General features: G+C 39.5%; 2 non-coding genes across 2 annotated transcripts; both read left to right on the top strand.

Moving 5' to 3' along the window:
• The first annotated feature begins 29,414 nt into the window (after positions 1-29,414).
• LOC148551098 (small nucleolar RNA R71) lies at positions 29,415-29,522 on the top strand. Its single transcript, XR_015893472.1, has one exon. It is a non-coding gene; the product is annotated as a small nucleolar RNA R71 (small nucleolar RNA).
• A 5,614-nt stretch (positions 29,523-35,136) lies between these two features.
• On the top strand, positions 35,137-35,244 carry LOC148551097 (small nucleolar RNA R71). Its single transcript, XR_015893709.1, has one exon. It is a non-coding gene; the product is annotated as a small nucleolar RNA R71 (small nucleolar RNA).
• Positions 35,245-72,089: the final 36,845 nt, after the last annotated feature.

Genomic DNA, 72,089 nt, shown 5'->3' with positions numbered 1-72,089 from the left:
GGAAGAGGAAGCACTTATTCAAGTGCTAAGGACACACAAGACAGCTCTTGGGTGGTCCATAGGTGACCTTAAGGGCATAAGCCCAGCTAGATGCATGCACAAAATCCTATTGGAGGATAATGCCAAACCAGTGGTTCAACCACAGAGGCGGCTAAATCCAGCCATGAAGGAAGTGGTGCAGAAAGAGGTCACCAAATTACTAGAGGCTGGGATTATTTATCCTATTTCTGATAGCCCCTGGGTGAGCCCTGTCCAAGTCGTCCCAAAAAAGGGAGGCATGACAGTGATTCATAATGAAAAGAATGAACTGGTTCCTACGAGAACAGTTACAGGGTGGCGCATGTGTATTGACTACAGAAGGCTCAATACAACCACCAGAAAGGATCATTTTCCTTTACCATTCAGAGACCAGATGCTAGAAAGACTGGCAGGTCATGATTATTACTATTTTTTTGGATGGCTACTCAGGCTATAACCAGATTGTAGTAGATCCCCAGGATCAAGAGAAAACAGCATTCACATGTCCATCTGGAGTGTTTGCTTATAGAAGGATGCCATTTAGGTTGTGTAATGCACCTGCAACCTTCCAGAGATACATGCTCTCGATTTTCTCTGATATGGTGGAAAAATTTCTGGAAGTCTTCATGGATGACTTCTCAGTATATGGAGACTCATTTAGCTCCTGTCTGGATCACCTGAAACTTGTTCTGAAAAGATGCCAAGAGACCAACCTAGTTTTAAACTGGGAAAAATGTCACTTCATGGTGACTGAGGGGATTGTCCTTGGGCATAAAATCTCAAAGAAGGGAATAGAGGTGGATCAAGCAAAAATAGAGGTAATTGAAAAATTACCACCACCTGCCAATGTTAAGGCGATCAGAAGCTTTCTGGGGCATGCAGAATTCTATAGGAGGTTTATAAAGGATTTTTCAAAAATCGCAAAACCTCTAAGCAATCTGCTAGCTGATGACACGCCATTTGTGTTTGACACAGGGTGTCTACAGGCGTTTGAAACGCTGAAAGCTAAGCTGGTCACAGCACCAGTCATTTCTGCACCAGACTGGACATTACCATTTGAGCTAATGTGTGATTCCAGTGATCACGCCATTGGTGCAGTACTGGGACATAGGCATGAAAAGCTTCTGCACGTCATTTATTATGCTAGTCGCGTTTTAAATGATGCTCAGAAAAATTACACAACCACAGAAAAGGAATTACTTGCAGTGGTTTATGCCATTGACAAGTTCAGATCATACCTAGTAGGATCAAAAGTGATTGTGTATACTGACCATGCTGCTCTTAAATATCTACTCACAAAGCAGGATTCAAAACCCAGGCTTATCAGATGGGTGTTGCTTCTGCAAGAGTTTGATATAGAAATAAGAGACAGAAAAGGGACAGAAAACCAAGTGGTTGATCATCTGTCCCGGATAGAGCCAGTAGAAGGGACGCCCCTCCCCTCTCTTGAGATCTCTGAAACTTTTCCGGATGAGCATTTATTCGCCATTCAGGAAACCCCATAGTTTACCGATATTGCAAACTATAAAGCTGCAAGGTTCATACCCAAGGATTACAACAGTATAAAAAAGAAGAAATTAATCACTGATGCAAAGTACTACTTGTGGGATGAACCTTATCTCTTTAAGAGAGGTGCAGACAGAATAATCCGTAGGTGTGTGCCTAAAGAAGAAGCACATAGGATCCTATGGCACTGCCATGGATCTCAATATGGAGGCCATTTCGGAGGTGAGCGAACAGCCACCAAGGTCCTCCAATGTGGCTTCTATTGGCCCACACTCTATAGAGACTCCCGAGAGTTCGTACGTAACTGTGACAGTTGCCAAAGAGCTGGTAATCTGCCTCATGGTTACGCCATGCCTCAACAAGGAATCTTGGAGATTGAGTTGTTTGACGTATGGGGAATTGACTTCATGGGACCTTTCCCACCATCATACTCAAACACTTATATTCTGGTGGCAGTTGATTATGTATCAAAATGGGTTGAGGCCATTGCCACACCCACCAATGATACTAAGACAGTGCTGAAGTTCCTCCAGAAACATATCTTTAGCAGATTTGGTGTCCCTAGAGTACTAATCAGTGATGGGGGCACTCACATCTGCAATAAACAGCTTTACTCTGCCATGGTTCGGTATGGAATTCGCCACAAGGTGGCTACTCCATATCATCCACAAACTAATGGGCAAGCTGAAGTCTCTAACAGAGAATTAAAGAGAATCCTGGAACGGACAGTAAATACCCGTAGAAAGGATTGGGCACGGAGCTTGGATGATGCTCTGTGGGCTTACAGAACAGCATTCAAGACCCCTATAGGGACCTCTCCATACCAACTCGTGTATGGTAAGGCATGTCACCTGCCCGTGGAACTGGAACATAAGGCTTACTGGGCAACCAGATCCCTAAACTTTGATGCCAAATTAGCAGGAGAAAAAAAATTGCTCCAGCTAAATGAGCTAGAGGAGTTCAGATTCACAGCTTTCGAAAATGCCAAGCTTTATAAAGAGAAATAAAAAAAATGGCATGACAGAAAGCTGTCATCTAGAATCTTTGAACCAGGACAGAAGGTTCTGCTGTTCAACTCTAGACTCAGGCTATTCCCCGGGAAATTGAAATCCCGGTGGAGGGGACCATACGTGATTACAAGGGTATCACCATATGGTTATGTAGAGCTTCAAGATATTGACTCTGACAAGAAGTTCATTGTTAATGGACAGAGAATCAAGCACTATCTTGAAGGCAATGTTGAGCAAGAGTGCTCAAGGTTGAAGCTAGATTAAAAGCTCAGCAAGGTCCAGCTAAGGACATTAAAGAAGCGCTTGTTGGGAGGCAACCCAATTTTTATTTATTTTCATGGTTTTTCATGTTTTATTAGGTTCATGATCATGTGGAGTCACAAAATAAATATTAAAAATTGAAAATGGAATCAAAAACAGCAGAAGAAAAATTACACCATGGAGGAAGCACCTGTCTGGCGTTCAACGCCAGAACAGAGCATGGTTCTGGCGCTGAACGCCCAAAATGGGCAACATCCTGGCGCTGAACGCCCAGAGCAAGCATGGTTCTGGTGTTCAACGCCAGAAATGGCTAGTAAATGGGCGTTGAACGCCCAAAATGGGCACCAACCTGGCGCTGAACGCCCAGAGTTGTGTGCAAGGGCATTTTGCATGCCTAAATTGGTGCAGGGATGTAAATGCCTTGACACCTCAAGATCTGTGGACCTCACAGGATCATTTCAAGATCTGTGGACCCCACAGGATCCCCACCTTCCCTCCTCATAATCCTAGTTTTTTTTCCACATCTTCTTCTTCATCTATTCCTTCTTCTTTTGCTCGAGGGCGAGCAACATTCTAAGTTTGGTGTGGTAAAACAATTATGTGAAGGATCTATAGCTCAGTGGTAGAACATGTGGCTGCAAATCAAGAGATCCCTGAGATACCTCAGGGGATGCACTTCCCTCCACATAATTATTGGAAGCAATTGAGGATAGAAATACCAAAAATCACTAGGAATCAAGCCACAAAGGCAAGGAAGAGACATAAAAGAGCTCAAGAACATCATTGGTTCCTCAAGAAGGAAATGCCATCATCACTAAGGTGGACTCATTCCTTGTTCTTACTTGCTCTGTTTTTTGTTTTCTCTATGTTAAGTGCTTATCTATGTTTGTGTCTTCATTACATGATCATTAGTAGTAATTAGTGTCTATTTTGATTTTATCCCCAATTAAGTTATAGTCTATTTTTCTCATCATCAGCAAACATGAATAAAATAGTAGATCTTTTGAATAAGAGACAATAAAATTTCGAGTTTTTAATAAGAAAAATTCTAATTAGTAACATGTGGTGGCAATGCTTTCTGTCTTCTGAATGAATGCTTGAACAGTGCATATGTCTTTTGAATTTGTTGTTTAAGACTGTTAAATATGTTGGCTCTTGAAAGAATGATGAACATGAGACCTGTTATTGACAATCTGAAAAATAAAAAAAATGACTCTTGAAGCAAGAAAAAGCAGCAAAGAACAAGGCTTGCAGAAAAAATTAATATATATATATATATATATATATATATATAATAAAATAGGCGAAAAAAATAGAAAGAAAAAGAAAAAGCAAGCAGAAAAAGCCAAAAGCTCTTAAAACCAAGAGGCAAGAGCAAAAAGCCAATAACCCTTAAAACCAAAAAGCAAGGGCAAATAAAAAGGATCCCAAGGCTTTGAGCATCAGTAGATAGGAGGGCCTAAAGGAATAAAATCCTGGTCTAAGCGGCTAAACCAAGCTGTCCCTAACCATGTGCTTGTGGCGTGAAGGTGTCAAGTGAAAACTTGAGACTGAGCGGTTAAAGTCAAGGTCCAAAGCAAAAAGAAGAGTGTGCTTAAGAACTCTGGACACCTCTAATTGGGGACTTTAGCAAAGCTGAGTCACAATCTAAAAGGTTCACCCAATTATGTGTCTGTGGCATTTATGTATCCGGTGGTAATACTGGAAAACAAAGTGCTTAGGGCCACGGCCAAGACTCACAAAATAGCTGTGTTCAAGAATCATCACACTGAAATAGGAGAATCAATAACACTATCTGAATTCTAAGTTCCTATAGATGCCAATCACTCTGAGCTTCAATGGATAAAGTGAGATGCCAAAACTGTTCAGAAGCAAAAAGCTACTAGTCCCGCTCATCTAATTAGAATCTGAGCTTCACTCAAAAACTCTGAAATATTATTCCTTCTCAACCTATTAGTCTTCTATTTTATTCGTCTAGTTGCTTGAGGACAAGCAACAGTTTAAGTTTGGTGTTGTGATGAGCGGATATTTTATACGCTTTTTGGGGTTAATTTCATATAGTTTTGAGTATGTTCTAGTTAGTTTTTAGTCTATTTTCATTAGTTTTTAGGAAAAATTCATATTTCTAGACTTTACTATGAGTTGTGTGTTTTTCTGTAATTTCAGGTATTTTTCTGGCTGAAATTGAAGGAGCTGAGCAAAAATCTAATTCAGGCTGAAAAAGGACTGCTGATGTTATTGGATTCTGACCTCCCTGCACTCAAAGTGGATTTTCTGAAGCTACAGAACTCGAAATGGCATGCTTCCAATTGCGTTGGAAAGTAGACATCCAGGGCTTTCCAGCAATATATAATAGTTCATACTTTGCACAAGGATAGACGACGTAAACTGGCGTTCAACGCCAGTTCTTTGCCCAATTCTGGCGTCCAGCGCCAGAAAAGGATCAAAAGCTGGAGTTGAACGCCCAAACTGGCACAAAAACTGGCGTTCAACTCCACAAATGGCCTCTGCACGTGAATTGCTTAAATCTTAGCCCCAGCACACACCAAGTGGGCCCCAGAAGTGGATCTCTGCATCATCCATCATAGTTTACTCATTTTTTGTAAACCTAGGCTACTAGTTTAGTATTTAAACAACTTTTAGAGACTTATTTTGCATCTCATGACATTTTAGATCTGAACTTTGTACTCTTTGATGGCATGAGTCTCTAAACTCCATTGTTGGGGGTGAGGAGCTCTGCTGTGTCTCGATGAATTAATGCAAGTATTTCTGTTTTCTATTCAAACACGCTTGTTTCTATCTAAGATGTTCATTCGCGCTTAACTGTGATGAAGGTGATGATCCGTGACACTCATCACCATTCTCAACCAATGAACGTGTGCCTAACAACCACCTCCGTTCTATATCAGATTGAATGAGTATCTCTTAGATCTCTTAATCAGAATCTTCGTGGTATAAGCTAGAATTGATGGCGGCATTCATGAGAATCCGGAAAGTCTAAACCTTGTCTATGGTATTTCGAGTAGGATTCAAGGATTGAATGACTGTGACGAGTTTCAAACTCCTGAAGGCTGGGCGTTAGTGACAAACGCAAAGGAATCAAGGGATTCTATTCCAACCGGATCGAGAACCAACCGGTGATTAGCCGTGCTGTGACAGAGCGCGTGAGCATAGTTTTCACTGGAAGGATGGAAGGTAGCCATTGACAATGGTGATCCATGAACACACAGCTTGCCATAGGAGGACGTGCGTGCGTGAACAAGAAGACAGAGGAAAGCAGAAATTCAGAAGACAAAGCATCTCCAAAACTCCAACATATTCTCCATTACTGCATAACAAGTAATCTTTAATCCATGCTCTCTTGTTTATTTGCAATTCAACTGATAAACATAATTGACTTCCTGACTAAGATTTACAAGATAACCATAGATTGCTTCAAACCAACAATCTCTGTGGGATTCGACCCTTACTCACGTGAGGTATTACTCGGACGACCCAGTGCACTTGCTGGTCAGTGGTACGAGTTGTGAAAAGTGTGATTCACAATTTGTGCACCAAGGATCAAATTAATTAGTCCACTTGACTTTCCTTTATTTAGTAAGGGTTAACTAAGTGGGAGCAATAACAATTCTCATCACACCTGATAAGGATAACTAGGATAGAATTTCCAGTTCTCATAACTTGCCAAGAGATTCTATAATTATTAATTTATTTTTTTTGTCATTTAAATTACTTGTTCTCTATTTTAAAAAACCCAAAAATATACCTTTTTCCATAGCCAATAATAAATCATACTTCCCTGCAATTCCTTGAGAGACGACCCGAGGTTTAAATACTTCGGTTATTATTTTTATTGGGTTTGTTACTTGTGACAACCAAACTTTTGTACGAAAGGATTCCTTGCTGGTTTAGAAACTATACTTACAACGTGAATATTTTTACAAAATTCTTTACCGGCAAGAATTCGATCGTCATTATTCTACGCTTAGAATAATGGAGGTGAACTTTGGAAGCGAGAATGATCCTTTGTTTCAAGAAAAAAGGGATCAAAACAGCGTAAACAAACCTTCGGATAGCATGTAATTTATGTTTCTAATACCAGTTGCTTAATTCTTTTGTTACCATCTCCTTCTAATTATGTGTATATTTCTTTTAGAAAAAAAAGTCCTTTAATGATTTATTCAAGAAAAAAAAGTAGGAAAAAAAAAGAAAAATCTGCAACTACGTAAGTTCTCAAAAAAATAGATCCTGTGTTTATTTTCATTGCTTTAGGTGTATTTTAACATTATTTGGGTGGATTTCAGGTTGGGTCTCGAAGAAGAATTAGTCATTGACCTTGCTCAACAGAAGATTATCGTTGTTCGGATGGAGACACATTCACAATCTGACCCGCTTGATATCTGAGTTTTACAAATAAATTTCAACCTTCTAATCATCTATTTTAAGGGATTTTCTTAACTTTTTATTTTTGTCTTGTTTAGAGTTCTGATTCAAGTATGCATGCCTCTGTCCCAGACAGCAGCAGCAAGCCTTGTGCCACCAATAGAACCATCCCCCTAAAAGTCCCTGAGCGAAAAAATTAGTGAAGAAACAACTCAGTGGTGAGTAATAGTATTTGGTTATTATTTGGGTGTATTGTTTTCTTATTTGGGTGTATTTATTCAGAATTGAGCTATAATTGATTTTATTATAATTTGAATCTTTTTCTCTAACCCTACAACACTCTACAACCCCAGAGACCTGCTCAAAGCACACCCACAGTGCCACCAGCTCCATCTAAAATGTAAATTCTACACAATATAACTCTCTTTCGATAACATTTTTCTATTCTTGTTTTTATAATATCATATATGTCAACACGAAGCAAACCACCCCCTGAAGCCACTACTGCATTAATGATGATCGCCAACATAGCATCCTATGTACTAAAACAATTTCCAGTGCCATCATTCAGCCTCGGCTTCACTGATTCAAGTCAAGAAAAAACGCTGACTCAAGAGGGGCAACCAAGATTTCAGAAGGGAAAAAAGTCCTAAGACACCTATACTAATTGAAGAATTAGAGGAGCTAGTGCAGAAAATTGCAAACGCTGGGGTTAAGGCAGCAATGGACTTTGCAGAGGGTAAAAGTCCCCTGCTCGAAAAGCAGCCGGCCGAGATGAAAGACAAGTTTAAAAAGTTTGAAACTCCTGTAAAGAGGAAAGAATTGTCGGCTGAGATGAAAGAGAAGTGCTACCTTTGGGCCACATGTATAAAGACATACGGGGATGGAAGTACTAATGAGTATGACCCAGTGTGCACCATCGATGCCCAACGACCATTGCCACTGTCAAAAATCCATTTGCGTCTCTAAAACCTAGTACCTATATCGAATCTGAGGTGATATTAGAATAAGATTAATTATTTTATTATGACATATGACAGCAATGTTGATTGATGTAATAGATTTGGGTTTTTTGTTTTTCTAGATCGTCAATGCTATTTGTCTGATTCTGAACCAACAAAATATTAGAAGATTCGAAGAAGAAATTTACTGTCTCCCCCCTAATATTGTAGTAAGGTGTACTAAACTAAAATTTGGGTGTATTTGATTCATGTTTTGGGTGTATCAAATATTTCTTTCAGTGTTTCACAAATGCTGCAGAACATGGCTATTGAGAATCACGAGGGCGGCGAGTTCTTACAACCAAAAACAAAAAAGCCATTTAATATTGAGGACTACAAAATGTTCATACCTTATCTGGACTTGAAAAAATTGGCATCCCATCCATATGTAAGTTTTTGTTCTAAAACTTCTTATCACAATTCTTTGGTTATGTGCCAATTAAGCTAAAACACTGTTCAATGTGACCATACTTTAGATATTTGCACATGTTTACTACGCGGAATATTGGTGGATACGGGTGGCTGATATTAGAAGGAAAAAATTTTGTATCCTTGACCCGTTTCACAAAAAGTGTCCCTCCAAAACCAGAATGAAGCTTAATAAATTTGTTGTAAGTTATTTTTGTTGGTTGCATTTTAATATTTGGGTGTAGTTCTGTTCAATATAAGGTGTACTATGGGGTCCATTGGGTGTGTAATCTGGTATTAATTTTAGTCTTTCTTATATTTTGCTTTGTTTCCATTTTTAGGGGTATGTGATATCCAGAATGAGGGTATATGCTAACGGAGCACCTCTCAAGAAAGATGATCGTGAAATTGAACCGCCATACATCAACATTTCAGGAAAAAGACAGAGTATAAAATCTTTCTCTCTGAAAATTGTCTTTTCTCTTACTGTCCCCTTTTTATTTGCTAATTTATTTTTGGTTTTCAGCTATGATTATGCTATTTATGTAATAAAATGGCTTGAAATAATCGAGTCTCAAAACATTAAAAAGAGAAAATATAACTGGGACAATTGAACACAGATAATTGTGTTTAAAGCTCCATAACTCTCTATTACTTTACTAAATTAACATAGTTCATTAAACGAATATTCTTTTAAACTGTAGGCAGAGGTGGACCACTTTCGAGTTGAATATGCTTCACATATTCTGTTTTATAAGATGAATCAAGACAGAGATATAGGAATTAGAGAAAGTGAAGCAATAAGATTGTCCAAGCCATCTACAGTGTTATTGAGTCCATAATCAAATAGAATCAAATGATATTGAAAGTGATTAGTTTGAGTGGTGTTTAGTCTTGGAATATTTTAAACATTTTTTTGTAAATTTTGTGGATATTTAATCCAGTCTTATTAAAAATTGCTTTTGCATAAATAAACTGTCTGTACTATATTCAAAAGCTGTCAATTACAGGTTCAAAAAAATGAGGCAAAACAACAACAAACATGCTAATACTCCAATTACTTTAATAATACACCCAAATATAACCGGTATATTGAGTCCTCAAATTTCCATGGAAAAACCAACCAGGATGTATGGGAATTCAGATATTGGAATTGTTAACCTCTTTAAGATTTGATTGTATATGTATTGTAAATTTAAAACAAACAAATATAAACAAGATACTAATTACCAACACAAACAGTAACATCTCAAAAAATATATATATAAAAAAAGAAAATATCAAAAACAAGAGAATGAATAGATACACCCAAAAAATTAATCCTTAAACCCAAATAATGTCACTCTACACCCAAACCCTATACACTGCTGCTGGATCTCTGAACTGATAATTCATAACATGTCCATGATATTGGCTGGAATTCAGTTGCATCACTGATGCGCCATCAAAAAGGTTCAACTGGAGAAAATAAACTCACATATTATCAAAACTATTAACAAAAAAAAAACTCAATTACCCCCTGTGTAAAGAACATCACTTTTACCTAACTTAGAGCTTTCGTTTTCTTTTTCTCTTAAGCATTTGTAATCTGTTTGTTCAATTTTAAACTAGTCTATTTTTGGGATGTCCTCTTGTTCTCACCCTTGGAGGGCTTTGAAGCTCATTAACGGATTCCAAGTTAGCATCTTCATGAGATAACGACCATGTCCCCTTCCTTTTGGCTTTCAGTTCTTCCATCTCAACCACGACGTTATTGTAGGTGCAGTGCAGAATGGCAGTGAGCTTCTCGGATTCTGATGCAAATTCGCATATATTGTGTGAACGAAACACTAATTTGTCAAACCTCTTGCTTCTTGGCGCCAACAGTGGCTCGTCGTGGCTGCTCTTGATGTGTGTGTGTCTCCTATTTATGTTCTTGCTCCATTGTTCCAATATGTATCTCGGTGACATGTTGGTTACTCGTTCAAAGCTTAACACGCTTAGGGTGTGACGGTACAATATCCCTCTTGACTCGAATAATAAGCACTGGCATTTCACTTAGGCTGCTACCGAGTCATACGTAATTGCAAACTTGTTGAATGTTGAGCTGGAAACTTGTTCTCCAACTTCGTATATCGAATAGTCTAAGGTAGAGTTCGTTAATCTTGTGATGCAATTCACCTTCCTTCTGAATTGTGGTTTGGTGCACAAAACTGACTCCACACATTTCGCACAGATAGACCGACAAGTATACCGGGTCGTCCAAGTAATACCTCAGGTGAGTGAAGGTCGATCCCACGGAGATTGTTGGTTTAAGCAAGCAATGGTTACCTTGTAGATCTTAGTTAGGCAGATAGAAATTATAGTTTGTCACGAAAAATGCATAAAACTGAATAAATAAATAAAAAAGTTACAAGATAGATGAGAAATTAATGGTATGAGAACGGTTGAGGCTTCAGAGATGCTTTGTCTTTCTGTATTAACTTTTCTTGCTATCTACTTCAATAACTTTCTGATTCCTTCAATGGCAGCCGTAAGTGATTCACTCATGTCCTCTCATCAAGTTAACCTCCTCCACTGCAGCAATCCACCACGTTGAGATGACTCATGTCCTCTCATTAAGCCACCTCTAGGTTTCTCACTGTAGCAGAAGATGAAGCTCTAAGCAATCCACTCCCCTTCACGATCCTACTCAAGGTGCCACAGACAAGGCAGATCTTTCAGATCAGAAAGTGCTGCTTCTTTGACTCTAGCCTTAATGCCACAGAGGCCTCACTTACCCATGGTCAACGGGATTTTATGTCACGTATCCAAAGTTGTCCAGTTACTCTATTGGAAACCGTAATACAATCTCTAGCTTTGGTTCAATGCTATCCGGGTCAAGACTCGCACGGAACCCATGTAGAACAAGGGTGATTGTCACGGGTCACCCTCAATTCATGAGATGAAGAACGAGGATGCATAAGAGAATAGAATCAGACATATTGAACTAGAAAAGTAATATTATTAATTCGTGAAACTCAGCAGAGCTCCTAACCTTAACCTTAGGAGGTTAATGACTCATAATATTCGAAAATACAAAATGGGGGAGGAAGAAGATTGGTGGAACCCCTAAACAAGGGTGATCTTCTCCTATATATACTAATCTGCTAACTAAGAATTACAGAATTAAGATAAACTAGTCTTGTAGTACGAAATCCACTTCTGGGGCCCACTTGGTGAGTGTTTGGGCTGAGCTTTGAGTGTCTCCATGAGCTAGTACCCCTTAGGGGTGTTGAACGTTGGATAGGGATTCCCTTTTGGGCATTGGATGCCAGCTGCTCCCCTGTGGGCGCTGGACGCCAGGAATGGGGCTGGTGGCTGGGGTTGAACGCCAGTTTTGGGCCTTCATTTACAAAGTAAAGTATAGACTATTATATATTTCTAGAAAGCTCTGAATGTTAGCATTTGATAGCCATTGAGAACACAGTATTTGGACTACTACATCTCTAGAAAAACTCTTTCGAGTGTACGGAGGTCAGATCTTGACAGCATATACAGTCCTTTCTCTGTCTTTGAATCAGACTTTTGCTCAAACTTCTCAATTTTTGCCAGAAAATACCTGAAATCACCATAAAACACACAAACTCAAATTAGAATCCAAAAATGTGATTTTTTCACTAAAACCTATGAAAAAATAATAAAACTTAAACAAAACATAAAGAAAACTATATGAAAATGATGCCAAAAAGCGTATAAAATATCTGCTCATCAAAAATACCAAACTTAAACTATTGCTTGTCCCCAAGAAACCAAAAACAAAGTAGGATAAAAAGAAGAGGAGGATACAATAAATCTCAAAGTTCTCAATGAAGCCCGGTTTCAATTAGATGAGCGGAACTAATAGCTTTTTGCTTCTAAATAGTTTTGGCATCTCACTTTCCATTGAAGTTCAGAATTATTGGCATCCTTAGGAACTTAGATTCTAGATGATACTATTGATTCTCCTAGTTTAGTTCTTTTTTATTCTTGAACACAGCTTCTTTAGAGTCTTGACCGTGACGCTAAGCACTTTGTTTTCCAATATTACCACCGGATACATAAATGCCACAGACACTTAACTGGGTGAACCCTTTCGGATTATGATTCAGCTTTGCTAGAAACCCCAGCCAGTGGTGTCCAGAGCTCTTCAGCACACTCTTTGCTTTGGATCACAACTTTAACTGCTCAGTCTCAGGTTTTTCACTTGACACCTGATATGTGAGTATCTTTCTTGTCTTTTCCTAGTGAATTTACATTTGAATTAATAAGTTTAATCAAGATTTAATATGTTTTAGCCAATATGAATGCTACTTTGAGTTGTGTACAATTCTATTAATTTTATGTAGCATTTTGGACGAATTTGACAGAGTTGGAGACAAAGAGGAAGAGGGGAGAAACTATTTGCTCGTTACTTGAAGCCAAACTTGAGAATACTCAAGTTTGGTGCCAACCAAGAAAGAATGAAGAATGCAAGGCTGCTCACCCCATGCCAAACTTGAGAAAGCTCAAGTTTGGCGCCACCAAGGTTTCTCCAAGGAAGGCAATTCGGACAACTCCACACCAAACTTGAAGAAGTTCAAGTTTGGTGTCACAACAAGAAGCTCCAAGGAACACACGCTGCCATCTCCACGCCAAACTTGAGATTACTCAAGTTTGGCGCCAACTCAAAGATCCCAAGGAAAGCTTGCGTGCAACCTGACACCAAACTTGAGTTCACTCAAGTTTGGTGCCACAAGCGAAGAAGCAAGGGGAACTCTCTGCCCACTCCACGCCAACCTTGGATTCTTCCAAGTTTGGCGCCAACCCTTAGTGCAATAGTGGTCCTCATTCGTCCAAAGGGCTTTTGCGAATCAATTAGAAATTTTGATTTAAACTTTTATTTTATTTATAATTAGAAAAAGATATTATTTAGTTTTAGGAAATTTATTTTACCTTAATTAGGATTTGATACAAAAGGGAAAAGAATCAGCCCTTCGGGCTCTTCTCTTCTCTTCTTCCTCATTCCGCAATTTACAGATTTTCAGAATCCTAGTTTTTGTCTCTGAATCATGAGCAACTAAACCTCCACTGTTAAGGTTAGGAGCTCTATCTATTGTATGGATTGATACTATTATTTTTCTATTTTAATTCATGTACTGATTTCTATTTCAAGAATTATTTTTGTTCTTTATCTAATGAATTTGGGTGGAATGGAAGTATGACCCTTGTTCTAATTGAGTTCTTGTATAACTTGGAAAAGCTCTTTTCTTGAGAAACAGCTTGAAAATAATTTCTCCTAAATTTTTAATTATGTGGACTTAACAGGATACCTGACATATAATCCTCTTATATTTGGGTAATTAGGGTTTTTGTGGCGTATAAACTAGAATTGAACTTCACCCTCTAATTGGAATTAAGTGACCAAGGAATTGGCGGTTGATGAAGGTTAGAGGAGACTAAAAAGGTCTAAGGAATTAGGGTTTAGTCACATATAATTTGCCATGAATAGAATCTTGCATGATTAAAGTAGTTAATAAGAAAAGTCAATCCAGAAGATAGATATCTCTGAAGCCTTAACTGTTTTCTCCATATTATTCACACCAATTTACTGCTTGCTTTCTGATATTCTGAATTTACTGTTAATGCTTTTGAACTCTCAAAACACCATTTTATTTTTATCTGACTAAGCCAATCACTCAATCATTGTTACTTGATCCATCAATCCTCGCGTGGGATCAACCCTCACTCACCTGAGGTATTACTTGATACGACCCGGTGCACTTGCCGGTTAGTTTGTGGATTGTAAATTCCGCACCAAGTTTTTGGCACCGTTGCCGGGGATTGACTGTGATTGACAACCATTAGTTGTTTGATTACTTAGATTAGGAATTTTAGCTTTAAATTTATTTAATTTTTGCACCTTATTTTCGAATTTTTCTAGCTTTATTTTTCCTTAATTTCTGAAATTAAGTTTGGTGTTACCTAATTAATTTTATTTTAATTTTTTGTTTAATTTTCCTTAAAAATTTTGAAATTTTTAGCTTGCTTTCTGATCATTATTTTCAAAAATTTTAGCACTAAATAGTAAGTATTTTTAATTTATTATTTTATACAGGTTACCTCACTGGAAATTCTCTACACTCTGACGTAGAGAGTCCCATCTTTTCTTGTCTGCTATCTGTTTATGAACAGGAACAGGGATAAGGAACCTCTTATAGACTTTGATCCTGAACCTGAAAGGACTTTGAGGTGGCGTTTGTAACAAGCTAGACTATACAAAGCTAGTGATGCTCTTGAAAGGGAAGCTACAAAGTCCACTATGGATCACAATCGTGATGTGAATGCCAATATGGCAAATCTGAATGAGAATGAGCAGCCTAGAAGAGTGTTTGGCTCTTACACTGCTCCCAATGCAGATCTTTATGGAAAAAGTATTGTGGTGCCTCCTATAGCTGCAAACAATTTTGAATTGAAGCCTCAACTTGTCACTCTTGTGCAACAAAATTGTCAGTACCATGGACTTCCTCATGAAGACCCAAATCAATTTATCTCTCTGATTTCCTGCAGATTTGTGATACTATGAAGACCAATAGAATGAATCCTGAGGTGTACAAACTCATGCTCTTCCCATTTGCTGTGAGAGATAGAGCAAAGCTGTGGTTAGACTCTCAACCCAAGGAGAGTTTGGATACTTGGGACAAGGTGGTCATTTCTGACTAGATTTTCCCACCACAAAAGCTGACTAAGCTAAGGGTGGAGGTTCAGACTTTCAGAGAAAAAGATGGTGAGACCCTTTATGAAGTTTGGGAGAGATTCAAGCTACTGACTAGGAAAAGCCCTCCGGATATGTTCTCTAAGTGGACTCAGCTAGATATCTTTTATGAGGGCTTAGGTAAAATGTCCAAGATGTGTTTAGATAATTCTGCAGGTGGTTTATTGCACATGAAGAAGACACCAGAGGAGACTGCTGAGCTTATTGAGTTGGTTGCTAACAACCAATATTTATACACATCTAACAGGAATCTTGTGAACTCTGGAACTCCTTAGAAGAAAAGTGTTATGAAGGTGGAAGCTTTTGATACTCATCTTGCTCAGAACAAAATTTTGTCTCAGCAAATGAATTTAATTACTCAACAATTGAGTGGGATGCAGGTTTCAGCTGTCAACACTCAGAATGCACCTCAAGAGGTCCCTTATGACATGACAGGTAACTCTATCCAAAATGAGAATCATGATTATGCTCAATCTTCTTCTGAACAGGTCAATCACATGAGGAGTGCTCCTAGAAACCCCAATAATAATTCATACTCTGAGACCTATAATCATGGGTGGAAAAATTACCCAAATTTTGGGTGGAGAGATCAACCTCAGAGACCACAGAATTTTCACAACAATTCTCAAGGCGGTTTCCAACAGAATAAGCATAATAACTGCCAATTTCAATCTTATCAACAACAACCATCTCAGCAGGCAACTTCTCAGCCCCAAACGAACACTAACTGGGAGACAGTGATGAATAATTTTATGCAGGAAACTAGAGCTTCCATTAGAAACTTAGAGGTACAAATGGGCCAATTAAGCAAGAAAATACCTGAGAGGTCTCCAAGTACATTTCCTGGTGATACAGTGGTGAACCCAAGAGAAGATTGCAAGGCTATTCAATTGAGAAGTGGTAAAGTAGCTGGTTCTGAGATCAAGGTCAATGAGGAGCTAGTTGAAAAAGAAGCTCCAGAGGAGAAGAAGGAAGAAGTGGAGCACGCCCCTCCAAAACGTGCAGACAACCTATTCCCAGACTCTCTTGACACTCATGCTACATTGCCAAAGGCTCCTGAATACAAGCCTAAAATGCCATACCACCAAAGGCTTCAGAAGGCTTCCAAGGACAAGCAATTTTCTAGATATTTAGAAGTCTTCAAGAAGCTACAGATCAACATTCTTTTTGCAGAGGCTCTTGAGCAAATGCCTCTCTATGCTAAATTCATGAAAGAATTGTTGACTAACAAGAGGAATTGGAAGGAACAAGAGACAGTGGTGCTTACTAAGGAATGTAGTGCTATTATTCAACATAACCTTTCTGAGAAGATGTAGGATCCAGGGAGCTTTGTAATTCTTTGCACCATTGGAGATGTCACCATTCAGAGAGCTTTATGTGATCTTGGAGCTAGCATCAATTTCATGCCACTTTCAGTCATGAAAAAGCTCCAAATTGAGGAGGTAAAACCCACTTGTATTTCTCTTCAAATTGCTGATCTTTCAATTAAATTTCCTATGGGTGTTGTTGAATATCTACTTGTGAAAGTAGGACCATTTATTTTTCCTGCTGATTTTGTTATATTGGATATGGAAGAGGATAGAAAGTCCTCTATTATTCTTGGTAGACCCTTTTTAGCTACAGGTAGAGCTTTGATTGATGTGCAAAAGGGCGAATTAACCCCTGAGGGTCAATGAAGAACAAGTGGTCCTAAATGTATTTGAAGCCCTCAAACACCCTAATGATTCTGAAGGGTGCATGAGAGTTGATGTTGTTGAACCACTTGTTCAAGAGGTACTGGAAGCCGAGGTACTTGATGATATTCTGGACCCTCTTTCTGAATATGAATTAGTTTAAATTGATGATTCACCACCCCAGAAAGAGTTGGTGAACACACCTAAAGCAGAGAAGGAGGTTCCTATGCTTGAGCTAAAACCTTTGCCTCCTTCCCTGAAATATATGTTCTTGGGTAAAAATGATTCATATCCAATTATTATCAGTTCCTCCTTGAATCCTGGAGAGGAAGAGGCGCTTATTACAGTGCTCAGGAGCCACAAAATAGCTCTTGGGTGGACCATTGGTGATTTAAAGGGGATTGGTCCCACCAAGTGTATGCACAAGATCCTTCTTGAAGAAGATGTTAAACCGGTTGTGCAACTACAAAGGAGACTCAATCCAACCATGAAAGAGGTGGTCCAAAAAGAGGTAATGAAACTATGGGAAGCCGGCATTATATACCCTATTTCTGACAGCCCTTGGGTAAGTCCTGTACAGGTAGTTTCCAAGAAATGAGGGATGACAGTGATCAATAATAAAAAGAATGAGCTCATTCCTATGAGGACAGTCACAGGATGGAGAATGTGCATAGACTACAGGAGGCTCAACACTGCTACAAGGAAGGATCACTTCCACTTGCCTTTCATTGATTAGATGCTTGAGAGGTTAGCTGGTCATGCTTTTTATTATTTTCTAGATGGATATTCTGGATATAATCAAATTACAGTAGACCCTCAAGATCAAGAGAAGACATCATTCACATGCCCTTTTGAAGTTTTTTCTTATAGGAGAATGCCATTTGGACTTTGTAATGCTTCAGCAACTTTTCAGAGGTGTATGCTTTCAATTTTTTCTGATATGGTTAAAAAGTTCATTGAGGTATTCATGGATGATTTTTCTATCTTTGATAATACTTTTGAATCCTGCCTTAAGCATTTATCTCTGGTCTTGAAATGGTGTCAAGAATCAAACCTTGTTTTAAATTGGAAAAAATGTCATTTTATGGTTACAGAAGGTATTGTTCTTGGACAGCGGATTTCAAGCAAGGGAGTTGAGGTTGATAGAGCCAAGGTGGAGGTAATTGAAAAATTACTACCACCATCTAATGTTAAGGCAGTCAGGAGTTTCTTGGGTCATGCAGGATTTTATAGAATATTTATAAAGGATTTTTTAAAAATTGCTAAACCATTGAGCAACCTCTTAGTTGCTGATGTTCCTTTTGTATTTGATGCTGAATGTCTGCATGTTTTTGAAACTCTGAAAGCAAACCTTTCCTCTGCTCCCATTATAGCTCCCTGTTCATACCCTGGGTCGAGCTGTCCGACCTGGGATGTTTAGTGGTGCACGAAATTGTGATCTCAACGGCGCCAACAACTTGGTACGCACGATTGTAATCTCAATTCTTTTTCACAACTCCGCACAACTAACCAGCAAGTGCACTGGGTCATCCAAGTAATAAACCTTACGTAAGTAAGGGTCGATCCCACGGAGATTGTCGGCTTCAAGCAAGCTATGGTCATCTTGTAAATCTCAGTCAGACAGATTCAAATGGTTATGAGGTTTTGGTAATTAAAAGATAAATAGAATATAAAATAAGATAGAGATACTTATGTAGTTCATTCGTGAGAATTTCAGATAAGCATATGGAGATGCTTTGTTCCTTCTGAATCTCTGTTTTCCTATTGCCTTCATTCAATCATTCATACTCCTTTCCATGGCAAGCTATATGTTGGGGGATCACCATTGTCAATGGCTACTGTCCGTCCTCTCAGTGAAAATGGTCCATCTACGCTGTCACTGCAGGGCTAATCAGCTGTTGGTTCTCGATCATGTTGGAATAGGATCCATTGATCCTTTTGTGTCTGTCACTACGCCCAACACTCGCGAGTTTGAAGCTCGTCACAGTCACCCCATCCCAGATCCTACTCGGAATACCACAGACAAGGTTTAGACTTTTCGGATCTCAAGAATGCTACCAATTGATTCTAGCTTATACCACGAAGACTCCGATCTTTCAGAATGGAGGCTAAGAGATACACACTCAAGCTATTGCAGATAGAACGGAAGTGGTTGTCAGGCACACATTCATAGGTGAGAATGATGATGAGTGTCACGGATCATCACATTCATCAGGTTGAAGTACGAGTGAATATCTTGGAACAAGAATAAGCTTGAATTGAATAGAAAAATAATAGTAATTTGCATTAATTCATGAAGAACAGCAGAGCTCCACACCTTTATCTATGGGGTGTAGAAACTCCACCGTTGAAAATACATAAGTGATAATGGTCCAGGCATGGCCGAATGGCCAGCCCCCTAAACGTGATCAAGAGATCAAAAGTGATACAAAGATAGTCTCAAAAATGATCTAAAGATGTAAATACAATAGTAAAAAGTCCTATTTATACTAAACTAGTTACTAGGGTTTACAGAGATAAGTAAATGATGCAGAAATCTACTTCCGGGCCCACTTAGTGTGTGCTTGGGCTGAGCATTGAGCTTTACACGTGTAGAGACTTCTCTTGGAGTTAAACGCCAGGTTGCAGCCTGTTTGTGGCGTTTAACTCTGGTTTGTAACCTGTTTTTGGCGTTTAACTTCAGAATAGGACAGGAAGTTGGCGTTTGAACGCCAGTTTGCGTCATTAAAACGCGGGTAAAGTATGGACTATTATATATTGCTGGAAAGCCCTGGATGTCTAATTTCCAACGCAATTGAGAGTGACCCAATTGGGTTTTCATAGCTCCAGAAAATCCACTTCGAGTGCAGGGAGGTCAGAATCCAACAGCATCTGCAGTCCTTTTTCAGCCTCTGAATCAGATTTTTGCTCAGGTCCCTTAATTTCAGCCAGAAAATTCCTGAAATCCCAGAAAAATACACAAACTCATAGTAAAGTCTAGAAATGTGAATTTTGAATAAAAACTAATAAAAATATAGTAAAAGCTAACTAAATTATACTAAAAACTACCTAAAAATAATGCCAAAAAGCGTATATATTATCCGCTCATCACAACACAAAACTTAAATTGTTGCTTGTCCCCAAGAAACTGAAAATCAAATAGGATAAAAAGAAGAGAATATACTATAAATTCCAAAATATCAGTAAAACTTAGCTCTAATTAGATGAGTGGGACTAGTAGCTTTTTGCCTCTGAACAATTTTGGCATCTCACTTTATCCTTTGAAGTTCAGAATGATTGGTGACACAAAAATTATTGTCGGTAAGGAATTTCACAAAATATTTACGTTGCAAGTATAGCCCCAAACCAACAAACAATTCTCACATCAAACTAAATTTTTTGTTTTGTCACATGTAACAAACCCCAATAAAAATTAACCGAAGTATTTAGACTCCGGGTCGTCTCCCTAGGAAACAATGTAATGCTTAATTATTGGCTATAAAGGGGTAAGGGGGTTTTGGTTCATGAGATGGCAAGAAAGTAAATTAAACAAGTAAGTAAAGAAAGCAAGATAAACAACTCTTGGCTAAGACTTAGGTAATTGAGATCCCCATCCTTGTCAACAAACCGAATATTGATAATTATGAGAGGCCAACCCATTAATTCTACTTCCCAAAAGCTTTAAGTACGTAACATTTACTCCTAAGCTTGAAGTATGTCAAATAGGCTTGATCATATCCACCCTTAAGTCCTAACCTACCTACTAATTAACTTAGTAGTGGGTTAGCGTCAATGGGCGTCAAATTGATCACCATGGGTTCTCAAATCACCAAATCCATTATACCCAATGACTCTAGTTTGTCCAATTCCCTTGGCTTAGGCCAAGAGTTGACAAAACTACTCAAAAACTAAGGAGAACATTTCATCAAACACATAGAGTGCAATAAAAATAAACATCATAAATTGCAAGAATAATAAAATCTACCACTACTAATTGCAAGAAAAGTGAGATCACAACTCAATTCATGAATTAAAGAAACATCAACATCAAATTGCATTAAATGTAAACCAAATCTAACATGAGTTCATCATCACAAAAGAGAGCAAAATGAGAAATTACCATCACAAACAAGAGGATCAAGATGTCGAAATGAGAAATTATAAAAGAAACAAGATGAGATCAAGTAATTAAACATGAATCTAAGATAATATAACCTAATCCTAACCTAATTCTAGAGAGAAGAGGGAGCTTCTCTCTCTAGAAAACTAACTAAAGGCTCATGTTGGCTAAACTAATTGCTCCCCGTTGCTTGGACTTCAATTCTGCATGAAATACACTCAGAAACAAGTTGGATTTGAGCCTGGGCAGCTCAGAAATTGCCCCCAGCATTTTGCCTTTAAGTGGGTCGTGTGCGCGTGCGCGTCGATTAGCAAATTCTCCATCCGCACGGACGCGGCATGTACGCGTCGGCGTCTATAGGCGAGACCACTTTTGCACGTGCGCGCCTTGTGCGCGTGCGCGTCCTTTGAGGCATTCCCAATCTTTGTTTCTTCATGCATTCTCCCCTTTGCATGCTTTTCTACTCATTTCTTCCATCCAATACTTGCCTTATAAACCTGAAATCACTCCACACACATATCAAGGCATCGAATGGAATTAAAGCGGATTAAAATTTACCAATTTAAGGCCTAAAAAGCATATTTTTACACTTAAGCAAAATTCAAGAGAGAATTACAAAACCATGCTATTTCACTGAGTAAATGTGGAAAAAGGTGGTAAAATCCCCCAAAATAAGCACAAGATAAATCACGAAATTGGGGTTTATCAATTGGCATCTATAGGAACTCAGAATTCAGATAGTGTTATTCATTCTCCTAGTTCAGTATGTTGATTCTTGAACACAGCTACTTTATAAGTCTTGGCCGTGGCCCTAAGCACTTTATTTTCCAGTATTACCACTGGATACATAAATGCCACAGACACATAACTGGGTGAACCTTTTCAGATTGTGACTCAGCTTTGCTAGAGTCCCCAATTAGAGGTGTCCAGGGTTCTTAAGCACACTCTTTTTGCTTTGGATCACGACTTTAACCGCTCAGTCTCAAGCTTTTCACTTGACACCTTTACGCCACAAGCATATGGTTAGGGACAGCTTGGTTTAGCCGTTTAGGCCAGGATTTTATTCCTTTGGGCCCTCCTATCCACTGATGCTCAAAGCCTTGGATCCTTTTTACCCTTGCCTTTTGGTTTAAAGGGTTACTGGCTTTTTGCTCTTGCCTTTTGGTTTAAAGAGCTTTTGGCTTTTTCTGCTTGCTTTTTCTTTTTCTTTCTTTTTTTTTTCTTTTTTTTTTCGCAAGCCTTGTTCTTCACTACTTTTTCTTGCTTCAAGAATCAATTTTATGATTTTTCAGATTATCAATAATATTTCTCCTTTTTCATTATTCTTTCAAGAGCCAACAAATTTAACATTCATAAACATCAATATCAAAAATATGCATTGTTCAATCATTCATTCAGAAAATAAAAAGTATTGCCACCACATCAAAATAATTAAACTAATCTCAAGGATGAATTTGAAATTCATGTACTTCTTGTTGTTTTGCTTTTAGAACATTTTTCATTTAAGAAAGGTGATGGATTCATAGGACATTCATAGCTTTAAGGCATAGACACTAGACACTAATGATCATGTAATGAAGACACAAACATAAACAAACATAAAGCATAGAAAACAAAAACAGAAAAAAATAAATAGACAAGGAGATTAAGGAACGGGTCCACCTTAGTGAGGGTGGCGTCTTCTTCCTCTTGAAGAACCAATGGTGCTCTTGAGCTCCTTTATGTCTCTTCCTTGCCTTCGTTGCTCCTCTCTCATGGCCCATTGGTCTTTTCTAATTTCATGGAGGAGGATAGAATGCTCTTGGTGCTCCACCCTTAGTTGTCCCATGTTGGAACTTAATCCTCCTAGGGAGGTGTTGATTTGCTCCCAATAGTTTTGTGGAGGAAAGTGCATCCCTTGAGGCATCTCAGGGATTTCATGATGAGGAACTTCCTCATGCTCTTGTTGAGGTCCATGAGTGGGCTCTCTTGTTTGCTCTATCCTTTTCTTAGTGATGGGCTTTTGAGATGAATCTTTCCATCTTCCATGACTCGGAGGTGGAAGCAATTGTCTTCCTTTTCCTCTTTCTAGAGGTTTCTCCGGCCTTTGGTGCCATTAGTGGTTATGGAAAAACAAAAAAGCAATGCTTTTTCCACACCAAACTTAAAATGTTTGCTCGTCCTCGAGCAAAAGAAGGAAGAAAGGAGGAGAAGAAGAAGAAATGGAGGAGATGGAGGTGTGTGGTGGGTTCGGCCAAGGGTGGGGGAAGTGTGTATGAAAAGGTGTGAAGAGGAGAGAAGAAGAAGTGAAGTAGGTGGGGATCCTGTGGGGTTCACAGATCCTGAGGGGTCAAGGACTTATCATCCCTGCTCCATTTAGGTGTGTAAACACCCTTAGAGTGCAATCCTGGCGTTTAACGCCAGACTGCTGCTTGTTTCTGGCGTTAAACGCCAGCTTTTCTCCCTTTCTTGGCGTTAAACGCCAACTTGATGCTCTGTTCTGGCATTAAACACCAGTCTGGTGCCTGTTTCTAGCGTTTAACGCCAGCTTGATACTTCTTTCTGGCGTTAAACGCCAGTCTGATGCTTCTTACTGGTGTTTAAACGTTAGTAAGCTTATCCTCCAGGGTGTGCTATTTTTAATGCTGTTTTTCATTCTGTTTTTTATTTTTTAGTTGTTTTTGTGACTTCACATGATCATCAACCTAAAGAAAACATAAGATAACAATGGAAAATAATTAGATATAATTAAATAACATTGGGTTGCCTCCCAATAAGCGCTTCTTTAATGTCAATAGCTTGACAGTAAGCTCTCATGGAGCCTCACATATAATCAGGGCAGGGTTGAGGCCTCTGGTATGCAAAATTGTTACTCAGGTTGTGAATTATTGTTCGAAATTGATTCCCTGGCGATGGCACCAAAAACGGATGCACAGAACCATGGTCTAAACATATCTTCACAACTTCGCATAACTAACCAGCAAGTGCACTGGGTCGTCCAAGTAATACCTTACGTGAGTAAGGGTCAAATCCCACGGAGATTGTTGGTATGAAGCAAGCTATGGTCACCTTGTAAATCTCAGTCAGGCGGATATAAAATGGTTATGGAGTTTTCGAAATTAATAATAAAATAAGGATAGAAGTACTTATGTAGATCATTGGTGAGAATTTCAGATAAGCGCATAGAGATGCTTTCGTTCCTCTGAACCTCTGCTTTCCTGCTGTCTTCATCCAATCAGTCTTACTCCTTTCCATGGCTGGCTTTATGCAAGGGCATCACCATTGTCAGTGGCTACATCCCCTCCTCTTGTGAAAATGGTCCAAGATGCCCTGTCACGGCACGGCTAATCATCTGAGGTTCCCGATCATGATGGAATAGGATTCACCCTCCTTTTGCGTCTGTCACTACGCCCAACACTCGCGAGTTTGAAGCTCGTCACAGTCATTCAATCATTGAATCCTACTCGGAATACCACAGACAAGGTTTAGACTTTCCGGATTCTCTTGAATGCCGCCATCATTCTAGCTTACACCACGAAGATTCTGATTAAGATATCTAAGAGATACTCATTCAATCTAATGTAGAACGGAAGTGGTTGTCAGGCACGCGTTCATAGGGAATGATGATGATTGTCACATTCATCACATTCAGGTTGAAGTGCGAATGAATATCTTAGAAGCGGAATAAGTTGAATTGAATAGAAAACAGTAGTACATTGCATTAATCTTTGAGGAACAGCAGAGCTCCACACCTTAATCTATGGAGTGCAGAAACTCTACCGTTGAAGATACATAAGTGAAAGGTCCAGGCATGGCCGAGAGACCAGCCCCCAAAACGTGATCACAGGATCAGAATACAATCCAGGATGTCTAATACAATAGTAAAAAGTCCTATTTATAATAAACTAGCTACTAGGGTTTACAGAAGTAAGTAATTGATGCATAAATCCACTTCCGGGGCCCACTTGGTGTGTGCTTGGGCTGAGCTTGAGTGTTACACGTCTAGAGGTCATTCCTGGAGTTGAACGCCAGTTTTGGTGCCAGTTTGGGCGTTGAACTCCACTTTGCAACTTGTTTCTGGCGCTGGACGCCAAAATTGGGCAGAGAGCTGGCATTGAACGCCGGTTTGTGTCATCTAAACTTGGGCAAAGTATGGACTATTATATATTTCTGGAAAGCCCTGGATGTCTACTTTCCAACGCAATTAAAAGCGCGCCATTTTGAGTTCTGTAGCTCTAGAAAATCCATTTTGAGTGCAGGGAGGTCAGAATCCAACAGCATCAGCAGTCCTTCTTCAACCTCTGAATCTGATTTTTGCTCAAGTCCCTAAATTTTAGCCAGAAAATACTTGAAATCATAGAAAAACACACAAACTCATAGTAAAGTCTAGAAATGTGAATTTTAACATAAAAACTAATGAAAACATCCCTAAAAGTAACTAGATTCTACTAAAAACATACTAAAAACAATGCCAAAAAGCGTATAAATTATCTGCTCATCACAACACCAAACTTAAATTGTTGCTTGTCCCCAAGCAACTGAAAATCAAATAGGATAAAAAGAAGAGAATATACTATAAATTCCAAACTATCAATGAAGCATGGCTTCAATCATATGAGTGGGACTTGTAGCTTTTTGCCTCTTGAATAGTTTTGGCATCTCACTTTATCCATTGAGGTTCAGAACCACAGGATACATAAATGCCACAGACACATAATTGGGTGAACCTTTTCAGATTGTGACTCAGCTTTGCTAAAGTCCCCAATTAGAGGTGTCCAGGGTTCTTAAGCACACTCTTTTTTTTTTTGGACCTTGACTTTAACCGCTCAGTCTCAAGTTTTCACTTGACACCTACACGCCACAAGCACATGGTTAGGGACAGCTTGGTTTAGCCGCTTAGACCAGGATTTTATTCCTTTAGGCCCTCCTATCCACTGATGCTCAAAGCCTTGGGATCATTTTTATTTGCCCTTGCCTTTTGGTTTTAAGGGTTATTGGCTTTTTCTGCTTGCTTTTTCTTTCTATTTTTTTTTTCGCCTATTTTTTTTCTGCAAGCTTTGTTCTTTGCTGCTTTTTCTTGCTTCAAGAATCATTTTTATGATTTTTCAGATTATCAAATAACATGTCTCCTAGTCATCATTCTTTCAAGAGCCAACATATTTAACATTCATGAACAACAACTTCAAAAGACATATGCACTGTTCAAGCATTCATTTAGAAAACAAGAAGCATTGTCACCACATCAATATAATTAAACTAAGTTCAAGGATAAATTCGAAACTCATGTACTTCTTGTTCTTTTGAATTAAAACATTTTTCATTTAAGAGAGGTGATGGATTCATAGGACATTCATAACTTTAAGACATAGTTACTAACTACTAATGATCATGTAATGAAGACACAAACATAGATAAGCACTTAACATAGAGAAAACGAAAAACAGAAGAAATAAGAACAAGGAATGAATCCACCTTAGTGATGGTGGCATTTCCTTCTTTGAGAACCAATGATGTCCTTGAGCTCTTCTATGTCTCTTCCTTGTCTTTGTTGCTCCTCCCTCATTGCTTTTTGATCTTCTCTTATTTCATGAAGGATGATGGAGTGCTCTTGATGTTCCACCCTTAATTGTCCCATGTTGGAACTTAATTCTCCTAGGGAGGTATTGATTTGCTCCCAATAGTTTTGTGGAGGAAAATGCATCCCCTGAGGTATCTCAGGGATCTCTTGATTTGCAGCCACATGTTCTACCACTGAGCTATAGACCTTTGAGATGAATCTTTCCATCTCCCATGACTCGTAGGTGGAAGCCTTTGTCTTTCCTTCCCTTTTTCTAGAGGTTTCTCCGGTCTTAGGTGCCATCAATGGTAATGGAAAAACAAAATGCTTATGCTTTTACCACACCAAACTTAGAATGTTGCTCAACCTCGAGCAAAAGAAGAGAGAATAGAAGAAGAAGAAGATATAGAGGAGATGGAGGGATGTGTGTATGGATGTGAGTGGTGAATGGAAAGCAGAAGGGATGATCATGAATGGAGAGAGAGAGAGAGGGTGAGGTGGGTGGGGATCCTGTGGGATCTACAGATCCTGAGATGATCCTGTGGGGTCCACAGATCCTGAGATGATCATGTGGGGTCCACAGATCCTAAGGTGTTCAAGGATTTACAATCTTGCACCAAATTAGGCATGTAAAATGCCCTTGCACACAACTCTGGGCGTTCAGCGCTAGGTTGGTGCCCATTTTGGGCGTTCAACGCCCATTTGTTGCCCATTTCTGACGTTGAACGCCAAAACCATGCTTGTTCTGGGCGTTCAGCGCCAGCTCTTCTCCAGGGTGCAATTCTGGCGTTCAACGCCCAGATGCTACCCATTTTGGGTGTTCAGCGCCCAGATACTGCCCATTTTGGGCGTTCAGCGCCAGAACCATGCTCTGTTCTGGCGTTGAACGCCAGACAGGTGCTTCCTCCAAGGTGTGATTTTTCTTCTGCTGTTTTTGATTCCATTTCTAAATTTTTTGTTTATTTTGTGACTCCACATGATCATGAACCTAAGAAAACATGAAAAACAAAAATAAAATTAGATAAATAAACATTGGGTTGCCTCCCAACAAGCGCTTCTTTAATGTCAATAGCTTGACAGTGGGCTCTCATGGAGCCTCACAAATGTGCAGAGCTTTGTTGAGACCTCCCAACACCAAACTTAGAGTTTGGATATGGGGGTTTGACACCAAACTTAGAGTATGGTTGTGGCCTCCCAACACCAAACTTAAAGTTTGACTGTGGGGGCTTTAGTTGACTCTGCTTTGAGAGAAGCTTTTTCTGCTTCCTCTCCATGGATGCAGAGAGAGATCCTTGAGTTGTAAACTCAAGGTTGTCCTTATTTAATTGAAGGATCAATTCTCCTCTGTCCACATCAATCACAGCTCTTGCTGTGGCTAGGAAAGGCCTTCCTAGGATGATGGATTCATCCTCTTCCTTTCCAGTATCTAGGACTATGAAATCAGTAGGGATGTAAAGGCCTTCAACCTTTACTAACACGTCCTCTACTTGTCCATAAGCCTGTTTTCTTGAATTATCTGCCATCTCTAATGAGATTTTAGCAGCTTGCACCCCATAGATTCCCAGTTTCTCTATTACAGAGAGGGGCATGAGGTTTATCCCTGAACCAAGCTCACACAGAGCCTTAAAGATCATGGTGCCTATGGTACAAGGTATTATGAACTTTCCAAGATCCTGTTTCTTCTGAGGTAATGTCAGTTGATCCAGATCACTTAGTTCATTGGTGAACAAGGGAGGTTCATCTTCCCAAGTCTCAATACCAAATAATTTGGCATTCAGCTTCATGATTGCACCAAGAAACTTGGCAGTTTGCTCTTCAGTAACATCCTCATTCTCCTCAGAAGAGGAATACTCATCAGAGCTCATGAATGGCATAAGGAGGTTCAATGGAATCTCTATGGTCTCTAGATGAGTCTCAGATTCCTTTGGTTCCTCAGAGGGAAACTCCTTATTGATCACTGGACGTCCCAGGAGGTCTTCCCCCTTGGGATTCACGTCCTCTCCTTCCCTTACAGGTTCGGCCGTGGTGATCAATTCAATGGCCTTGCACTCTCCTTTTGGATTTTCTTCTGTATTGCTTGGGAGAGTACTAGGAGGGATTTCAGTGATCCTTTTACTCAGCTGGCCCACTTGTGCTTCCAAATTTCTAATGGAAGACCTTGTTTCATTCATGAAACTTACAGTGGCCTTAGATAGATCAGAGACTAAATTTGCTAAGCTAGATGGATTCTGCTCAGAATTCTCTATCTGTTGCGGAGTGGATGGTGGAAAAGGCTTGCTATTGCTAAACCTGTTAAAGCCTTGTTGAGGCTTTTGATCCTTCCATGAGAAATTTGGATGATTTCTCTATGATGGATTATAGGTGTTTCCATAAGGTTCACCCATGTAATTTACCTCTACTATTGCAGGGTTCTCAGGATCATAAGCTTCTTCTTCAGAAGATGCCTCTTGAGTACTGTTGGATGCAGCTTGCATTCCATTCAGACTCTGAGAAATCATATTGACTTGCTGAGTCAATATTTTATTTTGAGTCAATATGGCATTCAGAGTATCAATTTCAAGAACTCCCTTCTTCATAGGCGTCTCAGTACTCACAGGGTTCCTCTCAGAAGTGTACATGAACTGGTTATTAGCAACCATGTCAATGAGTTCTTGAGCTTCTGCAGGCGTTTTCTTTAGGTGAATGGATCCACCTGCAGAAGTATCCAATGACATCTTTGATAGCTCAGATAAACCGTCATAGAATATATCCAGGATGGTCCATTCTGAAAGCATGTCAGAAGGACACTTTTTGGTCAGCTGCTTGTATCTTTCCCAAGCTTCATAGAGGGATTCACCTTCTTTCTGTCTGAAGGTTTGAACATCCGTTCTAAGCTTGCTCAGCTTTTGAGGAGGAAAGTACTTGGCTAAGAAAGTCGTGACTAGCTTATCCCAAGAGTTCAGGCTGTCTTTGGGTTGAGAGTCCAACCATATTCTAGCTCTGTCTCTTACAGCAAAAGGGAAAAGTATGAGCTTGTAGACTTCAGGATCTACTCCATTAGTCTTAACAGTATCATAGATCTGCAAGAATTCAGTTAGGAACTGAAAAGGATCTTCAGATGGAAGTCCATGAAACTTGCAGTTCTGCTGCATCAGAGAAACTAGCTGAGGTTTCAGCTCAAAATTGTTTGCTCCAATAGCAGGAATGGAGATGCTTCTTCCATGTAAATTGGAATTTGGTGCAGTAAAGTCACCAAGCATTCTCCTTGCATTATTGTTGTTGGGTTCGGCTGCCATCTCTTTTACTTGTTCGAAATTTTCAATAAGGTTGTCTCTGGATTGTTGTAATTTAACTTCTCTTAGTTTCCTCTTCAAAGTCCTTTCAGGTTCTGGATCAGCTTCAACAAGAATGCCTTTTTCTTTGTCCCTGCTCATAAGAAAGAGAAGAGAAAAAGAAAAGAAGAGGAATCCTCTATGTCACAGTAAAGAGGTTCCTTATTGTTAGTAGAAGAAGAGAAGAAGAAAAAATTCGAACACAGATAGAGGAGGGGGTTCGAATTTGGTGAGTGATGTGAGGAAGAGATTTTAGTAGATGAATAAATAAATAGAATAAGATGAGAGAGGGAGAGGATTTTCGAAAATAATTTTTGAAAAAGAGTTAGTGATTTTCAAAAATAGTTTTTGAAAAAGGTTAGTAATTTTTCGAAAAATTAGAAATCAAGAATTAAAATAATTAGTTAATTAAAAAGAAATTTTGAAAAAGAGGGAAGATATTTTCGAAAATTAGAGAGAGAGAGAGTTAGTTAGGTAGTTTTGAAAAAGGTAAGAAACAAACAAAAAGTTAGTCAGTTAGTTGAAACAAATTTTGAAAATCAATTTTGAAAAGATAAGAAGATAAGAAGTTAGAAAAGATATTTTGAAATCAAATTTTTGAAAAAGATAAGATAAGAAGATATTTTTGAAAAGATATGATTGAAATTAGTTTTTGAAAAAGATTTGATTTTTTAAAATCTCAATTAATGACTTGATTCACAAGAAATCACAAGATATGATTCTAGAACTTAAAGTTTGAATCTTTCTTAACAAGTAAGTAACAAACTTGAAATTTTTGAATCAAAACATTAATTGATGATGTTATTTTCGAAAATATGATGTAAAATTAAGAAAAAGATTTTTGAAAAATATTTTTGAAATTTTCGAAAATAACTAAAAAAAATTGAAAAAAGATTTGATTTTTGAAAAAGATTTTGAAAAAGATAAGATTTTTTTAAATTGAAAATTCGATTTGACTCATAAAAACAACTAGATTTTAAAATTTTTTGAAAAAGTCAAATCTAATTTTCGAAATTTTAAGAGAGAAAAAAGGGAAAGATATTTTTTTGATTTTTGAATTTTTATGTTGAGAGAGAAAAACAAGAAAAATGATGCAATGCATGAAAGTTATGGATCAAAACAATGAATGCATGCAAGAATGCTATGAATGTCAAGATGAACACCAAGAACACTATGAAGATCATGATGAACATCAAGAACATATTTTTGAAAAAAAAAAATTTTTTATGCAAGAAAAACATGCAAGACACCAAACTTAGAAATCTTTGATGCTTAGACTCTATGGATGCAAGAATGCATATGAAAAACACCATACAACACAAAACAAGAAAACATCAAGATCAAACAAGAAGACTTACCAAGAACAACTTGAAGATCATGAAGAACACTATGAATGCATGAATTTTCAAAAAATGCAAGATGCACATGCAATTGACACCAAACTTATAACATGACTCAAGACTCAAACATGAACACAAAAAAAATTTTTTTTTGTATTTTCTTATAAATTTTTTTTTGAAAATCATTTTGAAAAAGAAAAATAAGGATTCCAAAATTTTTAATATGAATTCTAGGAATCTTATGCTCTTTAGCCTAAAGCTCCAATCAAAGGGTCAGGCATGGCTTAATAGCCAGCCAAGCTTTAGTATGTAACTCAGACATGACACGCCTGACATGCCCTACACAGGAATTAGACATGGCTTTACAGCCAGCCATGCTTCAACATGCTTCATGAAACACTAGAATTCATTCTTAAAAATTCTGAAGAAAAATATATTTTTTTTTCTTTTTGAAAACATTTTTATTTATTTTTTTTTTCGAAAACAAAGGAGAAATTTTTGAAAGAATTTTTTTTTTTGAAAAATTTTTTGAAAACTTTTTGAAAAGAAAATGAAAAGAAAATTACCTAATATGAGCAACAGGATGAACTGTCAGTTGTCCAAACTCAAACAATCCCCGGTAACGGCGCCAAAAACTTGGTATGCGAAATTGTTACTCAGGTTGTGAATTATTGTTCGAAATTGATTCCCTGGCGATGGCACCAAAAACGGATGCATAGAACCATGGTCTAAACATATCTTCACAACTTCGCATAACTAACGAGCAAGTGCACTGGGTCGTCCAAGTAATACCTTACGTGAGTAAGGGTCGAATCCCACGGAGATTGTTGGTATGAAGCAAGCTATGATCACCTTGTAAATCTCAGTCAGGCGGATATAAAATGGTTATGGAGTTTTCGAAATTAATAATAAAATAAGGATAGAAGTACTTATGTAGATCATTGGTGAGAATTTCAGATAAGCGCATAGAGATGCTTTCGTTCCTCTGAACCTCTACTTTCCTGCTGTCTTCATCCAATCAGTCTTACTCCTTTCCATGGCTGGCTTTATGTAAGGGCATCACCGTTGTCAGTGGCTACATCCCCTCCTCTTGTGAAAATGGTCCAAGATGCCCTGTCACAGCACGGCTAATCATCTGAGGTTCCCGATCATGCTGGAATAGGATTCACCCTCCTTTTGCGTCTGTCACTACGCCCAGCACTCGCGAGTTTGAAGCTCGTCACAGTCATTCAATCATTGAATCCTACTCGGAATACCACAGACAAGGTTTAGACTTTCCGGATTCTCTTGAATGCCGCTATCATTCTAGCTTACACCTCGAAGATTCTGATTAAGAGATCTAAGAGATACTCATTCAATCTAATGTAGAACGGAAGTGGTTGTCAGGCACGCGTTCATAGGGGATGATGATGATTGTCACATTCATCACATTCAGGTTGAAGTGTGAATGAATATCTTAGAAGCGGAATAAGTTGAATTGAATAGAAAATAGTAGTACTTTGCATTAATCTTTGAGGAACAGCAGAGCTCCACACCTTAATCTATGGAATGCAGAAACTCTACCGTTGAAAATATATAAGTGAAAGGTCCAGGCATGGCCGAGAGGCCAGCCCCCAAAACGTGATCAAAGGATCAGAATACAATCCAGGATGTCTAATACAATTGTAAAAAGTCTTATTTATAATAAACTAGCTACTAAGGTTTACAGAAGTAAGTAATTGATGCATAAATCCACTTCCGGGGCCCACTTGGTGTGTGCTTGGGCTGAGCTTGAGTGTTACACGTGTAGAGGTCATTCCTGGAGTTGAACGTCAGTTTTGGTGCCAGTTTGGGCGTTAAACTCCACTTTGCAACTTGTTTCTGGCGCTGGACGCCAGAATTGGGCAAAGAGCTGGCGTTGAACGCCAGTTTTAGTCATCTAAACTTGGGCAAAGTATGGACTATTATATATTGCTGGAAAGCTCTGGATGTCTACTTTCCAACGCAATTAGAAGCACGCCACTTTGAGTTTTGTAGCTCCAGAAAATCCATTTTGAGTGCAGGGAGGTCAGAATCCAACAGCATCAGCAGTCCTTCTTCAACCTCTGAATCTGATTTTACTAAAAAGCGTATAAATTATCCGCTAGATTCTACTAAAAACATACTATAAACAATGCCAAAAAGCGTATAAATTATCCGCTCATCAGCCTCTCAACACCAAACTTAGAGTTTGGTTGTGGCCTCCCAACACCAAACTTAGAGTTTGAATGTGGGGGTTTTGTTTGACTCTGTATTGAGAGAAACTTTTCATGCTTCCTCTCCATGGTTACAGAGGGAGAACCTTGAGTCTTGAATACAAGGTAGTCCTCATTCAACTGAAGGACCAACTCTCCTCTGTTAACATCAATCATAGTTTTTGCTTGGCTAGGAAGGGTCTGCCAAGGATGATGGATTCATCCTCATCCTTCCCAGTGTCTAGGATTATGAAATCAGCAGGGATGTAAAGGCCTTCAACCTTCACTAGCACGTCCTCTACTAGTCCATAAGCCTGTTTCATTGATTTGTCTGCCATCTCTAGTGAGATTCTTACAGCTTGTACCTCAAAGGTTCCTAGTTTCTTTATTACAGAGAGTGGCATGAGGTTTATCCCTGACCCCAGGTCAAACAGAGCCTTCTCAAAGATCATGGTTCCTATGGTACAAGGTATAAAGAATTTTTTGGGAGCCGGTTTCTTCTGAGGTAATGTCTGCCTCATTAATGCATTCAGTTTATTGGTGAGCAAGGGGATTCATCCTCCCAAGTCTCATTACCAAATAACTTGGCATTCGGCTTCATGATTGCTCCTAGATACTTAGCAACTTGCTCTTCAGTGATGTCTTCATCCTCTTTAGTGATGTCTTCATCCTCTTCAGAGGAAGAATATTCATTAGAGCTCATGAATGGCAGAAAGAAGTTCAATGGAATCTCTATGGTCTCTGTATGAGCCTTAGATTCCTTTGGTTCCTCAAAGAGAAACTCCTTTCTGTCCAGAGGACGTCCTATGAGGCTTTTCACACTAGGACTCACGTCCTCCTCACTCTCTCCAGGTTCGGCCATGTTGGTCATGGTTATGGCCTTGCACTCTCTCTTGGGATTTTCTTCTGTATTGCTTGGGAGAGTATTGGGAGGAGTTTCAGTAATCTTCTTACTCAGCTGACCCACCTGTGCCTCCAAATTTCTAATGGAGGACCTTGTTTCATTCATGAAACTTAGTGTGGTCTTGGATAAATCAGAGACTATGGCTGCCAGGCCAGAATGGCTCTGTTCAGAATTCTCTGTCTGTTGCTGAGAAGATGATGAAAAAGGCTTGCTATTGCTAAACCTATTTCTTCCACCATTATTGTTGAAGCCTTGTTGAGGCTTCTATTGGTCCTTCCATGAGAAATTTGAATGATTTCTCCATGAAGGATTATAGATGTTTCCATAGGGTTCTCCTATGTAATTCACCTCTACCATTGCAGGGTTCTCAGGATCATAAGCTTCTTCTTCAGAAGATGCTTCTTTAGTACCGTTGGATGCAGCTTGCAATCCCTTCAGACTTTGAGAAATCATATTGACTTGCTGAGTCAATATTTTGTTCTGAGCCAATATGGCATTCAGAGTATCAATTTCAAGAACTCCCTTCTTCTGAGGCGTCCCATTGTTTACAGGATTCCTCTCAGAGGTGTACATGAACTGGTTATTTGCAACCATTTCAATGAGTTCTTGAGCTTCTGCAGGGGTTTTTAGATGAAGAGATCTTCCTGCAGAATGGTCCAATGACATTTTTTTGACAACTCAGACAGACCATCATAGAATATACATATGATGCTCCATTCTGAAAGCATGTCAGAAGGACACCTTTTGATCAATTGCTTATATCTTTCCCAAGCTTCATAGAGGGACTCACCTTCCTTCTATCTGAAGGTTTGGATTTCCACTCTAAGCTTGCTCATCTTTTGAGGTGGAAAGAATTTGGCCAGGAAAGCACTGACTAGCTTTTCCCAAGAGTTCAGGCTTTCCTTAGGTTGTGAATGCAACCATGTTCTAGCTCTGTCTCTTACAGCAAAAGGGAAAAGCATAAGCCTGTAGACCTCGGGATCAACTCCATTGGTCTTGACAGTGTCACAAATTTGCAAGAATTCAGCTAAGAACTGATGGGGATCTTCCAATGGAAGTCCATGAAACTTGCAATTCTGTTGCATTAGAGAAACTAATTGAGGCTAAAGCTCAAAGTTGTTTGCTCCAATGGCAGGAATTGAGATGCTTCTTCCATAGAAGTTAGAAGAGGATGCAATAAAGTCACCAAGCATCTTCCTTGCATCTCCACCATTGTTATTGGGTTTGGCCATGTCTCCTTCTTTTTCGAAAATTTCTGTCAGGTCCTCTCCAGAGGGTTGTGCCTTAGCTTTCCTTAGCTTCCTCTTCAGAGTCCTTTCAGGTTGAGGATCAGCTTCAAAAAGAATGTTCTTATCCTTGTTCCTGCTCATATGAAAAAGAAGAGAATAGCAAAGAAAAGGAATCCTCTATGTCACTGTATAGAGATTCCTTTATGTGAGTAGACGAATAGAAGAGTAGAATGAAGAAAAGAGAAGATAAAGAATTCGAACACAGAGAGGGAGAGAGGGTTCGAAAATAATTAAAAAAAAAGGAAAAATATTTTTGTTTTTATTTTAATTATTAGTTAAAATTCAAAAATTAAAAAGAGAAATAAAATTAAAATTAATAATTGAAATAATTAGTTAATTAAAAAGGAATTTTAAAAAAAGAAGTTAATAATTTTCAAAAATTAGAGAGAGAAAAGTAGTTAGATGGTTTTGAAAAAAAGATAAGAATTTTAAAAATCAAACAAAAAGTTAAGTAGTTAATTGAAAAATATTTGAAAATCAATTTTGAAAAGATAAGAAGTTAGAAAAGATTTCGAAATTAAGTTTTGAAAAAGATATAATTGAAAAATATTTTGAAAAAGATTTGAAAAAGAAATTTAAAAAGATTTGATTTTGAAATTAAAGTTGATTACTTGACTAACAAGAAACTAAAAGATATGATTCTAAAATTTAAAGATTGAACCTTTCTTAATAGGCAAGTAACAAACTTTAAAATTTTTGAATAAATCACATTAATTGTTAGTAAAGATTTTGAAATTATGAAATGAAATTAAGAAAAAGATTTTGAAAATCATTTTAAAAATTTTCGAAAATCATAAAAGAAAAATGAAAAAGATTTGATTTTTGAAAAGTTTTGAAAAGATTCGATTTTTAAATTGAAAATTTGACTTGACTCATAAGAAACAACTAAATTTTAAAAATTTTTGAATAAGTCAACTCAAATATTCGAAATTTATGAGAAGAATAAGGGAAAGATATTTTTTTGATTTTTGAATTTTTAATGAAGAAAGAGAAAAACAATAAAAAGACTTAAAACATTAGAATTTTAAGATCAAAATAAGAAATGCATGCAAAAACACTTTGAATGTCAAGATGAACACCAAGAACTTATTTTTGAAAATTTTTAAGAAAAGACACACATGCAAGACACCAAACTTAGAAATATTCAATGTTTCGACACTAACAAATTGAAATTGAATATGAAAAACAAGAAAAGACACAAAACATGAAAATGCAAAGATCAAATAAAGAAAATCATCAAGAACAACTTGAAGATTATGAAGGACACATGCATGAATTTTCGAAAATTTTTAGGAAACTAAAAAGATGCAATTGACACCAAACTTAAAAATTGACACTAGACTCAAACAAGAAACACAAAATTTTTGGTTTTTATGATTTTACTAAAATTTTTTGTATTTTTTTCGAAAATTAATTTGGAAAAGAAAAATAAAGAAATTCAAAATTTTTAATAAGAATTCCAGGAATCATGCAATGTTAGTCTAAAACTCCGGTCCAGGAATTAGACATGGCTTACTAGCCAGCCAAGCTTTCAGTGTAAGCTTCGGTCCAAAACACTAGACATGGCCAATGGCCAGCCAAGCTTTAGCAGATCATTACATAGAACAGCTAAATTGATGAGAAAGACAAAGAAGCTCTTCTAAGGATAAGTGAAACCTCGATCCAAAAGATTAGACATGGCTTAACAGCCAGCCAGGATTCAACATATCTCATGAAACTCTAGAATTCATTCTTAAAAATTTTGATGAATAAAATAGAAAAATTTTTTTGAAATTTTTTTTCGAAAATAAAAAGAATAAGAAGTTTAAAAGTAAAATAAAATTACCTAATCTGAGCAACAAGATGAACCGTCAGTTGTCCATACTCGAACAATTCCCGGCAACAGCGCCAAAAACTTGGTGCACAAAATTGTGATATCAACAGCGCCAACAACTTGGTACGCACGATTGTAATCTCAATTCTTTTTCACAACTCCGCACAACTAACCAGCAAGTGCACTGGGTCGTCCAAGTAATAAACCTTACGTGAGTAAGGGTCGATCCCACGGAGATTGTTGGCTTGAAGCAAGCTATGGTTATCTTGTAAATCTCAGTCAGGCAGATTCAAATGGTTATGAGGTTTTGGTAATTAAAAGATAAATAGAATATAAAATAAGATAGAGATACTTATGTAGTTCATTGGTGAGAATTTCAGATAAGCGTATTGAGATGCTTTGTTCCTTCTGAATCTCTGCTTTCCTACTGCCTTCATTCAATCATTCATACTCCTTTCCATGGCAAGCTATATGTTGGGGGATCACCGTTGTCAATGGCTACCGTTCGTCCTCTCAGTGAAAATGGTCCATCTGCACTGTCATCGCATGGCTAATCAGCTGTTGGTTCTCGATCATGTTGGAATAGGATCCATTGATCCTTTTGCGTCTGTCACTATGCCCAACACTCGTGAGTTTGAAGCTCGTCACAGTCACCCCTTCCCAGATCCTACTCGGAATACCACAGACAAGGTTTAGGCTTTCCGGATCTCAAGAATGCTGCCAAATGATTCTAGCTTATACCACGAAGACTCCGATCTTTCAGAATGGAGGCTAAGAGATACACACTCAAGCTATTGCAGATAGAACGGAAGTGGTTGTCAAGCACGCGTTCATAGGTGAGAATGATGATGAGTGTCACGGATCATCACATTCATCAGGTTGAAGTGCGAGTGAATATCTTGGAATAAGAATAAGCTTAAATTGAATAGAAAAACAATAGTACTTTGCATTAATTCATGAAGAACAGCAGAGCTCCACACCTTTATCTATGGGGTGTAGAAACTCCACCGTTGAAAATACATAAGTGATAATGGTCCAAGCATGGCCGAATGGCCAGCCCCCTAAACGTGATCAACATATCAAAAGTGATACAAAGATAGTCTCAAAAATGATCTAAAGATGTAAATACAATAGTAAAAAGTCCTATTTATACTAAACTAGTTACTAGGGTTTACAGAGATAAGTAAATGATGCAGAAATCTACTTCCGGGCCCACTTGGTGTGTGCTTGGGCTGAGCATTGAGCTTTACACGTGTAGAGACTTCTCTTGGAGTTAAACGCCAGGTTGCAGCCTGTTTGTGACGTTTAACTTTGGTTTGTAACCTGTTTCTGGCGTTTAACTTCAGAAGAGGGCAGGAAGTTGGTGTTTGAACGCCAGTTTGCGTCGTCAAAACTTGGGTAAAGTATAAACTATTATATATTGCTGGAAAGCCCTGGATGTCTACTTTCCAACCCAATTGAGAGCGTGTCAATTAGGTTTCTGTAGCTCCAGAAAATCCACTTCGAGTGCAAAGAGGTCAGAATCCAACAGCATCTGCAGTCCTTTTTCAGCCTCTGAATCAGATTTTTGCTCAGGTCCCTCAATTTCAGCCAGAAAATACCTGAAATCACAGAAAAATACACAAACACATAGTAAAGTTTAGAAATGCGAATTTTGAATAAAAACTAATAAAAATATAGTAAAAACTAACTAAATTATACTAAAACTACTTAAAAACAATGCCAAAAAGCGTATAAATTATCCGCTCATCATTTAGAGACAAGGCGACCAACCTCTTCAGGTCAGACTATCCAACTTCTTTTCAAAGAGCTCGGCCAAATTGCCAGAAAAGCCTAATAAAGGGCTCAGATAGAGGAACACGACCCAAATCCAAAGGCATCCCATGCCTATAGAGATAAGGGCGGTTCCCTTGAAGATAAGATGACTTCACTCAAAGATAAGATAAGATAAGATAACTATCTTATCCCCAGAAAGGTCATCCTCTACTATTATAAATATACTGGAGCACCCAGGTATAACTCATACTCTGATTCTACTAAAAACCTGCTTAATACCCTTGCTAACTTAAGCATCGGAGTCCCTTGCAGGTACCACCACCCTCCGGTGACAAAGGATCAGCAGCATTGCCAGTCCAACAAGTCGGACACGACAGCTCCGGCCACCACCCACCAGCCGGACACGTCAGCTCCGACCAGTACAAAAGATCTCGTCCGAGATCGACCTACAGTTTCAGGTAACCCTCGGAACATTGGTGCCGTTGTCGGGGATCCTGGAAGTCATCCCATCATGGCGGACGACCATGACAACGATCACGACTCTGATCTAGAAGACCGGACGCCGCACAAAAATACGGACACCACACCAAAAGATATTCCTCAACCTAACAACGACAAGAATTCACCAAATACGGGAGCCATGGAGGCACTTCAAGATCGCTTAAAATAGCTGGAAAAAGAGGTGGAGCATCAACGAGAAGCGGGGAGAGACTTACGAAGGGAAGTTACGCGATGCCGCGAGCTAGAGGACAAGCTCCTAAAACTCAAAGCAGATCTCAAGGCCAAAACTACTCGATCCGGTCACGAAGATAGCTCCCGCAAGGATCAAGACCCATTCACTAAGGAGATCATGAGGACCAAAATCCCAAAGGACTTCAAACTTCCTGACATGACTCTATACGATGGCACAGCAGATCCTAGTCATCATCTCAGTAATTTCAGAAGTCGAATGTACCTTACTGACACCTCAGATGCAGTCCGCTGCAAAGCCTTCCCGACTACCCTAACAAAGACGACAATTAAATGGTTCGACAATCTACCCCCTACGTCCATCTCCAGCTTCGACGACTTAGCCAAGAAGTTTCTAGCCAGATTCTCCATTCAGAAAGACAAAACTAAGCACGCCCCAAGTCTACTAGGAATCAAACAAGGAGATCAGGAATGTCTCCGTAGCTACATAGAAAGATTCAACAAAGCATGTCTGGACATACAAAGTCTGTCCACAGAAGCAGCAATTATGGGTCTCATCAATGGCTTGCGAGAGGGACCTTTTAGCCACTCTATATCAAAAAAACATCCCACATCTCTAAACAAAGTACAGGAACGAGCAGAGAAGTACATCAACATGGAGAAAAACTCTCGACTAGGAGAGACCTCAAAATCCGGATTCTCCTACTCCTCCCACAAGGACAAAGAATCCAAGAAAAAAGAGGATCAACATAGGGAAAAGATCAAGAAATACCATAATTATACCCCTCTTCGGGTATCTCTTGTAGATGTCTACCGAGAAGTATGCCATACTGAAAAGATACCCCCAGCTCGACCACTCAAAAGCAAAAAGGGAGGAGGAAATCGGGCCAAATATTATGAATACCATCGAATCTATGGACATTCTACCAATGAATGTTTTGACCTAAAAATATCATAGAAAAACTGGTAAGAGAGGGAAAGTTAGATCGATACTTAGCCAGCCGAGCAGACGATCCAAGAAAAAGAAGAAGGGACGAAGATGTCGGGCAGGCTGAACGACCACCTCGAACACCCGAGAGACATGTCCACATAATACACGGAGGATTTGCGGGAGGAGGGATCTCCAAATCATCTCGAAAAAGATATCTTAAAGATGTATATCATAATCAAGGGAAAAGAGGAAGCACCTGACATCCCCACAATCACTTTTACTAAAGAGGATGCAGCCGGCATCACCTCGGGACATGACGATCCCATGGTCATAACTATCATATTGGTCAATGCAAATCTCCACCGCACACTGGTAGACCAAGGAAGCTCGGCCGACATCTTGTTCAAAACTGCCTTCGACAAACTCGACCTGGAAGAAAAAGAACTCAGAGCATATCCGAATAGCCTATTCGGGCTGGGAGACGCTCCGGTCCAACCATTCAGATACATCTCACTACACACGACCTTTGGAATATGAAGCCAGCCAAGGACGCTCAAAATATACTACATCGTGGTCGACGTGAGTTCAGCCTACAATGCCTTAATAGGTCGAACAACATTAAATCAACTCGGCGCAATAGTCTCGAATCCACATCTATGCATGAAGTTCCCAACTGCAGAAGGGATAGCTACAATAAAAGCAGACCAGAAGACGGCGCGCCGCTGTTATAATGAAAGTCTAAGCCTTAGAGGCAGAGGAGAAGAATTCCACACCATCGAACTCGGTGGAGTTCAGAGGTGGGAAGAACTCTGTCCACAACCCAAAGGTGAAGTAGAAAAAGTCCAGATCGGAGATATCCCGGACAAAATAACCAATATCGGTACAATCCTAAAAGGAGACATAAAAGAATAACTCGTACAGTTCTTACGAGATAACGTCGACCTCTTTGCATGGAAGGCTGCAGACATGCCAGGCATAGACCCTAAGTTAATGTGCCACAAGCTAGCAGTCTACCTGGGATCTCGGCCAGTACAACAGAGATGTAGAAAGCTCAGACCAGAACGATCCCAAGCTGTGGAAGAGCAGGTACAAGCTCTATTGGAGGCAGGATTTATAAGAGAAGTCAAGTACCCACTATGGCTAGCTAACGTCGTCTTGGTGAAAAAATCAAACGGGAAGTGGCGGATGTGCACCGACTACACTGATCTCAACAAAGCCTGCCCAAAGGATCCCTATCCACTCCCAAGTGTCGACGCTCTGGTGGATGCCTCCTCCGGATACAAATACCTCTCGTTTATGGACGCCTATTCGGGATACAATCAAATCCTGATGTACCCACCCGACCAAGAAAAAACCTCATTCCTAACCCCAAAAGCAAACTACTGCTACATCGTCATGCCTTTTGGACACAAAAACGCGGGAGCTACGTATCAGAGATTAATGAATAAGGTTTTTACAGACCACATCGGGAAAACAATGGAAGTCTATGTGGACGACATGTTAATAAAGACACAAAGTGAAGATGCGTTACTGATAAACCACTATTTTATGGTTTATCTTGTGCTCAATTGAGTGGATTTTATCAATCTTTCATACACTTGTTCACACAAAATGCATGGCTTTAATTCTCCTTCCTGATTCTGTGCTATGATTGAAAACATGCTTCTTTGAACTTATATTTGCTAATATTAATTCCTCTTTATACCATTTGATGCCGTGATATGTGTGTTAAGTGTTTTCAGAGATTATAGGGCAGGAATGACTTAGAGGGTGGAAAGGAAGCATGCAAAAGTGGAAGGAATACAAGAAGTTGAAGGAACTGCAAAGCTGTCAGCCTGACCCTCTCGCACTAAAACGGTCATAACTTGAGCTACAAAGGTCCAAATGATACGGTTCCAGTTGCGTTGGAAAGCTAACATCTGGGGCTTCGATTTGATATATAATTTGCCATAGTGGCCATATCGCTAGATGACGCGAACGCGTGCTCCACGCGGACGCGTCGCAGTGACAAAAATCAGCGTGGCAGATTTCTTCTCCAGCGATTTCTAGGTTGTTTTCGACCCAGTTTTCGGCCCAAAAAATACAGATTAGAGGCTATAAAGTGGGGGCCGGAATCCATTCATTCATAGATCATGCTTTCATACACATAATTTTAGATTTTAGATGTAGTTTTTAGAGAGAGAGGTTCTCTCCTCTCTCTTAGGATTTAGGATTAGGATTCCTCTTAAAGGACTTAGGACTATTTCTTCTCAATTTCCAGGTTTAATGTTCCTTTTATTTATTTTCTCAATTTAGTTTATGAACTCTTTATGTTTAGATTGATTTTCTTAATTAATATAATTTGAGGTATTTCAGATTCGATATTGCTTTGCTTTATTTATGTTATGGATGCTTTTAATTTAATTTAGATATTTTCTTCCTTTTGGCTTTGGTTAAGTAATTGGTAACACTTGAGTTGTCAAACTCATCAATGATTGAAATTGGCAGATTACTGATTGATTTGGATCGCTCTGAAGCTAGTCTTCCCACAGTGATTGACTGGGACTTGAGGATTAAATTAATTAGTCCACTTGACTTAACTAAGTGGGATTAAAATCCAATTCTCATCACTCCTGATAAGGATAACTAGGATAGAACTTTCAATTCTCATACCTTGCCAAGAGATTTTATTATTATTAATTTATTTTTCTTGTCATTTAAATTACTTGCTCCTTATTTCAAAAACCCCCAATTTACAAAACTCATAACCAATAATAAGAACATACCTCCCTGCAATTCCTTAAGAAGACGACCCGAGGTTTGAATACTTCGGTTATAAATTTTAAAGGATTTGTTACTTGTAACAACCAAAACATTTGTAAGAAAGGAATTCTTGTCGGTCTGGAAGCTATACTTACAACGCGATTATATTTTTGTGAAAATTCTAGATCACGTGAGAGTTTCGTTTTCAGTTACTATCCGACCTCACCCAAGTATTCGACACCATAAGAAGGCATGGCATGCGACTTAACCCTGCAAAATGCACCTTTGCAGTAGAAGCTGGCAAATTCTTGGGTTTTATGCTCACACAAAGAGGAATCGAGGCAAATCTGGATAAATGCCGGGCAATACTCGATATGAAAAGCCCGACTTGTGTCAAAGAGGTACAACAACTCAATGGAAGGTTGGCAGCCTTGTCCAGATTTCTAGCTGGATCGGCAATAAGATCTCCCATCTTCTACGCCATTCTAAGGAAGGGAAAAAGGTTTGAATGGACAATGGAGTGCGAGCAAGCTTTCCAAGATTTCAAAAGATTCCTGGGACAACCACCTATTCTAACTCGGCCACGGGAAGGAGAACCACTTATATTGTACCTCGCAGTAGGAAATCAGGCAGTAGCCTCAACACTAGTCCAAGAAGACGACAATGGGCAACAACCTGTATACTTCATCAGCAAGGCATTACAAGGATCCGAGCTGAACTATCAAAAAATAGAAAAATTTGTCTATGCTCTCATATTAACATCTCGACGACTTTGTCCATATTTCCAAGCCCACATTATCAGGGTTCGGACCAACCAGCCAATAAAAGACATTCTGCAGAAAACGGATTTAGCATGAAGAATCTTACAATGGGCAGTCGAGTTGTCTGAATTTGACCTTCAAGATGAAGCTCGGACAGCCATCAAATTGCAATATTTGGCCGACTTCATTGCAGAATTCACAGACACCCCGGAAATCCCTACAGAATGGAACCTCTATGTAGACGGTTCCTCAAATAAAACTGGAAGCGGCGCGAGTGTGATAATTGAAAGCGACCAGGAAACCCAAATCAAACTTTCCCTCAAATTCGGGTTTCCCGCCTCAAACAACCAAGCTGAGTATGAGGAACTACTGGCTGGTTTGAAGCTGGCTAAGGAGGTTGGAGCTTAAAAGCTCATCATCTTTAGCGACTCACAGGTGGTCACTTCACAAATAACAGGGAGCTACCAAGCCAAGGATCCCAACATGAAAAAGTACTTGGACAAAACCAGGGAACAGCTCGGACAACTCGGGAAATATGAGGTTCGCCACATACCCCGAGAACAGAATGCCCGAGTTGATGCACTCTCAAAACTAGCCAGCACCAAACCAGGGGGCAACAATAGAAGCCTCATCCAGGAAATGCTGCAGAACCCGTCAATCTCAGAAGAAGAAAAATCCTAGCCATAACAGGTCTGGATCAAGGATAGATGACTCCCATAATTAACTACCTCAAAATAGAAACACTTCCTACAGATAAGAAGGAGGCAAAGAGGTTAAAACAAGAGGCACAATACTACACTATCATAAACAATACTCTATACAAAAGAGGGATTTCAATACCATTGTTAAAATGTGTGCCGACCTCAAACACAAAGGAAGTTTTAGAAGAAGTACACAGTGGCATTTGTGACAATCATCTCGGAGCACAGGCACTTACTAAAAAAGTACTCCGGGCCGGATTTTATTGGCCAACACTACAAAAGAAGCCATAGAGTTCGTAAAGACATGTCAACTTTGTCAGAAACATGCTAATTTTCACAACGCCCCGCCAGAGGAACTCATCAGCGTAACCTCACCTTGGCCATTCGCAAAATGGGGACTCGACCTTCTCAGACCTTTCCCTCAGGGATCAGGACAAGTCAAATTTCTCATAGTGGGGGTAGACTATTTCACAAAATGGATCGAGGTAGAACCCCTAGCTAACGCCACTGCTCAAAGAAGTCGAAAATTCCTATATAGAAACATTGTCACAAAGTTTGGGGTTCCATACTCCATCACCACAGACAACGGCACCTAGTTCACAAATGCAGGCTTCAGAAAGTTGGTGGCCGATCTGAACATAAAACACCAATTCACTTCCGTAGAACATCCCCAGGCCAATGGACAAGCCGAAGCTGCCAACAAAGTCATATTGGCTGGGCTAAAACGGAGATTATAGGAGGCAAAGGAAGCCTGGGCCGAAGAGCTCCCACAAGTCCTATGGGCATATCGGACAACTCCACACTCCACCAAAAAGGAATCACCTTTCAGATTAGCTTACGGGATGGAGGCAATGATCCCAGTGGAGGTCGAAGAAGGGTCGCCCAGAGAGATTCACTATAGTGAAGAGGCCAACTCCCAACTTCAAAGGGAAGAACTCGACCTACTTCCAGAAATCTGAGAAAGAGCTCGGATCAAGCAAGAGGCATTAAAACGTCGAATGGCTTCAAGATACAATCAAAAGGTAGTGCCGTGAGGTTTTGCCGAGAACGACCTCATCCTAATCCGAAATGATATCGGAACAACTCGACCTGTAGAAGGAAAGCTGGCAGCGAATTGGAAAGGACCCTACTGAGTCATAGAAGTACTAGGAAAGGGCTACTACAGATTGTCCGAACTCGAAGGGCGAGAGCTTCCTAGGTTATGGCACGCCTGCAACCTAAGAAGGTACTATAGTTAGAGGTAATAAAGATCTTAGGATAAGGCGCACTCTTTTTCCTGAAAAGGTTTAATAATGAGGTGCCAAGCCAAGATCTACAAATTGCCCGACTTAGAGGGATAAAGCTCCACATGTATATATCTGCATTTTCTTTTAAATAAAATTTTTTTAGATTTTCTACAAATTCTCAAGACGCATTAATCTGAAACGCTAAAAAATTCATCGCCCGATTATAAAGCTAGAAGATCGGCAGAAAGTGAAGATCAAATTCACTGTCCGATCACAATAAAGACCGAAGAAGATGAAAACCAAATTCATCAAAAGGTCGACCAAACAAGGATCAAACCTAACTTCGACAAAATCGGCAAGGATGAAAAGGCAACAAAAGTAGAATAATGCAAGAAGTTATCGAAAGTGATCCATAGAATGGACCTGACGAGGTCTTAATAAAATGGGTTGCTAAAAATAACTTAAAAGATAGGTCGACATAAAGAAGTCGGATCAGTCGACCACAATAACCAAAGTTATAAAAAGTCAATCCCTGGAAAGAGGCCTGGCCAGCCCTAAAAAAGAGGATTACTAGAAATAACTTAGAAGAGACCGACATGATGTAGTCGGCCTCCCACAAAGAAGTTATGAAAAGTAATCCCTAAAAGAGACCTGACAAAGGTCCAAAAAGAGGATTACTAGAAATAACTTATAAGAGACCGACATGATGAAGTCGGCCTCCCACAAACAAGTTATAAAAAGTAATCCCTAAAAGAGACCTGACAAAGGTCCAAAAAGAGGATTACTAGAAATAACTTAGAAGAGACCGACATGATGAAGTCGGCCTCCCACAAACAGGTTATAAAAAGTAATCCCTGAAAGAGACCTAACAAAGGTCCAAGAAAGAGGATTACTAGAAGTAACTTAGAAGGGACCAACATAAAAGAAGTTGGCCCAAAAACCAAAACGTTATAAAAAGTAATCCTCAACAAAGACCTAACAAAGGTCCAAACAAAACGGATTACTATAAATAACTTCAGGCCAAAGTGAGGAAGTCGGCATACAAGTTGGACCCAAACATCCACGACCTCAAAAGAATCAAGCTACAAGTATGAAAATACAAAGGCAATCAAAAGAGGTCAGATGACAAGGTTCCAACACTCCAAAAGAACTTAAAAGATATCGGACAGGTGCAGACAAGCATACAATAAAAGAAACAAGCTTATAATATTAACAAGGCTCAAGAGGCCACCCGAAGTCGACCCCAAAAGGACTAAGAAAATACTTTGTTTTTCCCAAAATAAAGTTGCTAACAGCAAAGCAACTAAAGTGTTCAGAAAACAAAACAACAAAACTACAAACCGAAAAGAGTTTAAGACCCACAGATCGGGCCATACACATCAAAAGTTCACAAAACTACATTGGATTCAAAGATTCTCCAGTGGCAGCATCCCGGGGTGAAGGAGGACGAGTCTGAAGGGGCACCGCATCTACTGTTCCATCATCCCGGTTCAGAATTTGAACATCGGGATCAGACTCCGGTTGAGCAACTTTAGTTGAAGCAGAGGAGGGCAGAATATTAGAGGTTTTGGCAGAAGATACAGCAGGAGGGCCGATGTCATCATCGTCGTCAGGATCATCAGGAACAATCTTACCATCCCTAACAATGTTGTCCAGACTAAAAAGGGAAAGGTCAAGCTCTGGCGCAAGAACTCAAACTTGCTCCTTTAAATTCTCATAAGTAGCATTAACACTGCCTACAAGGTGACCTTGGAGTTTGGCATAATCAGCCCGGACAGACTCCAAACTATTCCTGGGATCCATCATCTCTCTATAGGTGGTAACATAGCTCTCCTTATGTTTCAACGCTATATCCTCAGCTAATTTCACAGAGGCCGCCAAACCAATAGCCCGAGTCTTCTCTCCCTCCAACTCCTTCTTCATCTTGGTCACTTTCACCTCGAACTCTTCCTTTAAACCCTTCATCCGGTCGAACTCCAACTTAGCCTCCTCCATGAAGGCCTTTGTAGCATGAATAGGAAGATCCTGGGCCGTTCGATATAAAGATGCCCCCATATGAGCTATCTTAATACTGCTCCAATTTATAAAATCCAAATGACGAAGAAGAGAAACATTGTCAGTAGGAATGGCCCCATAAGGACCGATTTGCTGGTCAACAAACTCGACAGCATCAAAGTCAGGGGCATCAAGGTTAAAGGGCTCAGCTGTCTTTTGTTTTTTCAGAGGAGGAGCGCCAGAGGTAGCAACAGAAGCCTGTGGAGGATCAACCAAACGAACCCGAGGAGTAGGGATCATCCTCCTCGGTCCAGGAGAGCTCGATGCGGATGGCTTCGACAGAACCTGAGAGGACCTTTCCCCAGCCACTTTGGCCGAGATGTTTTGAGCCGCAGTATCCTTCCTCGCCTTTTTGAAGGCTTTCATAGAGTCATTATTTTTGGCCATCTCTGAAAAACAAAAACAACCATAAAAGCAGGTTACAAGCTGCTAAAAGAAGGAAGCAAAGTAAAAACAAAGCAAAACATATCAATTAATACCCAACGCAGTTCGGACAAGGGATGGGTCCCCCAAAAATTTCTTAGTGTCAAGATGAGGAGGTTTCCCCCAAATATCCTCCAAAACATTTACAAAGGCCTGCTCGACTTCGTCAAGCATCTCCCACGTGTATCGAGACACCACTACATTCTGTTGCTAACACAAGGGGAAGGCAGGCTCATCATTCGCTTCCAGAAAAAATGGTCGAGCTCTGAAAGAGCGGAAGATTGATGGTTTAGAAGTTATAGTAAATACTCGTTGCAAGTATAGTTACTAAACCAAGCAATCAACCTTTCTTACAAACGTTTTGGTTGTCACAAGTAACAAACCCCTTAAAATTGATAACCGAGTATTTAAACCTCGGGTCGTCTTCTCAAGGAACTGCAGGGAAGTATGTTCTTATTATTGGTTATGGAGATTGTAAATTGGGGTTTCAAGAATGAGGAACACGTAACTTAATGGCGGGTAAATTAAATGGCAATTAAAATAAATAAATAACTGCAAAGCAAACTTTTGGCAAGGTATGAGAAATTGGAAGTCCAGACTTAGTTATTCTTATCAACAACAATGAAAGTTGAATCTTAATTCCACTTAGTCAACCTTTACTAAAGTAAAGGAAAGTCAAGGGACTAATTAGTTTGATCTTCGAATCCTATTTATTTCCTAAGAAAAGGTTGGGATTATTGAAGCTCAGTTCAATTAGCAAAGATAACAGTTATCAATTATGTTGAGATAAGATAACTCCTGAGTTACTGCTTTCTTAACCAAGACCAAAAGAGGAAAAAGTAAATTTGCTGGAATAAAAATGCCTTCAGATGTAAAGCAACAATAACATAAATTAAAGAAAGCAATCATGAATTGAAATACCTCAAATAACATTAATAAGGGAAATTATAATCTAACATGAAGAGTTCATAAACTAAATTAGAAGAATAAATAAAAATAAAGAACCTGGGATTGAGAGTCACTCCTAAAACTAAGAGAAGTCTTAAATCCTAAGAGAGAGAGAGAGGAGAGAACCTCTCTCAAAACTAGATCTAAATCATGGAAAGTAACTAAATTGGCGTGCTCCCTGAATGGATACATTCCCTCACTTCATAACCTCTGGTCTATGCCTTCTGGACTTGGATTTGGGCCAAAAAGGGCTTCAGAAATCGCTGGGAGCGTTTTCTACAATTTCTGGTGCGTGGCCACTGTCACGCGTCCGCGTGGGTCACGCGGTCGCGTCGTTCGGAGCTTTTCCTTGCCACGCGGTCGCGTCAGTCATGCGACCGCATCATATTCGTTCTGCTTAAGGCGCGCGGTCACATTAGTCATGCGGCCGCGTCGATGTTGATTCGCGCTTGGCACGCGATCGCGTCGTCCATGCGATCGCACGGATGCCAGTTTCTTCAAGGACTCCGTTTTGTGCTTTCTTTCCATTTTTGTATGTTTCCTTTCCATCCTTTGAGTCATTCCTACCTTAGAAGATCTGAAACTACTCAACACACTAATCACGGCATCAAATGGAAATAAAAGTAATTAAAATAATTAATTTTAAAGCATAGGAAATATGTTTTTCACATACATCACATAATAAGGAAGGAGAAGTAAAATCATGCAATTAATATGAATAAGTGGGTAAAGGATTGAATAAATCACTCAAATTAAGCACAAAATATATCATAAAATGTGGGTTTATCAAGCTCCCTCAACCGCTCGGACCTTAAAAAAGTAGTTCTTGTAGTCCCTAAAGGACTCGTCATACATGGCAAAAACTTTATGTCCTTGGGCAGATCTAAAAGAAATCCAAGAGGCTTTCTTTTTTGAAGAAATCCTAGGCTTAGTTAAGACAAAAAGGTAAAGAAAGAGAGTCTGGGACGGTGTGACGTCCAACTCTTGGCAAAACAGCTGAGAGATCTTGATAAAACCCCAGGAGTTCAGATGGAGCTGGGATGGAGCTACGTTACACGACCACAACAAATCAGTCTCAAAGAAAGTGAAAGGAAAAGTAATATTCAACTGGTTGAAAAAATAGTCATAAACATAAAAGAAAGGGTGCTCCCCCCGGGTCAGAGCAGGAAAGCAAACCCTCTCCTCAGAACCAGGCACCACCAATTCATAGTTCTTTTCCTGATCTCTACTCTTACAGAGACAGTGATATTTCCTAAGTTCCACACAAAACGCAACATTCACCATGGAAACACACATTAACACAAGAGAGTCCAACCAGTCAGACATCCCCTCAGGAACCTTAAAAGACGTTTCAATAATATTTTTGCGAGAAGACATGGCCAACTAGTCCTACAAACAAGAAAAGAAAACGGATTACTAACCAAAAACAGCTCGGGTGAAATCAGAACAAGTCGGACAAACATGACACAGAGCAATACAAACAGCAAAAGGAAAACCCCAAGACACACACCAAGGTCTAGGGGCATCCTTTGGAGGCAAAGACAAGGTGAGGAAGACTCCGGAAAGGGCTATGAAGCTACACCCCAAAACTTTTAGCAAAAAAAATCCCCTTCCAGACAAACAACAACACGAGAAGAAAATCAAAGCTACCCAACAAGATGAATATTCTTTCAGTCAACACTCCGAAAAGAAAGCCACAAACCAAATAAGCCACCTCTCAAACTACAGTTTCAGTCTATCAGCAAAGGAACTACCAAGCAAACAAAACATGCCAAGTGGAAATCATCAAAGACGTAAACCTTTTTATAGAATCAAAACGAGCCACCAGAAAAATCGTTACTCTCTACAAAATTCATCAGTAAAATTACTAACATGGCGAAAGTCATCAAATGAACAATCTTTTGGGTTTATCAACCAAAATATAGCACAAAATATATCATAAAATGTGGGTTTATCAACCTTCCCACACTTAAACAATAGCATGTCCTCATGCTAAATCCAAGGTAATAAGTAAGGTTAAAGTGATGGGATGTCATGCAATGCAATCTAATCTAAATGCAACTACCTAAATGAATGATGCATCATGCAATTCTACTTTATTCACTCATATATAAAGCTTACAGGTAGTTAAATTAATTCACATTCTCAAGGAGTCACATATGTATATATAGCCAAGCCTTAGACAATCAATAAGCATTTTTACAATTGAGATGGGAGAAAAAGCATTTTGTGAACTTGCAAGACAATTAGATAATTCAAACAGAGATAAATGTTAATGAGCTATTGAACCCTCACTGGATTTGTGTTTACTCTCTAGTCACTCAGTGTTTATTGGGTTAATCACTCTATTCCTCTTTTTATTCTTCCTTTCTATAACTTTGTTCTTCATCTAACCAATCAACAATTATAGAATACAGACATACCAAAAATTATGAGGTCTTTAATTAAGGTTGTAATGGGGCCAAGGTAAAGGTAAGGATATATGTATAAGGCTAAGTGAGCTAATAAGTGAATCCTTAATTAGACTAAGATCTCACCTAACATACATACTTAGTAAAACAAAACTTCTTTACCTATTTTCCCATATTTTTCCCACTTTTGGATGTTACATGCTCATGTTTCAACTTTTGTTCTTATTCCATGTGCATTGCTTTTATTTTTGCATTTGGAGAATTCTTTTGTATCCCCTTTATTAAATACTGAATTTTTTTTTAATGCACATGGTAATTTAATCACTTTGATTTCTCATGAGCATGCTTCCCAAAATTTTTAATTTGAGTTATTTTATTCCTTTTGACTTTTCTACCTTTTGTTTTTATCATCCATGTTCCCAATAGGTTTCCCACATTTTAAACTATTCATAATTCTCTATCTTAAGCTAACCAAGGATTCAACTTGGGATTTTATTTTGTTTTTCTGCTTAAAGCTAGTAGTGTGGCTAATATAATAAAAGGGGATTTAAAGGCTCAAGGGGGCTAACAAGGGTGATGTGAAAGGTAGGTTAATTTGGGATAAGTGAGCTAAAATCAAATGACGGCCTCAATCATTCTTTTGGTATGTATCTATATTCTATATTCTATATTCTATAATTGGACATATAGATTAAAACAAAGTAAAGAACATCAGAATAAATAAGAAGGGCGGAACACACAGGAATAAAATTTATGGTTTAAATGTAACCATACACTTAAGCTCAAAACTCATAGGCTATGTGTTCTCTAGCTCAAAAATCATTTATCACTTATGTATGTCATGCAGGTTTAGTTAAAAATTCTCATTATTCTCAATGTAAAATTTATATTGAATGGCTTTAAAGTTCTAGTGTTTCTCCTTGATGAAGTGTTGTTAACTAACATGTAATGCTATATATACAAGGTGTGGGTTGTTTTGATTTTGTTAAAGTCTCTAGTTTACTTCCTTTTTCTTTTCAATCTATTCTGAGTTATCTTATGCTAAAAAAGGGTAAACTATACTAATCAATCCACAATTTCTATAACTAATAAGTTAGAATTGCAACTAAGTGGCTAAAATATGAACTAAAAATGCAAAATACAGAAATAGAGTAAAAATACATAAAAGTAGCAATGTATAAATACTCAGAAAATAAAAATAAAAATAAAGAGAAAAGTACATAAAAATATCCAAAATAAAAGAAAAAGAGTCTGTAGTGGTTCACCAAGATAATACGCCAGAGATGGCGACCTCCCCACATTTAAAATGAAGCATCGTCCCTGATGCTCACTCAAGCAGGGTGTGAAGGGGTGTCATCACTGGAAGGGATGGTAGCTGGTGTCTCTGTGGTGGCTAGCTGAATGTCCGGCTGCTGGAGAGGAGGGGCTGTCTGAATGGGGATCTCAGGATCTGCTGCCTGGATCTGCTGGGGTGCTGCTTGCTGGGTGTCTGCCTACTCTGCCTCTCCCTGGGGATAGGTCTTTGCCTCGGGCGCATCCGCCTCCTCCTCAGATGCCTCGGATGGTGTGTCAGGCTCGGAGGGGATGTCGTCGGATCATATCATCAGCTTCAGGTGCTCATAGCGTCGCTTGTTGCGACGCTCCATCTGGTCAAGTCGTCGAAACAAGCGGTGCACCAGATGATAAACAGGCTCTGTGGCAGGTGGAGGTGCAGTGGTGGTGGCAGGGGTAGGTGGTGCAGCAGTGGAGGAAGAGGGACCGGCAGATGGTGTAGCTGTATCATCAGCAGTGGCAGTCAGGAATGGAGGTCTGTAGCCCAAGGCCAGGAAGTTCCTGCTGTGTGGGATAAGCTTCTTGCACTCTGCAGCAGGTGGCCTCTCATCAGCATCCTCCCATGGCACGTCAGCTCGACGGCCCAGCTGTGTAACCAGATAGGGAAAGGGAAGAGTGCCGTGGACGTGGACCCTGGCCATATAGTACCGGATAAAGCGTGGCAGGTACAAGTCCTTGCCCTCCATCACACACCAAAGGAGGGTGATCATAGCGGCTGGTATCTCAATCTCGTGAGTACTCGGCATAATGTAGTTAGTGAATATCTGATGCCATAGCCGAGCCTCATCGTTCAAGTAAATTCGCTTGATCCCTTTGGGCATGGTGGTGTTCTGGCCCATGATCCAAGGAACTATCGGGTCAAGGGCAATCCTCGCCTTTACTACGTCCCAGTCAAATCGCATATAGCGCATATCCTCCTTAGCTTTTTGATAGCCATGTGTCTGATCAGTCTTAGGCAGAAGCTTCAGAACCTCTTCTATTGCCTCCTCAGTAACCAGAATCTGCTTCCCTCTGAGGTTCACTGCATCTAGGGAAGTTTTGTAGTAGTTGCAGTAGAATTCCCTAACCCAAGATGCATTAACCTCAGTTAGAGGTTTCTCCAGAAAGAACCAGCCTCTTTGTTTGATCTGATTAGAGGTATATTGCTGGAGTTCTTCTGGGATCTTCAAAGTCCGCTCTAGGTATAGGTTCCTGGAGTTTGCGAACACCGGATACTTCAGCTCACAGTATCGGTTTGCAAACTTTACTGGGTCAGTGGCGGGAAGTAGCTGGTCGGCCTTCTCCTGCGGGGTAAAGGCTTTCTCCCGCAAGGAGGCATCATGCATGAGGTCGATTATAGACACGGAGGCTTCGCCTCTTTTCCTTTTTCCAGTAGTGGCCTTGCCTTTTCCCCTTCTCTGGGAATCTGACATCCTGAAAAAAAGAAAACCAGGATATAATAAAAATAGGAAAGCAAATAGGCAAATAATCAAAGAAAACACAAAGTGGCAAAGGAGCAATAGGATAAAGAATATGAGTTAAGTAAAATGTGCATTTAGGATTGTATATGAGTGAAAAGTCTGAAAAGAAGAAATCACAATCCAAAATGTAATTGAATGCAAGTTAAATAGAAAAATTAACATCACGCCTTGGTTAAAATGTTAAAAGAAAGTGAAAGAAAAGCAAAAAAAAAAAAAAAGAAGTTTTGAAAAGGTTAGGTTGGTTAGAGTTAAAATTAGTGAGTTAGTGAAAAATGGGTTAAAGTAAGAGGCATAATGAAAATAGTCCAAGTAACAAGTAATCACAGGTAGAAGCTATAGGTAACTCATATTCACACAAGTAAAACAGTTTGATGATGATTCAAATAGAGATGAAGAAAGCAAAAATAGGAATCAAACATCAAAATTGCAGTTTAGGAACCAGGAAATCAAAGAGGATAAGAATGCATGTCCTGGCATTCATGAATGGTTTGGTTAAAGCAGAGGAAAACAGAGTTCAAGATTCCAAAATCAAAACATGAATGAAAGTCAAAAAGATTTATAAAAAATTTTGGGCAGCATTTCTGATGCACATAAACTAGTTATGCTACGATTTAGGAAATTGCACGATCGGCAAAATTCCTTCCGGCAAGTGCACCGGTTATCGTCAAGTAAAAACTCACAATAGAGTGAGGTCGAATCCCACAAGGATTGGTTGAGTGAGCAATTCGGATTAGAAGTGTGTTCTAGTTGAGCGGAATCAAGATTGAGATGAGTATTGCGGAATGTAAAATTGGCGGGAAAAGTAAATGACAAGAAATTGAAATGGCGGAATCTTAAATTGCATGAATTAAAGAGCAGAAACTAAATTGCTGAAATTAAAAGGGAATGGGGGTGATTGCATGAATTGAGTAGCAGAATGTAAAGAGAAAGTGGAAATCAGAAATGGGGAATTCATTGGGTTATAGGAGATATTGAGATCTCCGAATCAAAACATGTTTATCTCTTCCTCAACCAATGCGTTCATTGAATTTTGCTTGGCAATCTTATATGATTGGATCCCAATCCCTTGGCTCACCAATTCTCTCTAAAAACAAACAAATTCCCAATCCCTTGGTTTAAATGTTCATAAGAAGAGATGATGCTTGATCACTGATTATACCACACAATTTCATGAACCACAATTTGGTAGGATTACATGTCACAATATCCATCCAAACCCCAATCCAATTCACTGTGAGAAAGCTTCTCTAGCATGAATCCTCCATTCCTTTCCCAAGGCTCCGAAGGATTCCAAGTATGGGTAGTTTCTTTCCCAAGACAACTACTCAATGGAATTAGATCGAGAAGCTTTCTAACAAAATTCAAGAGAAAAGATTGAAGAAGAAGATAAACTATTATTGATTCATTGAATTACAATAGAGCTCCCTAACCCAATGAAAGGGGGTTTAGTGAGTCATAGCTCTGAATTCAATTACAAAGAAAATGAAAACTAGCTAAAAGTGAAAGTGTAAGTGCCCTCTCAGGGGCTGGATTCCCCTTTTTCCCCCCCTTTTCAAATGCAGAAACTAAGGCCTTTAAATAGGCTCCCTAAATTACAAAATGAAAATGAAATTCAAAGCAAATTACAATCAAATGAAAATAAACTATTCTAGATGATTCTTGTGGCCTTGATTTGGTGTTGTTGATGGGCCTTGCTTGCTTGAAGGGCTGAGTGACATAATTGATCCAAAAAGGATAATGATCCATTAAACTACACTCAAATGTTGCACCCCCTTTCTTGAGTCGTCACTTTGTTCTCTTGTCAACCTTGCCAATTTGATGCCAAATATAGACTATTATACCTCGTTGGAAAGCTATGGATGTCAGCTTTCTAACGCAACTGGAAGCACCTCAATTGGATCTCTACAACTCGAGTTATACTCCATGGAAGGTGAAGAGGTCAGCTGGCCTGATTGCATGTTGGTACTATGCTCTTCTATGCACATTACGGGGCTGTTTTCTCCCTCAATTTTTAGTATCCACCATGCATGCCATATATGCTTGGAAAGCTCTAGATGTCTTCTTTCCAATTCATTTTGAATCACCTCATTTGGAGTTTTGTAGCTCAAGTTATTTATGTTTGAAGAAGGCATGGTCAAGCTGTTCCATATAACACGTTTAAGCTTCAGTTTAAGGTTAAACTGAAGCTTAAACGTGGAAATGGAAAAGGTAGCCCTGGAGGTCGAACACGTTTAAGCTCCAGTTTGAGGTCAAACTGGAGCTTAAACGTGGAAATGGCTCCCTGGTGCTTTTCCCATTCTGGCGTTTAACCTCCAGTTTAAGGTTAAACTGGAGGTTAAACGTGGAACTCCTTCCTGAGTGGCATTATCATTCTGGCATTTAACCTCCAGTTTGAGGTCAAACTGGAGGTTAAACTTGGAATGCTTCTTTGGTGAGACTTTTCATTCTGGCGTTTAACCTCCAGTTTAAAGTTAAACTGGAGGTTAAACTTCAATTCCAGCATTATATGGCTTGGTAGTTTAAGTTCCAGTTTAAGCTTAAACTGGAACTTAAACTCCACATGTGATATTCAAGCTTCCTTTATTGATTTTGTTGCTTCCTTGCCTAGCCTCTTCTTCCCTGAAATCATCCAAACAATTGCATCAAAGTCTTGCAAAAATTCATGAGAATTCTTCCATTCATAGCATTCAAGGAATATAACTAAAAACTCATGGAATTTGCATCAAAATCTTCATGTTTGAATGATTTAAGACAAGCATGACTATTTGGCCCAAATGATTACTTAAGGCTCAAGAAAATGCATAAAACAACTAAAAATAACAGAAAAATGCTAGTGAAACTAGCCTAAGATGCCTTGGCATCACAACACCAAACTTAATACTTGCTTGTCCCTAAGCAAGTTCTGAATTATTGAGAAGAAAGAATGAAACAGAAAGTAAATTCATTAGCCATATCAGTAAGTAATTGACATTGATTAATGGGGTGTTCATGCAGAAAGTTGTTGCAGCATCACTTTATTGTTTCTTAGGTAAGAATGTCACTTTTTATGTTTCCACTAAAACACTGCTTATGGCCTCTTGTTATTCACATATCCTTGGCAAGTTTCTTTTCTTTGTTTTTCTTTTTCTTTGAGCTTATTTGCTCCTTGTTGCTCAGTGTCATGTGTTGCTCAAGCCTTTGGCATTTTCTCTTTCTTATTAGTGCACTACACATATCCACTACAGGCATTTTAGTTCACATTTCTTCTTGAGACATTGGTGCCCAGCACCTCTTTGTATGACTAAATGTTTTGTATTTAGGTTGCTCTTGATAATGGACTTTTGGTTGATAATCCCGGGTTAGTTAACTCAAGTTACCAAGTGTTGAAACACTCCTCAGAACCTATTCATCCAAGCATATCCTTAATACATAAACACCACAGGCATTTGTCTCAGAAGTTCAAACCATTGGTGCCTAGCTTAATTTCTCAATTTTTTTGCTTTTTGGTTGCCCTTTTTCAGTGGCTTTTTCTTCTTCTTTTTCTTTCTTTTTCATGGCCAAAGACATTTATTCATCAAGATCCATAGACAGCATCCTAATTTCCACTAAAAGTGACAATTCTAACTTTATTTCTTAGTGAGCTGACTATTCAATCAAACATGCATACCACCACTTAATCTTATTTGATTTCTTACCAAATGGAATTGAGTTACTTTTGTTCAAACATTTCTTTTATTTTATGGAAACAGAACAAGTCATGGCAAGCATTTGTTTAAGAAGATGAAGTTATCCAGACACTTAGACTATCACTTATTTGAAAATTAAACAAACAGACAATCAAAAACTGCAATGACTCAAACTTAAAGCAGGGGTGCATGCAAACTTCAAATATCAGCAATTCAAAGTACAAGCAATTAAGTGACAATACAACCTTTTAGCATCTTCTTTGTTGTTCATCATCCTTCCTAGCCTTGGTGTTCTCTTTGATGATGATGTATATTCCTTCCATGAGATTGATTGTCTTCCTACAAAGCTATTAGAAGTTGCTTGTTCCCCAAGCACTTTGAGAATTGGTTAGCATGCATGGATGTTTGTAGGCCTCTGAACTTAGATTGGTGTTGTGAACACGAAACTTAGTTCCTTGCCATATGCAGCAATTGGGATCATATGCAGAAAACCTCATGTGCTTTTATTAAGAAAATAACTATGAACTAGAAAAAGAAACTATGAACTAGAAATTAAACTATTGTTTAAGTAGTTTCCCTGATTGGTTGGAGCTAGTGACTAGTCATGCTGAGGTAGAAATGTGCTTTTAATGAAGTTTTTGGTGGAACACCAAACTTAGAATCTCACATTCACCCTTGAATTGTTTTGGTGTGCAACACCAAACTTAGCTCCTTGCAATACAGATAAATCTACTTAACTCTTTTATTGAAATAACTAGAAAAGAAAAACTACCTTTGGTTGGGTTGCCTCCCAACAAGCGCTTCTTTAACGTCATTAGCTTGACATGCTGTTCCTGACTTTCTTCCTCTTCCTCCAGTTTGTTAAGAGGAATGACTTCAAGTGGATAAAGGAGCTAGTTAGTGCCCCTTGTTGTGAATGCTTCTTTCCAGCAAGCTTTCCCTTGTGATTGGCTTGAGTGAACTTGCTTGTTGGCTCAGGAGTTGGATTGTTCTTCGACCTTCTCTTCTTCATGGATATGATCCTTTGTTTCTCGGTCACAATCCTCATTTTGGTGCTTGTTTCTACTGCCTTCACATCCTTGATCTCAGAACTTGGTTGTTGTTGGACAGTTGGAGTATCCTATTCATCAAAAGCTTCCTGAATTTGTGGTTCAATGAACCCTTCCTCTTTGCAACTCTCTGTGTCATTGGAGTGTGATCTCCCTTGATTGACTTTCTCCCTTTCTTGTTCTTCTGATTCCTCCCTTGGGTTTGCCATGGTATCACTAGAAGAATTGTGGGTAGGGATTTGCTTTAATAGATATCCAATTTGTGCTTCTAGCTTTTGAATGGCAGCACCTTGATTTTGTAAGTTGGATATCACTTCTTCCTTAAAGCCTTTCAAATCGGCCACATCTCTGCCCATAGTTGCAATCATTCCTTCTATCCTGTTTAATTGATCTTGAAATTGTTGGTTCGGATTGGGTTGATGAGGTTGATTATCTTGGCTGTGATATGGTGGCTGGGAGTATGTGTTTTGTGTGGGCTGATAGAGTCTTTGGTTGGAGTGTTGGTAGTGGTATGACTCTTGTGTGTAGTGGAATGAGTCTTGTGGATAGTGAAATGAATTGTATGAATTTGAGAAGGAATTTTGTGCTGAGAAATGCTCAAGTGATGAAGAATTTGGATATGTAAAACTAGGAGGTGAGGTTGGATAATTCAGAGGTGATGGCTCTTGATGAATAGGGTGTGAATAAGTGAAATCTCTTTGGTTTTGATCTTCCCAGCCACAACTTGAGTAGTGATCAAATTCACCAAAACATGGACCATTTTGTGGCTCTGGGAATACCCCGTTTCCTGTTCCTGATACTCCCACCCACCATGAGCATAATAACATGAATCATTCTGTGGTGGTGGAGAGTTTCTCATGAATTTTGATTGACCAAAAGATGATGGATACTCCTTTCTTTTTTGCAATGTGCTCAGTCTCAAACAATACTCATCCAAAGATAGTGGAAATCCCATAGTGAGGCAATATCACAAACAGCTGGTGGTTAGTATGCTAACAAGTGAATAAGCAAAGAAAACAAATTAAAATTTGCAGAAATTAGCAGTAATAAACTGAAACAAAAACTATTAACAAAAGAAAAGAAAAATTGCTCAATCTAGTTAACTTCCAATTTGAGAATTGTCAATCGAAAACCAATCCCCGGCAACGGCGCCATAAACTTGATGCACATAAACTAGTTATGCTACGATTTAGGAAATTGCACGATCGGCAAAATTCCTTCCGGCAAGTGCACCGGTTATCGTCAAGTAAAAACTCACAATAGAGTGAGGTCGAATCCCACAAGGATTGGTTGAGTGAGCAATTCGGATTAGAAGTGTGTTCTAGTTGAGCGGAATCAAGATTGAGATGAGTATTGCGGAATGTAAAATTGGCGGGAAAAGTAAATGACAAGAAATTGAAATGGCGGAATCTTAAATTGCATGAATTAAAGAGCAGAAACTAAATTGCTGAAATTAAAAGGGAATGGGGGTGATTGCATGAATTGAGTAGCAGAATGTAAAGAGAAAGTGAAAATCAGAAATGGGGAATTCATTGGGTTATAGGAGATATTGAGATCTCCGAATCAAAACATGTTTATCTCTTCCTCAACCAATGCGTTCATTGAATTTTGCTTGGCAATCTTATATGATTGGATCCCAATCCCTTGGCTCACCAATTCTCTCTAAAAACAAACAAATTCCCAATCCCTTGGTTTAAATGTTCATAAGAAGAGATGATGCTTGATCACTGATTATACCACACAATTTCATGAACCACAATTTGGTAGGATTACATGTCACAATATCCATCCAAACCCCAATCCAATTCACTGTGAGAAAGCTTCTCTAGCATGAATCCTCCATTCCTTTCCCAAGGCTCCGAAGGATTCCAAGTATGGGTAGTTTCTTTCCCAAGACAACTACTCAATGGAATTAGATCGAGAAGCTTTCTAACAAAATTCAAGAGAAAAGATTGAAGAAGAAGATAAACTATTATTGATTCATTGAATTACAATAGAGCTCCCTAACCCAATGAAAGGGGGTTTAGTGAGTCATAGCTCTGAATTCAATTACAAAGAAAATGAAAACTAGCTAAAAGTGAAAGTGTAAGTGCCCTCTCAGGGGCTGGATTCCCCTTTTTCCCCCCCTTTTCAAATGCAGAAACTAAGGCCTTTAAATAGGCTCCCTAAATTACAAAATGAAAATGAAATTCAAAGCAAATTACAATCAAATGAAAATAAACTATTCTAGATGATTCTTGTGGCCTTGATTTGGTGTTGTTGATGGGCCTTGCTTGCTTGAAGGGCTGAGTGACATAATTGATCCAAAAAGGATAATGATCCATTAAACTACACTCAAATGTTGCACCCCCTTTCTTGAGTCGTCACTTTGGTCTCTTGTCAACCTTGCCAATTTGATGCCAAATATAGACTATTATACCTCGTTGGAAAGCTATGGATGTCAGCTTTCTAACGCAACTGGAAGCACCTCAATTGGATCTCTACAACTCGAGTTATACTCCATGGAAGGTGAAGAGGTCAGTTGGCCTGATTGCATGTTGGTACTATGCTCTTCTATGCACATTACGGGGCTGTTTTCTCCCTCAATTTTTAGTATCCACCATGCATGCCATATATGCTTGGAAAGCTCTAGATGTCTTCATTCCAATGCATTTTGAATCACCTCATTTGGAGTTTTGTAGCTCAAGTTATTTATGTTTGAAGAAGGCATGGTCAAGCTGTTCCATATAACACGTTTAAGCTTCAGTTTAAGGTTAAACTGAAGCTTAAACGTGGAAATGGAAAAGGTAGCCCTGGAGGTCGAACACGTTTAAGCTCCAGTTTGAGGTCAAACTGGAGCTTAAACGTGGAAATGGAGAGAGCAACCCTGGAGGAGAGTTCTTGGTCGAACACGTTTAAGCTCCAGTTTGAGGTCAAACTGGAGCTTAAACGTGGAAATGGCTCCCTGGTGCTTTTCCCATTCTGGCGTTTAACCTCCAGTTTAAGGTTAAACTGGAGGTTAAACGTGGAACTCCTTCCTGAGTGGCATTATCATTCTGGCGTTTAACCTCCAGTTTGAGGTCAAACTGGAGGTTAAACTTGGAATGCTTCTTTGGTGAGACTTTTCATTCTGGCGTTTAACCTCCAGTTTAAGGTTAAACTGGAGGTTAAACTTCAATTCCAGCATTATATGGCTTGGTAGTTTAAGTTCCAGTTTAAGCTTAAACTGGAACTTAAACTCCACATGTGATATTCAAGCTTCCTTTATTGATTTTGTTGCTTCCTTGCCTAGCCTCTTCTTCCCTGAAATCATCCAAACAATTGCATCAAAGTCTTGCAAAAATTCATGAGAATTCTTCCATTCATAGCATTCAAGGAATATAACTAAAAACTCATGGAATTTGCATCAAAATCTTCATGTTTGAATGATTTAAGACAAGCATGACTATTTGGCCCAAATGATTACTTAAGGCTCAAGAAAATGCATAAAACAACTAAAAATAACAGAAAAATGCTAGTGAAACTAGCCTAAGATGCCTTGGCATCAATTTCCGGCTAAAATTGGATTTTCTCAAAAAATAAACAGCAATCAAACAGCTCATATGAATTAAAAAAATTCAAGCTGCAGTTACATATAATGAATATAAGCATGAAAATTCAGTGTAAAGAGCAGCAATATACAAGAAATACAGCATATGAACAAGATCACAGCAGCAGCAGATTCGCAAATTTGATAAAACAGAAACATGAACAGTGCAAGTAAACACACCTAAATCCACTAACCACATCCTAGGCTACCTAACAACCTAAAATCCACTACAACATGCATGTCTAACTAGCCTAAACATGAACATAAACGGAAAAATAAGAATAACTACGAATGGATAAAAGGGATTGCGTGTTGCGGAACCTAGAAGGCCGAATAATGAGAATAGGCAGAAAGGTGGCTGGGGGTGGTGATGATGGTGGCGTCCGGTGGTGGGCACGGCGGCTGGCGGTGGTGGGCACAGCGGTGCGGCTATTCGGGGCAGGGGGAAGAAAGGGTGATGGGGGTAGGGGAAGGGAGGGGGGAAGAGAGGTGGTGTTGCTGGTGGAAGGGGGTTGCGGTTGGGACGATTGGCGGCGATGGGTGGTGACGCGGAGGGGAGCAGTGGCGGGGGAGGAGGGGGAAAGAAGAAGAAGGAAGAAAGAAGGGGGAAGGAGGGAGGGGGTGGGTGGCGGCGGCGTCTGGGTGGTCGGCGGCGTCTGGGTGGTGGCGCGGTGGTGGCTGGATGGTGGTGGTTGAGGGTTGGGGGAGAAGAAAGGGAGAAGAAGAGTTGGGGGGGTGTCGCGACTGATAGGGTTTCGCGTGACTGGGGGGGTTATATTTTTGAATCCACGCAGCCGCATGGGGCACGCGGTCGCGTGGCTGGAGCGAAAAAGGTGGTTGACGCGATCGCGTGGATGACGCGATCGCGCGGAGGGCAAAAAGAGTAAATGACGCAATCACATGGGCAGGCGATCGCGCCGCTGGAATTTGTGCTAAACGCACAAATCCAGCGTCGTTTCAGCGTAACTCTCTGTCTCCTTGGGGGTGTTCGTGCAATCCATGCAACGCGGTCGCGTCGCTCACGCGGTCGCGTGGGATTGATTGTGTGCAATTGACGCGATCGCATGGGGCATGCGATCGCGTGGGCCATTTTGTGCTAGACGCACAATGGCCGCACGATTCCAGCCCAACTCTCTGGACGTTGGATCTTTACGCCGATCTCCAGGTCGCGTGGGTGACGCGATTGCGTGGGAAGTGTAGTTCGCCTTTTGACGCGATCGCATGGATGATGCGGTCGCGTCGCGCACCCTTTTTTTTTATGCAGTATCCAGAATGCAATGCTTAATGTGAATGCTATGCATGATTCCAGGTTCAATAAAATAAAAATAAAATTTAAAAACAAACAAAACAAAATAAAATTAAAATTGCAAGAGGAACGATCATACCATGGTGGGTTGTCTCCCACCTAGCACTTTTAGTTAAAGTCCTTAAGTTGGACATTGGAGGAGCTTCCTGTTATGGCGGCTTATGCTTAAATTCATCCAAAAATCTCCACCAATGCTTGGAATGCCAATAGCCTCCGAGGTCTCAAACTAGGCATGTAAAGCTTCTGAGCAGTTTCAAATAGAGTCTCTGGCTCCCGGGGTGATGAATATCAGAATATTTTCCAGGATCCCAAACTTTGGTTCTAAATCCGCCTTCGTTTTGATCTATATTTTTCCATCCGGGCGGTTTAGAAAGTAGATTCTCACCATAGTGACCAAACATTTTCCAAGATCCATTCATTTGAGCATGATACCAATCCGTGCATTTCAAGTTGAAGCGTAGAACCTTATTGAACCTTGTACACTAGCTCTGAGCACGAGCCATTTCCCTCTTACTCTTAAAGCCACAGAGAGCTCTAAGCTGGCCATCTGTTTCAAGTAAACCATATTCTAGTGAAAAAATACAGTTAAAGGTTAAGGATTGTACCCACTTGAAGCTTGTATTGGGTGGTAATGGCCTTGGGGTAGGTGATTCCAATGGTTCTGTGAGTTCTACTCCCTTGTGTTCTTCTATGAATTCCTCCACTTCCTTGTAAGGTTCTTCAAATGCATCTGAGTCCTGGTCAAAGTCTTCTATGTCTTCCTCATCACTTGAGTCATAGATTGGAGGTTGGGAGAAATCTACCTCTGCATCATCTTCGTATTCATTTGGGGAAGATTCTTCGATCTCAGAGAATTCACTTGCGGATGCAAGTTCATTACTAAGAGAGCTGACTTGCGACTATCATCATCAAGGGAATTTGTGTCCTGGGTTATTCCGTCTAGTTCTTCATAAACGACTTGTCTTGGGGGTTGTGCAATATCCTCCTTAGCATAAACTGTAACGTCCTTGACGAAGTTTTCCTCAACTCTGGATTCCCATGGAGGTTCAGCGTCTCCTAGATCTTCAACCAACTCTTCTTCTTGTACAATGACAGCTTCTTCTACTTGTTCTAGTACGAATTCATGCTCTGTCTTATCCACTGCAGTTTCTAGTGTCTCCTTCATGCTACGCTCTTCATTAGATTGTCCACATGGGGCTGTGGTTGGTCCTTGAATGTTCGTGCGTCTAGAAGCTAATTGAATTACTGCTTGCTCCAGTTGTCGAATGGTTGTTTGAAGTTTCTTTACTGTTTCCTTGAGGCAAACCTCTGATTCTCGGGGTGATGGATTTGGACATGAGACATAGGGAAGTGGTGGTGCTTGGGAGTGATTGGATTGGAACTGGGGTAGGAAAGGATCATACGGTGGCGAATGGTGAAGAGAAGCTTGTGAGTGTGGTGGTTCGAGGTTATGTTGAGAGGTTGGTCTATAGGCACGGGGTGGGGCTTGTTGGTAGTTACAAGGTTGTCCACCATATCTATCAGCTGGGTATGGATTGTAGAATGGTCGTTGTCCATGATATCTTGGAGGGTGTTGTTGCCTAAAGGGTTGATTAGATCCTCTTGGCTCCATCCATCCTTGATTGGTTTGACCTTGATGCATATTCCTGCTGCAACTTCTATTTCCTTCAACAAAGTTAGAACCAAACTCAAAGCGAGAGGAGTGAGAGTTCATTGTAGCAAATAAAATTAAAAAGGAAAAACAGAAATAAATAAACAAGTAAAGGAAAAATATGTACAATAACCAATAATAAGGCACACGTTAGCAGCTCCCCGGCAACGGCGCCATTTTGAAAGAGCGGAAGATTGATGGTTTAGAAGTTATAGTAAATACTCGTTGCAAGTATAGTTACTAAACCAAGCAATCAACCTTTCTTACAAACGTTTTGGTTGTCACAAGTAACAAACCCCTTAAAATTGATAACCGAGTATTTAAACATCGGGTCGTCTTCTCAAGGAATTGTAGGGAAGTATGTTCTTATTATTGGTTATGGAGATTGTAAATTGGGATTTCAAGAATGAGGAACAAGTAACTTAATGGCGGGTAAATTAAATGGCAATTAAAATAAATAAATAACTGCAAAGCAAACTTTTGGCAAGGTATGAGAAATTGGAAGTCCAGACTTAGTTATTCTTATCAACAACAATGAAAGTTGAATCTTAATTCCACTTAGTCAACCTTTACTAAAGTAAAGGAAAGTCAAGGGACTAATTAGTTTGATCTTCGAATCCTATTTATTTCCTAAGAAAAGGTTGGGATTATTGAAGCTCAGTTCAATTAGCAAAGATAACAGTTATCAATTATGTTGAGATAAGATAACTCCTGAGTTACTGCTTTCTTAACCAAGACCAAAAGAGAAAAAAGTAAATTTGTTGGAATAAAAATGCCTTTGGTGCACGAAATTGTGATCTTAGACAACGGCGTCAAAAACTCTGTACGCACGTCTTAATAAATTGTTTTTCATTCACAACTTCGATACAACTAACCAGCAAGTGCACTGGGTCGTCCAAGTAATAAACCTTACGTGAGTAAGGGTCGATCCCACGGAGATTGTTGGTATGAAGCAAGCTATGGTCACCTTGTAAATCTCAGTCAGGCGGATATAAAATAGTTATGGAGTTTTCAAAAATAAATAATAAAATAAGGATAGAAATACTTATGCATATCATTGGTGAGAATTTCAGATAAACGCATAGAGATGCTTTCGTTCCTCTGAACCTCTGCTTTCCTGCTGTCTTCATCCAATCAATCTTACTCCTTTCCATGGCTGGCTTTATGTAAGGACATCACCATTGTCAATGGCTACTTTTGATCCTCTCTGGAAAATGGTCCGATGCGCTGTCATTGCATGGCTAATTGTCTGGAGGCATCACCTTTGTTAATGGCTGCATCCCATCCTCTTGTGAAAATGGTCCAAATGCTCTGTCACAGCACGGCTAATCATCTGAGGTTCTCGATCATACTGGAATAGGATTCACCCTCCTTTTGCGTCTATCACTACGCCCAGCACTCGCGAGTTTGAAGTTCGTCACAGTCATTCAATCCCAGAGTCCTACTCGGAATACCACAGACAAGGTTTAGACTTTCCAGACTCTCATGAATGCCGCTATCAATCTAGCTTATACCACGAAGATTCTGATTAAGAGATCCAAGAGATACTCATTCAATCTAAGGTAGAACGGAAGTGGTTGTCAGGCACGCATTCGTGGGGGAATGATGATGATTGTAACGTTCATCACATTCATGTTGAAGTGCGAATGAATATCTTAGAAGCGGAATAAGTTGAATTGAATAGAAAAACAGTAGTACTTTGCATTAATTCATGAGGAACAGCAGAGCTCCACACCTTAATCTATGGAGTGTAGAAACTCTACCGTTGAAAATACATAAGTGAAAAGTTCAGGCATTGCCGAATGGCCAGCCTCCATGATCTAAGAACTAGGCGTCCCAAGATGTGTAATACAATAGTAAAAAGTCCTATTTATAATAAACTAGCTACTAGGGTTTATAGGAGTAAGTAATTGATGCATAAATCCACTTCCGGGGCCCACTTGGTGTGTGCTTGGGCTGAGCTTGAATGTTACACGTGCAGAGGCTCTTTCTGGAGGTTAACACCAGGTTGTAACGTGTTTCTGGCGTTCAACTCTGGTTTGTGACGTGTTTCTGGCGTCTAACTCCAGACAGCAGCGTAGAACTGGCGTTCAACACCCTTTTGCGTCATCTAAACTTGGGCAAAGTATGAACTATTATATATTGCTGGAAAGCCCTGGATGTCTACTTTCCAACGCAATTGGAAGCGCGCCATTTTGAGTTCTGTAGCTCCAGAAAATCCACTTTGAGTGCAGGGAGGTCAGAATCCAACAGCATCAGCAGTCCTTCTTCAACCTCTGAATTTGATTTTTGCTCAAGTCCCTCAATTTCAGCCAGAAAATACCTAAAATCACAGACACACAAACTCATAGTAAAGTCCAGAAATGTGAATTTAACATAAAAACTAATAAAAACATCCCTAAAAGTAACTAGATTCTACTAAAAACATACTAAAAATAATGCCAAAAAGCGTATAAATTATCCGCTCATCACAACACCAAACTTAAATTGTTGCTTGTCCCCAGGCAACTGAAAATCAAATAGGATAAAAAGAAGAGAATATACTATAAATTCCAAACTATCAATGAAACATAGCTCCAATCAGATATGCGGGACTTGTAGTTTTTTGCCTCTTGAATAGTTTTGGCATCTCGCTTTATCCATTGAAGTTCAGAATGATTGGCTTCTATAGGAACTTAGAGTTCAGATAGTGTTATTGATTCTCCTAGTTCAATATGATGATTCTTGAACACAGCTTCTTTATGAGTCTTGGCCGTGGCCCTAAGCACTTTGTTTTCCAGTATTACCACCGGATACATAAATGCCACAGACACATAACTGGGTGAACCTTTTCAGATTGTGACTCAGCTTTGCTAAAGTCCCCAATTAGAGGTGTCCAGAGTTCTTAAGCACACTCTTTTTTTTTTTCTTTGGATCTTGACTTTAACCGCTCAGTCTCAAGTTTTCACTTGACACCTACACGCCACAAGCACATGGTTAGGGACAACTTGGTTTAGCCGCTTAGGCCAGGATTTTATTCCTTTAGGCCCTCGTATCCACTGATGCTCAAAGCCTTGGGATCTTTTTTATTTACCCTTGCCTTTTGGTTTTAAGGGTTATTGGCTTTTTGCTCTTGCCTTTTGGTTTTAAGAGCTTTGGCTTTTTCTGCTTGCTTTTTCTTTTTCTTTCTATTTTTTTCGCTATTTTTTTTTCTCTTTTTTTTTTCTGCAAGCTTTGTTCTTTGCTGCTTTTTCTTGCTTCAAGAATCATTTTTATGATTTTTCAGATTATCAAATAAAATGTCTCCTTGTCATCATTCTTTCAAGAGCCAACATATTTAACATTCTTAAACAACAACTTCAAAAGACATATGCACTGTTCAAGCATTCATTCAGAAAACAAGAAGCATTGTCACCACATCAATATAATTAAACTAAGTTCAAGGATAAATTCGAAACTCATGTACTTCTTGTTCTTTTGAATTAAAACATCTTTCATTTAGGAGAGGTGATGGATTCATAGGACATTCATAACTTTAAGACATAGTTACTAACTACTAATGATCATGTAATAAGACACAAACATGGATAAGCACTTAACATAAAGAAAACGAAAAACAGAGAAAGTAAAAACAAGGAATGAGTCCACCTTAGTGATGGTGGCGTTTCCTTCTTGAGGAACCAATGATGTCCTTGAGCTCTTCTATGTCTCTTCCTTGTCTTTGTTGCTTCTCCCTCATTGCTTTTTGATCTTCTCTTATTTCATGAAGGATGATGGAGTGCTCTTGATGTTCCACCCTTAGTTGTCCCATGTTGGAACTTAATTCTCCTAGGGAGGTGTTGATTTGCTCCCAATAGTTTTGTGGAGGAAAATGCATTTGAGGAATCTCCGGGACCTCATGGTGATGAGCTTCATGCGCCTCTTGAGCTCCATGAATGGGCTCTCTTGCTTGCTCCATCCTTTTCTTAGTGATGGGCTTCTCTTCCTCAATGGGAATATCTTCTTCTATGAAAGCTCCAACTGAGTAACATAGATGGCAAATAAGATGAGGAAAAGCTAGCCTTGCCCAAGGAGAGGGCTTTTTGGCTATTTTGTAGAGTTCGAGGGAGATGACTTCATGAACTTCTACTTCCTCTCCAATCATGATGTTATGAATCATGATGGCCCGATTCATAGTAACTTCAGATCGGTTGCTAGTGGGGATGATGGAGCGTTGGATGAACTCCAACCATCCTCTAGCCACAGGCTTGAGGTCCAATCTTCTTAGTTGAACCGGCTTGCCTTTGGAGTCAATCTTCCATTGAGCTCCTTCCACACATATGTCCATGAGGACTTGGTCCAACCTTTGATTAAAGTTGACCCTTCTAGTGTAGGGGCGTGCATCTCCTTGCATCATAGGCAAGTTGAATGCTAACCTCACATTATCCGGACTAAAATCTAAGTATTTCCCCCGAACCATGGTAATATAATTCTTTGGATTCGGGTTCTTACTTTGATCATGGTTCCTAGTGATCCATGCATTGGCATAGAACTCTTGAACCATTAGGATGCCGACTTGTTGGATGGGGTTTGTTAGAACTTCCCAACCTCTTCTTTGGATTTCATGTCGGATCTCTGGATATTCATTTTTCTTGAGTTTGAAAGGGACCTCGGGGATCACCTTCTTCTTGGCCACAACATCATAGAAGTGGTCTTGATGAGCTTTGGAGATGAATCTTTCCATCTCCCATGACTCGGAGGTGGAAGCTTTTGTCTTTCCTTTCCCTTTTCTAGAGGATTCTCCGGTCTTAGGTGCCATCAATGGTAATGGAAAAACAAAAAGCTTATGCTTTTACCACACCAAACTTAGAATTTTGCTCGTCCTCGAGCAAGAGAAGAAAGAATAGATGATGAAGAAGAAGAAAATATGGAGGAGAGGGGGGAGAGGTGTATTCGGCCAAGAAGAGAAGAGAGGGTTGTGTTGTGTGAAAATGAGGAAGAATGGAGGGCTTTATATAGGGAAGGAAGGGGGGTAAAGGTTTGGCCATTTAGGGTGGGATGGGTGGGAAATTGTTTTTGAATTTTGAAGGTAGGTGGGGTTTATTGGGAAGTGAAGATGGATGTGAGTGGTGAAGAGGTGATAGGGAAGAGAGATTGAGGTGATTGTTGAAGAGTTTTGGGGAAGAGTGTTTCTGGGATTGTGTGAAAGAGGGGTGAGAAGAAGTGAGTGGAGGTAGGTGGGGATCCTGTGGGGTCCACAGATCCTGAGGTGATCCTGTGGGGTCCACAGATCCTGAGGTGTTCAAGGATTTACAACCTTGCACCAAATTAGGCATGCAATATACCCTTGCACACAACTCTGGGCATTCAGCGCCAGATTGGTGCTTGTTCTGGGCGTTGAACGCCCATTTGTTGCCCATTTCTGGCATTGAACGCCAGAACCATGCTTGTTCTGGGCGTTCAGCGCCAGCTCTTCTCCAGGGTGCAATTCTGGCGTTCAAACGCCCAGATGCTGCCCATTTTGGGCGTTCAGCGCCAGAACCATGCTCTGTTCTGGCGTTGAACGCCAGCCAGATGCTTCTTACTAGCGTTTAAATGCCAGTGAGATCCTCCTCCAGGGTGTGATTTTTCTTCTGTTATTTTTGATTCCGTTCTCAATTTTTTTGATTTATTTTGTGACTCCACATGATCATGTACCTATAAAGACATATAACTAATAAAAATATAATTAAATAAAGATTGGGTTGCCTCCCAACAAGCGCTTCTTTAATGTCAATAGCTTGACAGTGGGCTCTCATGGAGCCTCACAGATGTTCAGAGCATTGTTGAGACTTCCCAACACCAAACTTAGAGTTTGGTTGTGGGCTCCCAACACCAAACTTAGAGTTTGACTGTGGGGGATCTGGTTGACTCTGCAGTG

This window comes from Arachis ipaensis, chromosome B7 (genome assembly GCF_059453495.1).
Source record: "Arachis ipaensis isolate K30076 ecotype BB chromosome B7, ASM5945349v1, whole genome shotgun sequence".
Taxonomy (NCBI): domain Eukaryota; kingdom Viridiplantae; phylum Streptophyta; class Magnoliopsida; order Fabales; family Fabaceae; genus Arachis; species Arachis ipaensis.
This window is presented reverse-complemented; position numbering and strand designations above follow the sequence as displayed.